This window comes from Triturus cristatus, chromosome 10 (assembly GCF_964204655.1).
Source record: "Triturus cristatus chromosome 10, aTriCri1.1, whole genome shotgun sequence".
Classification (NCBI taxonomy): domain Eukaryota; kingdom Metazoa; phylum Chordata; class Amphibia; order Caudata; family Salamandridae; genus Triturus; species Triturus cristatus.
The window spans coordinates 42,869,551-42,941,423 of record NC_140593.1 but is presented as its reverse complement, the minus strand read 5'-3'; the positions used below and the strand labels follow the sequence as shown (position 1 = coordinate 42,941,423).

At 49.2% G+C, this 71,873-nt stretch overlaps 1 protein-coding gene and 5 non-coding genes across 6 annotated transcripts; all 6 read left to right on the top strand.

Annotated features, from left to right (window-relative positions):
* Positions 1–25,995: 25,995 nt before the first annotated feature.
* Positions 25,996–39,234, top strand: DKC1 (dyskerin pseudouridine synthase 1). Its single transcript, XM_085630368.1, has 15 exons — positions 25,996–26,122; positions 26,861–26,922; positions 27,014–27,100; positions 27,216–27,307; positions 27,921–28,105; positions 28,252–28,316; positions 28,875–29,001; positions 29,624–29,754; positions 30,313–30,456; positions 31,082–31,202; positions 33,244–33,362; positions 33,502–33,605; positions 36,438–36,483; positions 37,275–37,478; positions 38,482–39,234. Exons 1-15 carry the CDS (start codon positions 26,113–26,115, stop codon positions 38,545–38,547), a joined length of 1,563 nt encoding a protein of 520 aa, XP_085486494.1. The 5' UTR covers positions 25,996–26,112; the 3' UTR covers positions 38,548–39,234.
* On the top strand, positions 28,385–28,616 carry LOC146788796 (small nucleolar RNA SNORD17). The gene has a single exon (XR_014970303.1). It is a non-coding gene; the product is annotated as a small nucleolar RNA SNORD17 (small nucleolar RNA).
* Positions 29,056–29,131, top strand: LOC146788795 (small nucleolar RNA SNORD83). Its single transcript, XR_014970207.1, has one exon. It is a non-coding gene; the product is annotated as a small nucleolar RNA SNORD83 (small nucleolar RNA).
* LOC146788794 (small nucleolar RNA SNORA36 family) lies at positions 29,787–29,915 on the top strand. The gene has a single exon (XR_014970286.1). It is a non-coding gene; the product is annotated as a small nucleolar RNA SNORA36 family (small nucleolar RNA).
* On the top strand, positions 30,502–30,576 carry LOC146788793 (small nucleolar RNA SNORD83). Its single transcript, XR_014970209.1, has one exon. It is a non-coding gene; the product is annotated as a small nucleolar RNA SNORD83 (small nucleolar RNA).
* Positions 32,748–32,981, top strand: LOC146788792 (small nucleolar RNA SNORD17). The gene has a single exon (XR_014970301.1). It is a non-coding gene; the product is annotated as a small nucleolar RNA SNORD17 (small nucleolar RNA).
* Positions 39,235–71,873: the final 32,639 nt, after the last annotated feature.

The window sequence follows — 71,873 nt, the reverse complement described above, 5'->3', positions numbered from 1 at the left end:
TGAGTGGGAGGTGGTGGCCTCGTCCCGTGCACGGCCCCCGGCGACCCAGGGACAATTCCAGCAACAGTTGTCTGCTTTGACTGATTCCGCCTTCCTGGACCTTGTGTGCAGTGCAGATCCTGGGGCAGCACTGGGAAAGACGTCCCTCCATGATGCGGACTGTGTTGGAACTCAGAGACTTCCACCCCATCTGTGTGTGTCGCTTCCCGGTCGTTTCTGGACACTTCTATACCTGGGAACATTGGACATGGCGCTGGGTCGAGGGGTAGGCATGTGCAGAATTGCAAAGAGAGGTCAAGGATAAGGCTGATCCTTCGGGGGTGGTCATCCAGTAGACGGGCGGACTCCGGGGTTGCGTACTCTCATGGCATAGCTGTTAGCATATTAGGTGCATATATGCTCCCCATCTCTCTTTGATATGGTCGCTTTGGTGCTGCTTATTGTTTGCTGTGGGGAGACCTCACCGTGCGGGAGGGAGAAGCCGGGGGTATGTTTTGAAGGCCCTCCTCCAGTTTATTATATTCTCTCTACCCCCCCGTCTGGTGGGGTTCTTTTCTTACTCCTTTTTCCCTGTCTCTTCTATATTTCGGGTCTAGTTCCAGGGCGACAGGCACACTGCTGGGGGGGGGGCCGTACTCATTTGCAGAGGTGCAGGGTGGGGGGTTGGGGGAGGGGATTCTTTAGTCTTTCATCTCTTTTTCTATGGCCTCCTTTTTCTTCTCCGCTTCTTCTTGGTTTTTTCTTTTCTGGGATCAGCGTGGTACACCTCCTTGGTTGTGAATCGTTGCCTTCTCATGTGTGCCACAGTTTCCGGGCTGTTCTCTGGGCGGGGGCTTGCAGGCGCAACTGTTTATGATATTCTTCCCCATCCTGAATTTTCTGTGTCTGCGCCATTGATCCCATAGATTGCTGTTTATTGATTACGTCTATTATTCTGCCTGCCTCTTATCGCTGTTGGGAAATTGTCTGGCACCTGATCCTACTGTTTCGTTCCATTATAAAATGAAAAACCCTTTTTCTCCTGGTGTCCTACCTGGGCTGCTCGCTGGCTGGACTATACTAGCATGAAGACTCTGCTCTCCGAGGTGCCGCCTGTGTTCACATTTGATTTTTATTGTTCTGATTGTCTAGCGGCCGGCCCCGGGGGGTTGTAGGCCCATACTTGTTATTGATTGAAATGTCAATAAAGGTTTTTCAAAAAAAAAAAAAAACAATTCCTGTATGGAGAACTTAATGTCTAGAATGGAACAGTTAATGAAGTCGCTCATGCTTCCTGTGAATGAAAGGGTAAAAATAATAGGGGAAAGGTTGGAGAAAATTGAAAAAGCCCAACAGCAAAATAATGAAATCTTGTCGAAATTTGCCAAGTCTTTTCAAACACAGAGCCAAAATAATATTAATGATAAGCCAGGGCACCCACGGAATAAGGAGAACAGTCTGAGAGATGCGTCGGGCACTAGCAAGCGTACCCAATTACCCCAGCGACTCGCATCTTTAAACAATGGGCATAAGGAGTCGCAAATAGCCCCTCAAAAGAGCTTGGATGGGGCTAAAGAGGCGCCATCTCTCCCTAGTGCACAGATCGGAGATCTAGGTATAGAGTGCACCATTGGGAAGGATGGGAGTACGTGGGCAGCCAAGGGATCATGCGGTAACAACAGTAACAACAGCAATGCCACTCAGGAACAACCCGAGAGACTAAGGCGTCTCAGTAAGAGCGCATGTGTCGATCTACCACCAGAATCGCACCCTTTCACCGTGGTCATGATAGGAGTACCAACTTTAAGAGAGGGCAAGTCAGAAAACTACATTGAACTGAAGAATAAGGTCAGCTATTGGCTATCTCAACATAGGCCTATTCCCCCATATTTAAACGGTCAAATACTTCATGTTAGAAGATTAAATTGGGTGGGACAGAGACAAAACGATTATGAAGGTGACTGTATTATTATAAATTTCAAAGACAAACGTTTAGTAAATTATATTAGTGGGTGGAGGGAGGGTGGCTTGGAGAGTAGAATTCAAACAGTGGACCTTACCTATTTTTACCCACCCTCCCCGCTTGCCCAAAGAAACTTGTCTCGAAATTTTATTCAAGGAAACAGGCACTTCGATTATTACGATAATCGACATATGGCTCAAAGTCACCCACGCCCTGAACCCATATACGAAGATAGGCATTTTGACTATTATGACAATCAATACAGGATACCCATTTATAATCGTTTTGATGCCTTTAATTTTCAAGGTTTAGAGGGTGTGGATTGACCTTTTGAAGAGATTATGACACTACCAATTTCTAATCCACTTGAACTAAAAGGTAGTGTAATAATCAAAGAACAGGCCCAGGTAAGCTTGAACCCAGTAGATGAGTGGCTGGCCAGCCCCAATTCATTGTCCGTAAATAATTTCGGAGACCAGGACAAGATTAAGAAACACCCAGAGCAACCGGTGGCCGCTAATGAATCATCGATTAACAAAAAACCACTTAAAGATTTATCCCCATATATGTGTGAACCTATAAGATTCCCAATAATAGACCAGAATAAAGTCTATGATTTAAAAATACTTAGTTGGAACGTCGCCGGCCTTGAACCCAGACTAAAGGATAAAGACTGGGTGGAGTTAATTACAAGGTACGACATAATTATGTTCCAAGAAACTTGGGCACCATATAATCTGCACATCAATGGGTTCCACTGTTATAACATACCAGCGCATAAATTGCAACATGGTCGGGCTGTTGGTGGGTCTCAGTATAATGGCCGGGGGAAATCATAGGGCCATCGAGACCGATAATGTCAACATACAGGCCATTGAGTATAAGCGGAAAAACCCCTTTGTTTTAATAAATTTTTACAACAATGATTTTATAACAGTCCCAAATAAGAATTTTATAGCACTGTCTAATTTCATTTCCAAATTAGTTGATAGATGGGGAAAAATTGCTGGGCCTGAAATTGTTGTGGCTGGGGATTTTAATGCTCAGCTCCCAAGAAATGTATGACAGGCAGAACAGCCAAAGGGCCATCTTGCCAATCAAAGGGGTCAGGAACTGAGAGCTCTCTTAGATGACCACATCCTCAGTAATATAATGGATCATGGACCAAAATTATCGCAGCAGCAGGTACCCACACACAGAGGACTAGCTAGTACCTCCACTATTGATTTCATCTTTGTCTCCCCTGGTATGGCTGATCGCATAATGGAAACTGATACGGTAGCTACTGACTTTGGGGATCACAACCCTGTAACTGTAACATTTAAACTAGCGCCAAAACCGGTTTACAGTTCAATGCAGGGAGCAAAAGATCTAAGTGTAACCACTGATAAATTACGGTTAAAATGGAAAGGCATAGACAAAGCAGGAATCATGGGATCTTTGTTAGGGGAAAATCAGCAGTGCATAGATTTTTGCCTAGACCAAACAACTAGTGGCCAGTTAATTATAACACATTTCAGTAAAATATATGTGCCACAGTTAGGACTATGCTGATGGTCCAAGCCCCTCAGAGCCTTAAAGACCCCAGGTGGTTCGACCACAGCTGTTCCGTGGCAAATAGGAACTTACGCAAGACACTCACAGAAATTCCTAGAGTTGGAGCAAAAGTAAGTGCAGCAAGGAAGGCTTATAAATTAGCCCTAGAAAAAAGGAGATCTACGCTCCTGGGCGAACGCTGGGAAGCGTTGGCTCTGACCGCAGGAAGGAAATCGAGTAATTTATTCTGGCCAGCAGTAAAAGAACTCCGGAACATGGGCCAACAACTCACCCCAATTAGTTGTACCATTTCCGCTAGTTCCTGGGAACTACATTTCTCTAAAATGTATGCTGCCCCGGTAAAAGGCCCAATTACTAACATCCCTGAAACCTCTGCCAATTTAAAGATAACTATGGGAGAAATGGAGGGGGCAATCGCCCAGAGTCTTGGCAATAAGGCCCCTGGCCCAGATGGACTTCCGATAGACCTCATCAAATGGCAACCTGATTTTTGGGCACCCATATTGGTGAATGTTTTTAATAGTCTGCCCGAATCAACAATGCCTGATACATGGAGTACAAGCATAATAGTCCCAATTTACAAGAAAGGAGATAGGTCTGATCCTATAAATTATAGACCAATCTCATTGTTAGACAATACACTGAAAATATAAGGTCGTGTTATCTACAATAGATTAATTACATGGACAGAGGAAACTGGAATATTATCCACCTGCCAATTAGGATTTAGATCAAGGGTCGGAACAGTGGAACAATGCCTTAATCTTAAATTAATTATTGATAAATACAACATTGCCCGCTCTGCACCTATTTATTTAGCTTTTATGGATTTGTCATCCGTCTTTGATGTGGTTAATCGGTCCAAACTTTGGACTATTTTATTAGAGTATGGTTTGGATATCTCCCTGGTCCACTTTTTAGCTTTTTTACACATGGACCTAAAGTCCAGAGTGAGAATAGGCGTAGGCGGGGAACTGTCTGGACCCATTGAAATCGGAAGAGGAGTTAGACAGGGGTGCGTTTTAGCACCCCTGCTTTTTATTATTTATATAAATGGGCTTAGTAATTATCTTGCAAAGTTTAAACCAGACGTACCCTTAATAAATGGCAAAGCCATACCCACTCTTCTGTACGCAGACGACGCGGTGTTAATGGGCCGTACAACAAACTCACTCCGTTCTTTGGTTCTTAATTTCACCACATTTATGGATGACCTGGACTTACGAGTCAATTTTAAAAAATCTTTTATAATGGCATGTGGTCCAGGCAAACGACAACTGAGCCCCATACAGGTCGGGGGAGAAAAACTTATTGCAACCAATATCTTCCCGTACTTGGGTGTGACCTTTGCTGCGAATGGCTCATGGTCTGGGCATTTGGCCCAGGCCACGAGCAAATTCTCAAAGGCCACAAATTCGATTTTAAGCATTCCCAAACCAAAAAGATCGGGAGTCATTAAGGCGATTGCTAAGATTTTTAAACTTCAATGTGTCCCAGTGGCAACTTATGGAGCAGAAGTTTGGGGCATTGGGAACAGCATCTCTATTCAGTGAGTAGAGAATCGGTTTTGTAGGAGACTATTAAATGTGCCAATTTTTACATCCAATTTTATCACACATTATGAATTAAACTTAAATTTTATCTCAGATTTTGTCAGTTCCCGACCAGTGCTATTTTGGCACTCGGTCTGGATGAACAAATCAGCGTCACTTACGCAAGAGATATTAACCGATTGTCTAAGCTGTGATAGGGGGCTGAAGATCCCGTGGATTTCTTATATATATACGAAAAATAGGCATGGACAATATTTTTATTAATCCTACCCATGCCAGCAAAATTAAGAAATCCAAATTAAAAGAGGCATTAAGTGTACTGTACTCCCAAAAGAGACTCAGGAGGGAACAAGAGAAACCAACAGTTACGAGGTACATCGATATAGCAGTACCCAGATATCCCCTTGCACTATATTTAACACTACAACTGACAAATTGGGAAAGAAGTCTTCTATGTCGTCTGAGGGCTAGAACTATTAGGTATCTGTTAAATTTCCCTCTGGGCTATCAGGAAAGTGCGACTATGATGAGCTGTCCCTGCAATGGGCAAAGTAAACAAAGTGATTTGCACTTCTTTTTTCTCTGTAATTTCTACTCAAAGTACACAAAACGGTTTTTAATTTCTTATTTTAAAAAATTCAGACCAATTAGCTTGGTCAAATCTTATCAGGCACTGTTAACACTTGAAAATGAGGAAATAATTTTTCATGTTTGCAGTTTTTTAAAGATTGCTGTCCATGCGCGCAGAACGATGGAAATGTAAATAATGGTGTGTTTTAATCTGCATGCTTTTTACTGGGAAATTAGATTTTTCTCATGTGTTATAAGATGTGCTTTTATGAGTTGTTACAATTCGAATAAAGATTCTTTGAAACTTGAAACTTGACAATGCCTTTTATTTATGTTTTAAAACCCAAAACATAAATAAAAGGCATTTTTATGATGGAGCAGGTAAAACAAAATGTTGTATACCTCCTCTATTTTGCATGGACTAATTACGTAATTATTCTAAAAATTAACTCGTACTAATTAGTTTGGAGTGGAAATATTAACCGACTTTTACACCTTGATAAACACAAGACACACTTGGGACTAAATTGCTAATTGCATGGCAAAACCATTAAAATAATTAACAATGGTACGCAAACTAACGTTAGAACGTGGTGTAATGGTAAATTGCATGAGTTGTGTTGCTTTTGTGGCATTTGTGTGCTTGCAGTGCTGCAGAATGGTGAGTATTATGGCTTTAAATGTCGCTACAAGCTAGGAAATTACTAACATACATTGGATATAGAGTGGGATTAAACATTAGAAAATGTATTTCCATATATTAATTATTGTTATGTCTGTTTTTGCTGAAGTTGGCATTCGGGCCTGCTAGGCCGCAGCATTTAAAATGGAACTCCAGTGAAGCTACCGTCATGTGAGCGCGACGACTGCTGCGCAGAATCGGACGGCACTGGAGATCTCCAAGTGACCTCAACCCCCGGGATCAAAATGTCCCTTGTCAAGGATAGGAGTATGGGAAGGTGCCAAGTGACGAAGTGTGAAATCGCAAGGGGACAAGGGTCCATTATAACTCCGGAACTTTGTCTGTGAACTGTGGAAGACAAAATTACAAATGTATTCAATCACGTCAGGTCTCATGGGAAACAAGTCGAACGTGAGAAAAATTGCAGACTTACAAATTGAATTGGATTAGCCAATCAGAACAGTTCTAACCCTAAAAATTGTTGCATATTGAGTTGAAGCAAGCGGGGGGGAAAGGTATAAAAAGGTCTCTGTAAAAGGGGGGAGTTTGTTCTTCTTTGGGCTGATCGTTCCTGACGTTGGGTCTGCGTTGAACTGATGAAGAATTCCCTGGGGTTTTTTTTCGTTTTTTTTAAAGCTATTCCATCGGATGGTTGATTATTGCTGTGGGTCGAACAATTTATCCAGGAATTGGTAGCTGAGACTCTGAGATTTTATCCATGTGATCGGAAGGCCACCAACTTTAAGATCCGGGTAAATATGAACGAGAGGCGAAAGAAATATGCTCATGTTCTAAAGATTTAATGTTTCCCAGAAAAAAACGAACTGTATTAAATGCTGTATCTTCTGAATGCTAATGAGAGAAAAATTAATATTAGATAAATAAATTTGGATTAATAAGAAATGAGTTTGTGATTCTTTAATGGAGTACTGAAAATTAATTAACGGTTTCCTGGGCTTTAATTGTGTTTTAGTTGGTTCTAAATCACCATCAACCAGTCCAACTAATTGGTCTATCGACCAAGTGGTGGAGTGCCTTGATGTTAAGGTCAGGATTCTAGGGACTAGGTTAGGTGTCTGTCATGATCGCGTGGGCAGGACGGAGCGGAACCGAATCGCGGGAGAATCCCGCCGGCACTACAACTCCCACAAGGCGTAGCAACCGAGCTCCCCCACGTGACCGGGAGCGCGGTTGGTCAAAAGACGGAACTACGCAGGACGGCGGCGCCAATGATTCGCTTTCGTAATCGGCAGCTGACCAACGGCCCGCGACCCGCATCTACGGACCCCGCCGAGTTCCTCGAACTACAGCCTAACCCGGATTCCGCGACTGAAGAGTTCGCCTCCTGAAGCGCCGGACAACCGGTGTCCACCGTCCTGCGCCCTCCGTCTCCGGAACCCCCCGACTCTCCACCGGCACTAACAGTCTCCTGAGGTGAGTGCCCTCGACGCGCTCTGCGCCCGACCCGCTCCCTTGCTCCAACGAAGACGGAGGGGTAACTAGTGCCCTCCGTTCGCCTTCACCCTTCCCCAGTGGGTGTGTCCGTTGCCAAGACACCACGCAGGAAGTACCCCCTCTGAGACCGCTACTCCGGCGCTCCTCGGCCCCAAGGATTCCTGGGCCTTGAGTGGAAGCGCCACCAGCGGTGGGAGAGTGTTCCTGACCCCCGTGTTTTCCTTGCCTGCACCCTTCGCCCCGGCGCTCCTCGACCCCACGGATTCCCGGGTCTCGAGTGGTAGCGCCTTTGAGAGGCTCAAAAGATGTATTTGGGTCCTTTTCAGCCAGAGCGAACTCACAAGAGCTGTGCTGCCCCTGTCCATCTGAACCAGAGCTCTGATCACAGCTTCACCCAACCAGGGGAGAGAGGACGAGGCAGGTAACACAGGGGACACCAGGGGGAATACGATTGCCTCCGGGAGAGAAGGAGAAGCAACTAAATCCTCTCTCTTTGTCTCATCACAGGTGTCTATCCCAGCTGACTCTCCCCGTCCCTCACCCACCTGTCTCCTGAGCCCGAGGGTCATTTACACGAATCCGGGCTGGGGACGGATGGGAGGGGGAACCCTACATAAGCATCAGCATCATCCTGAGGAGAGGATCGAGTGAGCGCCACGACAGAATCATTGGCCCACGAATTATCCTCCTCCCGATAACGCTGAGGTAGGGATGGCCTCATTAGACGACGTGGTTGCCGCTCTGGCCTTAGTCCAGGCTGAGTTAGCCACGTCTCGGGCGGAAACAGCGGCGTTGAATGCCCGCTTTGACCGCCTTCAAAGAAACCCCTTTGATGCAGGACACACGTTCCCTACCACCACGCCCCAAGTGGTAGTAGAGATGCCAGCACACGTGCCTTTGGCTCCCCCTGAACGATATCATGGGGAGATACAGAAGGTGCAGGTGTTCTTGACCCAGATACTGCTACACTTCCAATGCAAACCTAAACTATTTCTAACTAACCAAGCCCGGGTAGCATTCCTCATCTCCTACCTGGCCGGGGATGCTGCACAATGGGCGGTTCCAATCGTTCGGAGAGACGACGCCCTCTTGTACGACTGGGACACCTTTCGGCAGGAATTCGAAAAGAGCTTTGATCGCCGGGCTGACACCTTCAACGCCGATGGCGACCTCCTTGAACTCCGGCAAGGCCACACCGTTCTCCTCTGCTACATCAACAGCTTTCGACGTCTGGTGGCCGAAACAGACTGGCCCGAATCTAAACAAGCAGCGATCTTCTACCGAGGGCATTCGGAAGACCTGAAGGACGTGATCGCCCAAATCGACCCCCAACCCCGCACCTGCGTGGCTATGATCGAATTGGCCTCTCGCCTGGAATATCGTCTGAGGGAAAGAAAAGGAGACCACAAGCGCAAGGAGAAACCTCTTGCATCGTACGAACATCCCCGTACCTCAGAACCCGCAGCGACCCGTCCCGAGCCCATGGACATAGGGACGGTGAGAGCATCCCTGACCCTCAGCGAGCGTGACCATCGACGCAAGCAGGGCCTCTGCTTGTATTGTGGCAAGAAGGGCCACTTCCTTCGTGAATGTCCCGTACGCCCCAAGACCGGCCGATATCGCCCCAGCCAAGCGGCAGCCCTTACCAACGAAGAAACGATGGGAAACTCGAGGGCTTGAAGGTTCAGGAGGGGACGACTTCAAGCCGCTTAATGATCCCTTCTACGGAATCCGACGTCACCAAGGAGCCCAATCACTTTTTTGTTTCCTTATACGTGGTGGTGAACCACACCCCCCGACTCGTTCGCGCCATGGTCGATTCCGGAGCCACCGGGTGCTTCATAGACAGGACCGAAGCTGAAAGGCTGGAAATCCCACTGCTGCTCAAAGACCAGCCAGAACTCGTCTATGCAGTGGACGGTAAAGAGCTGGACTCCGGTCCCATCACATACCAAACCCCCTCTATGTGGGTCACCATAGGGGAAGACCATGGCGAATGGCTCACCTGCAACGTCATACACGCTCCCCGCTGCGACCTCATCTTAGGGTTGCCCTGGTTGAGACTGCATGAACCCCAAATTACGTGGGCAAACAATTCGATACGGTTCGACTCTGCCTTCTGTCACCGCCAGGGTAGGCTGTTGAAGGGGCGCCCGGAAGCGGATGTCACCCCCAAACAACATGTGGCCACAGCCGCCGAAAAAGACGTCGCTCTCCCGCTCTGTTACTCTCCATACTCAGACGTCTTTGATAAACAAAGAGCCGAAGAATTACCTCCTCATCGGCAATACGATTGCCGCATTGACCTGATACCGGGGGCTACCGTCCCATGCAGCCGAATCTACGCCCTCACGGGCCCAGAAACCCAACATCTCCGCGAATACCTGGACGAATTCCTGAAACTGGGCTTCATTCGTCCCTCGAGATCTCCGGCGGCGTCTCCCCTCTTCTTTATCCCGAAAACCAACGGCGAACTCCACTGTTGTATAGACTATCACGCTCTCAATGCGCTGACCATAAAAAATCAGTACCCACTGCCACTGATTCCGGTACTCCTGGAACAAGTACGGGGAGCCAACATTTACACCAAATTGGATCTCCGGGGAGCATACCACCTAGTTCGCATACGAAGAGGGGACGAGTGGAAAACAGCCTTCAAGACCAGGTTCGGCTTGTATGAATACCTGGTCATGCCCTTCGGGCTCTGTAACGCCCCGGCTGCCTTCCAGTTCTTCCTCAACGAAGTGCTGAGGGACTTCTTGGACAAGTACGTCGTGGTGTATATAGACGACATCCTCGTGTTTTCATCCAATCTACACAACCATATACACCACGTAACGTCGGTACTTCAAGCCCTGAGAGACCATCGATTGTTCTGTAAACTCACGAAATGTGAGTTCCACGTAACGTCGGTGGAATTCCTCGGAGTGATGTTGACCCCTGCCGGGCAGGTGATGACCCATCGCAAAGTGCAAGCCGTAGCGGAGTGGCCACAGCCAGGGTCGGTGAAGGAGGTCCAAAGCTTTCTTGGCTTCTCGAATTTCTACAGGAGATTCATACACCACTTCTCCCAGTTGGTGACCCCCCTCACTCGGTTAACGGGAAAAGGGGTTCCATTCGTCTGGTCTCCTGAGGCTCAAACAGCATTCGAGCAGCTCAAAGAGGCGTTTACCTCCGCTCCCGTTTTACGCCATGCCCAACCCGACCTTCCCTTCATCGTGGAAGCAGACGCCTCCAACGTAGCGGTCGGCGCTATCCTATCCCAGCGGCAACCCGACACCGGACAGCTCCATCCGGTCGCTTTCATGTCTCGAAAACTCTGCCCGGCCGAACTGAACTACACCATCTCCGAAAAGGAACTACTCGCCATACGAGAAGCGTTCCTTGAATGGCGGCATTGGTTGCTGGGCGTGCAACATCAGGTGACGGTATTCACCGATCACCGCAATCTTCAGTTCCTCCGTTCTGCACGTCATCTCACGCCCCGCCAGAAAAGATGGATGCTCTTTTTTGCGGAGTACCACTTCCTCGTTACCTTTCGGCCGGGCGCACAAAACAGGAAGGCGGACGCCTTGTCACGTCAGGAATTCCCCAGCCTCATGGCGGAGACCCCGGATCAACCGATTCTGTCACCAGAACAAGTGGTGGGTAGTCTGAAGACCCAGTCGTTCCTGCAGAACGTTAGGAAAGGAATACAGACGTTTGCCTGGTCGGCCTGGTTGAAGCGGCACAAAAAATGGCGACTCCACGATGGCCTTCCCATGTGTGGCTCTCGCGTGTTACTCCCTACTCTTCGACTCCGCAAACTCATCTTCGACTGGTGTCACAACGTGCCCTGTGCCGGTCACACGGGAGGGACCAAAACCCTGGAGTTGGTGTTAAGACAATGCTGGTGGCCGTCTGTTCGCCCAGATGTCCTGACCTGGGTACGTAATTGCTCTGTCTGCACCCAAATGAAGACTGATCATCGTAAAGCGCAAGGCCTCCTGATGCCTCTTCCGACCCCGAAGTATCCTTGGGAGAAGATCTCCATAGACTTCATAGTAGGTCTGCCCAAGGACCAAGGTTGCACGGCAATAGTCGTCGTCGTCGACTACCTCACGAAAATGGGGCATTTTATCGCGTGCAAACAAGTACCCTCGGCAGGAGCTCTGGCCAAACTACTGTTGCTCCACGTGGTCCGGCTACATGGCCTTCCCCTCGGGATAATATCGGACAGGGGATCACAATTCACCGCCCGTTTTTGGAGGGTCTGGTGTGAGGAACTGGGCATACACTCCGCGCTATCCACCAGCTTCCATCCCCAAACGGACGGCCAAACAGAGAAACTGAACCAAACCCTGAAGCAGTACCTGCGCTGTTACATTGATCAGGCCGAGGAGTCATGGGTGGACTGGCTCTGGGTAGCGGAGATTGCCTACAACAACTCTCAACACTCCTCCACGCACCATACACCGTTCTTTCTTACTTCAGGTCATCACCCCCGGTTTCTCCCTTTTCTTCTCCCGAGGGCCCGAAGCACTCTTCCCGAGGTGCATGACAGAATCAAAACCATTCACGCAGCCCTCAAATAAGCCCGAGACAATCTGCACTTAGCCAAGACTCGGTATAAAGCCCAGGCAGACAAACATCGCCGAGACCCTCCGGAATATCACAACGGCGACAGGGTGTGGTTGTCTACCAGACACATCCGGTTCAAGAAACCTAGTGCATTCACACCGAAATACATAGGTCCGTATCCGGTGGTGCGACATGTGAACCCCGTGGCTGTACAGCTGCGGTTGCCCAATCACCTGCGCATACACCCCGTGTTTCACGTCTCCCTGCTGAAACCCTCCTTCTGTCCGGTCCGAAAAGTTCCGGACCCTGTCTGGGTGCACCACGAACAAGAATACGTGGTGCGAAAGGTACTCGACTCTAAGCTAGTCAGGGGCAAGCTGTGGTATCTCCTGGCGTGGAAAGGGTATGGGCCAGAGGAGAACTCCTGGGAACCAGCGTCTGCTGTACATGCGACGCGCCTGGTTGCGTCCTTCCACCGCCGCTGTCCAAACAAGCCCGGTTCCTCTCTCGCCGCTGGAAGCGGTGGGAAGGGGGATGTGCTGTCATGATCGCGTGGGCAGGACGGAGCGGAACCGAATCGCGGGAGAATCCCGCCGGCACTACAACTCCCACAAGGCGTAGCAACCGAGCTCCCCCACGTGACCGGGAGCGCGGTTGGTCAAAAGACGGACCTACGCAGGACGGCGGCGCCAATGATTCGCTTTCGTAATCGGCAGCTGACCAACGGCCCGCGACCCGCATCTACGGACCCTGCCGAGTTCCTCGAACCACAGCCTAACCCGGATTCCGCGACTGAAGAGTTCGCCTCCTGAAGCGCCGGACAACCGGTGTCCACCGTCCTGCGCCCTCCGTCTCCGGAACCCCCCGTCTCTCCACCGGCACTAACAGTCTCCTGAGGTGAGTGCCCTCGACGCGCTCTGCGCCCGACCCGCTCCCTTGCTCCAACGAAGACGGAGGGGTAACTAGTGCCCTCCGTTCGCCTTCACCCTTCCCCAGTGGGTGTGTCCGTTGCCAAGACACCACGCAGGAAGTACCCCCTCTGAGACCGCTACTCCGGCGCTCCTCGGCCCCAAGGATTCCTGGGCCTTGAGTGGAAGCGCCACCAGCGGTGGGAGAGTGTTCCTGACCCCCGTGTTTTCCTTGCCTGCACCCTTCGCCCCGGCGCCTTTGAGAGGCTCAAAAGACGTATTTGGGTCCTTTTCAGCCAGAGCGAACTCACAAGAGCTGTGCTGCCCCTGTCCATCCGAACCAGAGCTCTGATCACAGCTTCACCCAACCAGGGGAGAGAGGACGAGGCAGGTAACGCAGGGGACACCAAGGGGAATACGATTGCCTCCGGGAGAGAAGGAGAAGCAACTAAATCCTCTCTCTTTGTCTCATCACAGATGTCTATCCCAGCTGACTCTCCCCGTCCCTCACCCACCTGTCTCCTGAGCCCGAGGGTCATTTACACGAATCCGGGCTGGGGACGGATGGGAGGGGGAACCCTACATAAGCATCAGCGTCATCCTGAGGAGAGGATCGAGTGAGCGCCACGACAGTGTCAGAACCTAACCTAGTCCCTCCGAGACAAATTCATGCCATCCCTTCTAACCCGTGCAGAGAACCCCGTCACAATCTTAGTTGCAGTAATACTAACAACCTCACCTATGTGAACATCACCCAGTCGTCTCCCCCCCCCCAATCCACCTCGTCTTAAATGTGTACTACTTAACTGCAGGTCAGCCAGTAAACACGCCACCGATATCTTCGACCTCATCCAACACAATGATTTAGACATTATCATCCTCACTGAAACTTGGCTAAATACAGCTTCCACTCCTAGTACCCCCCACTCATGACATAATTAGGCTTGACAGAGCTCTGAAACTGGGTGGGGGAATAGCATGTATTCACAGAAACACACTGTAACGGGGAAGAGAACTCACACAAGGAGGACGTCAGTCCTTGTGTATCCCGCTTACACGGCGAACGCATTCCACCTTCTCTCCCCCTACAGCAACCAACAGTGCCACATACAGCAGATTGGTGGTACCCGTATCCCTCGCAAGACTGGACCACAACGACGGAACGAGGCTCCTTTAATTCGGCCTTCCAGTGGGACGAAGTCCCGCCCCCTGATGACGTCGCAGAGATAGGCGGGATAAAGAACGCGGAAACCCGGAAGAGGGGGGACGGCGTTTCCCAGGAGGTAGACGGAGAGCTGGAGCAGAGGAGTGCGAGGAGTTCGGAGGACGAGCGGAGAGAACAAGAGAGCAGCACAGCAGGTCCTGAGCCAAGGAGAGACGACTGCTACAAGCCAGGAGGCCAACGACTCCACGAGCCGCCCCGCCACGTTCCCACGGGAGGAGCGTGACTCGAACAGGTACGGGGGAAGGTAGCGGGCTGGGTGGGAAGAAAGACACCGCCTACCCCCTGAGCACCCCGACTCACCGACTTCAGCGGTGTATCAAGCACTGAACCAAGTCCCGTACCCTCACCTTGCACCAAACCCCTGTGCACTGCCCAGAGAACTACGAGCACAAGAGCACTCGGTTTCCTTCACCCCCGGTCCTTGACAACAGCCAGCCAGGACGTTTGTCCTAATCCTTGTTTTGTTTGTTGTTTTCCTTTCTCTCCCCTTTCGCCTATCAACCCCTGAGATCCTTCCTGCGGACTGGACCCTTAAGGAGAGAAGTCAGCAGAGACACCGCCTTCCTTCACTCTGGAGTCACCCGGAAAGAGCAAGTCGGGGTCCCCTTCTTCCGCAGCGACAAGACGGGCCGAAAGACACAAGAGAACTTTGTCTAAAATAAAACCTTCTTTACGCCATCCCAGTCTGGTTGTCGACTCTGTCCCTGCTACCCCGCCACACACACTTTCGGTTTCTCAATCAGACTCCTCGACGCCTACCTCCTGTGAATACCTCTGTCTCACTATATCAAGTATGAACCTACCGGTTTGCAGACTTCACACCTTTTGCCACCCCCCGGGTGACAATCTCATTTTCACTGTGCAACTAATGGAAATCAACCTTCATTGGTCTAACCCCAATGACCCCGCTGTATCTAGCTTTAAATCTTTTTTTAATTTATCAAGATCTGATTCAGTACTGTGTCCAACCAACTCATAACAAAGGAGAAGCGTTAGACCTCATTATTTCTAAAGAGCAGTCTATCTCCATAGATCCCATCACCCCTTGTGACTGGCCCGACCACCACTGCATCCTCTTTTATATCAACAGGGAGGTATTGTTGAGAAAGGCTCAACCAGTAAAATCTAAGATCTGAAAAAGGGACACAAGAGCTATAAACTCTGATGAACTGGCTGCCCACTGTAAATCTGCCCTTTCCTTCCAAGCTGATATAGTTGAGGTACAATTCAACCATCTCCAACATCATGGAGAATATTGCTCCACTCCAACTAAAACATGCTTCAACAAAAATATCCAAACCTTGGTATAATGAAAACGTAAACTCAGAACTCCGCAACCTTAGGGTATTTGAACGGTCATGGCGAGTCAATCCCTGCTCGGACCAACTAAACCTCCTTAGAGATGCCAGGAGCCGATACAACAAACAAATCAAGAGTGCTAAGGCGGCCTACTTCAGACACCAACTGGATCAAGCGGCAAACCGCCCCAAGAAACTCTTCGAATTGGTCAAACAACAATCAGTTGTTGGGTCTAACCAATCTGATCCTGGTGGCAACCCACCCTCTTGCGATGATCTTGCCGCCTTCTTCGCAGAGAAATCAAGAATCATCTCCATTGACCTCGCCTCTAAGAAGGCTCTACTACCTTCTCCCATTGCTGCCTCACCCATTGACTCCTCTGTTAGGTGTAAATCGTCCTCCACGAATCCCAAGAACAATGCATCATGGGGCACCTTTACCACTTTTAGTGAATATGATAGGTACAGGTCAGCGTGTCACCTGCCACCCACAGCGTACAGGTCAGCGTGTCACCTGCCACCCACAGCATCCACTCCCAGTCAGATAGCTTTGCGGGTGCCGCTCGCAGGCGGGGACTTTGGACTTTGCCTTTTACTTGTTCTTAAACCTTGGAGGAGCTGCTGGGATACTTTACTTAGCGCTACCTACCCCTGAAGGCTGCCATCGACGCCGGGACTGCGAGGCCCAGGGTGCCCTGCTACGCTCCTGCACATCGCACCTGGTTCCTCCTCCCGGCCCCTCCTCTCATTAACTTTCCCCTTATAACGCCTCGCGGCCCCCGCTTCGCGGGAGCCGCTCGCAGGCGGGGACTTTGGACTTTGCATTTTACTTGTTCTTAAACCTTGGAGGAGCTGCTGGGATACTTTACTTAGCGCTACCTACCCCTGAAGGCTGCCATCGACGCCGGGACTGCGAGGCCCAGGGTGCCCTGCTACGCTCCTGCACATCGCACCTGGTGCCTCTTCCCGGCCCCTCCTCTCATTACCTTTCCCCTTATAATGCCTCGCGGCCCCCGCTTCGCGGGAGCCGCTCGCAGGCGGGGACTTTGCATTCTACTTGTTCTTAAACCTTGGAGGAGCTGCTGGGATACTTTACTTAGCGCTACCTACCCCTGAAGGCTGCCATCGACGCCGGGACTGCGAGGCCCAGGGTGCCCTGCTACGCTCCTGCACATCGCACCTGGTGCCTCTTCCCGGCCCCTCCTCTCATTAACTTTCCCCTTATAACGCCTCGCGGCCCCCGCTTCGCGGAAGCCGCTCGCAGGCGGGGACTTTGGACTTTGCCTTTTACTTGTTCTTAAACCTTGGAGGAGCTGCTGGGATACTTTACTTAGCGCTACCTACCCCTGATGGCTGCCATCGACGCCGGGACTGCGGGGCCCAGGGTGCCCTGCTACGCTCCTGCACATCGCACCTGGTGCCTCTTCCCGGCCCCTCCTCTCATTAACTTTCCCCTTATAACGCCTCGCGGCCCCCGCTTCGCGGGAGCCGCTCGCAGGCGGGGACTTTGGACTTTGCATTTTACTTGTTCTTAAACCTTGGAGGAGCTGCTGGGATACTTTACTTAGCGCTACCTACCCCTGAAGGCTGCCATCGACGCCGGGACTGCGAGGCCCAGGGTGCCCTGCTACGCTCCTGCACATCGCACCTGGTGCCTCTTCCCGGCCCCTCCTCTCATTAACTTTCCCCTTATAACGCCTCGCGGCCCCCGCTTCGCGGGAGCCGCTCGCAGGCGGGGACTTTGCATTTTACTTGTTCTTAAACCTTGGAGGAGCTGCTGGGATATTTTACTTAGCGCTACCTACCCCTGAAGGCTGCCATCGACGCCGGGACTGCGAGGCCCAGGGTGCCCTGCTACGCTCCTGCACATCGCACCTGGTGCCTCTTCCCGGCCCCTCCTCTCATTAACTTTCCCCTTATAACGCCTTGCGGCCCCCGCTTCGCGGGAGCCGCTCGCAGGCGGGGACTTTGGATTTTGCATTTTACTTGTTCTTAAACCTTGGAGGAGCTGCTGGGAACTTTACTTAGCGCTACCTACCCCTGAAGGCTGCCATCGACGCTGGGACTGCGAGGCCCAGGGTGCCCTGCTACGCTCCTGCACATCGCACCTGGTGCCTCTTTCCGGCCCCTCCTCCTCCCGTTATTTAGCTCACGCCTCCTATCGCGTGAGCGGGACGCGAGCGGGGCGCAGACCGGGGCGAAGACCGGGCAAAGAGCGGGCCGTTTGAGGCCGTTCGAGCAAGGGCGAGCTAGGGCCAGGGCCCCCATTAGTTGCCTGAAGTCCTTACCTTATCTGGTGCCGTGTGTGTGACCATGACAACTAGAGAAACGAGGAGCAAGAGCGCTTTGGCGACCGGGAGGTCAACAGGTACTTTGGATACGTACTTTGCCAAAGCTGGGTCCCTTCTTATTGATGAGATCTCTATCCTTGAAAGGCGCATCTCGCAAGAAATTGACTGGGTTAAGAGATCTTCCCTGGGACCCCTTGCTCATGCCATTACTCCCGTAAAGTCGCCTAATTGTACATCAGTAGTCGCAGGGGGGGTAAATGGCATGTCTGTTCTATCAGCCTCACCTGACCCTAACTGCTCTGTTACTCCCTCTACTGATTGTGATAACTCTGGCAATGTAGAGCTTAGCATATTACCCCTTCCAACATGTAAGGTTTCCTTACCTCAGACTAATGCTGAAGGAGGTGTCTCTAACATGAATATAAGTATTAATAGGGAGCCTATGCAGCTACTACAGGGAGAGAAGGAGGGAGCTACCTTGAAAAGGCAAAAAAGGGCCTATACGATAGGGGGTAGAAAACCTAAGGCTTCCAAACCCAACTCTAGGGGTGAGGGAAACCAATCGGATTCAGTCAGTAAAGGGCTAAATTTGTCTCGTAAAACAAGAGCCTCGTCCCACCAGACTTCGGCAAAAATTCTTCCTAGCCAACATATCCCTGCAAGGGTGGAGGATCCCACTTTCCCAGGCCTTCGCACCCTATTGAGGGAAATGCTTACTCCCCTGGAAGATCGTCTGGCTAACATAGAAATATGTTTATTGGATTTGCGAAAGGGACTTTTAGATTTAGTAGCAGGCCAAAGAGCAAGTATGCACGGAGCTCATGGGACTACTGCTGGGACCTCCCATACACTTACTAATCCTGTTACTCTGTCCCCTGCACTCCTAACAGCTACTCCCTTAGAAAACACTATTCCAGTCCCCTTGTCAAAACCTGCCCCTGTAATACCTTGTAGGCAACAACCCCCGATAGTAACCGCTAGTAGGTCGAATTCAGTTGTCCTGGCCTCTATATTCGGCCAGGAGAAATCAGTAAATGATGTAATAAACTGCTCAACCAGGCAAGCTAGCCCCCACAACTGGCGAAAAGTAGTAAATTTGCCCCCGGAGGCGGCAGTTTATACTGTGGTCTTGAAGGGGGTACCTGTGCTTCACGGTAACGTGGTGGAACCCCATGACTCTCTACATAATAAGGTTATTAGCTGGCTAAACATTCACAGGCCCTTACCACCTAATCTTAAAGGAGAAATCCTTATGGTAAGAAGGGTTCCATGGGTTGGATACACCGACAAGAAAAGCATGGGGGACTGCATAATTGTAATTGTTAAGAACCCGAATGTTGTGTCTTACATCTGCAACTGGTCTGGGAATACAGGAGTTACATCTATTGAAGTGGTCCATCTGTCACATTTCTACCCCAACACATGTAATTCGATTATGAATAGGGATGACGGTTGGACCCGGGTGGGATTTGTTGACGATGGGTCTAGATTTAGGCCCACTCGCAATGTTTTTACCAACTATGGCAACTATACACACCCTAATAGATATAGTTGTCTTGACCAGGTAGATTGACTTTATAAGGGACAGGGGTTCGTGAGAGGTGAGATAGATATCACCACCCGAGAATTTGGTGCCCTCCGACGGGAGAATTTAACATCTATTAGCTCCCATGGTCAAGTAACTAATTCACCTCAGAGTTTACTGGGTTATAATAATAACAATTTAACATTGATAGTCCCGCTTGTTCACAAAGTTGCCCCTATTGTCCCACCGATTTTGGAAATACCATTGCATGTGCCCACAGCTCTAACATTGGACGCTGTGCCGGAGAAAACTGGGGGATTAGGATTAGAATCGCCTGTTGAAATCCTAAAGGTTCTTTCCTGGAACGTGGCAGGCATTGCTAATAAATTAGACACGAGTGATTGGGACTCCCTAATAGGCAATAGTGATATCTGCCTTTTTCAAGAGACCTGGACGAGGGAACCGCTGTGCAGAGTAGGATACGCAGTGTTTGAAATTAACGCAATTTGGACTGGCAGAGGGAGGCCATCTGGTGGTTTGGCGATTTGGGTAGCCAGTCACATTGGATGCAACGTGGAGAGTGTACCAACGCTCTCGCAGGACATACAGTGTGTCCTACTCAAGTGGCCTAATGTTCTAAATTTAGCAATTATTAATTGTGTATTCCCGCCCAGTTAGTGTGGCTATGGAATCCCCCACACTAGACAATCTTTCGTGTTTTTTGGGTCGTCTCCCTAATGACTACAAGATAGTGCTGGGTGGTGATTTTAATTGCCACTTTGAACCCCTGGAAGGTCTAAAGGAAGGTGCCCTTACGGCTGAAGATGACTTCTGGGGTGTCCCGCCATGTCAATCTCCCCATGTCAAATCTTGGTCCCCTCTAGCTGTACAAATCATGTCCCTAACATTAAACTTTTCTTTAGGGCCTGTAACGGCCGTACCACCTCTGATATCCCTTCATCATGCACCTTTAATAGGAAGAATCATGAATCTAGGTTGGACTATATTCTTGTAGATACCGGCCTCTGGTCTAAGATCCTGGACTTCAGAATAATAGCAAGAACGGACAGTGACCACAATGCACTTCTATTGGATATGGTGCATCCCATATGTGCTGTTGGATCACTCTCCGCTGAGTCTAGTGATGATCTTGGGAACTTGGTTCTCAGCTCTAATAGACGTAGGGTTAAATGGGGGAAATTGGCAAGCTCAGAAGAGACTATAAGTAAAATTTATCAGCTAGCACTCCCCAAGCTAAAAGAACTGGACATATTAATTACACAGCCAAGACACTTGGAATTCAATGAGAAGTTAGCCTCAATTCATGAAGACCTAGTGGGAGCTTTAGGTGAAGTCTTCTACCCAGTGGTACCTCTGCGGAAAAAAAAAGACTCGAACCCCAACCTGGTACAATTCTTCTTGCAAAAAGATCAAGTCAGAACTAATAAATACAATAAAAACAGGTTCTGATAAGGGTAAGGTTACTGAGCTCAGACGGAACTATAGGAAAGCTATGGCACTGGCGAGAGCGGATTGGGACTGGAATAGATGGCAGGACCTCACATTTGCACTTGAAGCGAAGGACCCGAGAAAATTCTGGTCCTTGGTAAATACCGGTGCAGGAGAACCAAAAGCTGCGGTGGAGCCAAACATTGCAGCATCTGTTTGGGAGGCCCACTTTGGCCAACTGTATCAAGAACCATTTGGACATGCCAATGTTGTAGCCTCCACTGTTTTATCTATCCCTGTAGCTGGACTGGAATTTACCCTTGGTGAGGTGGTCAGTGCAATAGAGGGTCTGGCGAGGGGGAAGGCCCCAGGTCTCAATAGATTGCCTGGTGATCTTTTTCGCTTCCATCCAGAGATATGGGGCCCTTACTTCCTCATCCTCTTTAATTCTATTGCGGGAGGAATGGAGATCCCCTGTACTTGGCTGTATTTTTAAAAAGGGCTCTCCTCTTCTCCCGGCCAACTACAGGCCGATTAGTCTCATAGATGTTCCCCAAAAAATCTATTCTCGCCTCCTCCTGAACCACCTTACAGAGTGGATGGAGTAAAATAAAATCCTTAGACCCCTTCAGGCTGGCTTCAGGAAAAACACGTCCACCATGGATCAGATCTTCCGTCTCGTTCTCCTCTACTGGAAAACCGTGAGTATCGAGAGGGGGAGGCTGTACATGGTGTTCGTTGACCTGAGGTCAGCCATCGACCTGGTTCCCAGGAAGAAACTATGGGAGGTTCTAAAGGAGCTGGGCGTTCCGATCCATCTACTAAATGCCATAACCAGGCTCCACGAGAACAACTTTGCACAGGTCAGGTGTGGGAGGGAGGGAGCATTGTCATCAAAATTCCCAGTCCTCAGAGGGGTAAGACAGGGCTGCGTCTTGGCGCCAACCCTGTTTTGCCTCTATGTCAATAATGTCATATCACATCTTGACACTATTGGGGACAACGATGCTCCATCCTTGGCAGGCAGGAGGGTACCAGCCATTATGTTTGCGGACGATACCCTCCTGCTTTCAAAATCCCCGATGGGGATTCAACGGATCTTAGATAGATTTGGTCTTTTCTGTAGGCAATATGGTCTAGAGATCAACACAGAGAAGACCAAGTTCATGATATTCAATCCATCATCCAAAACTAGACCTAATCCATCTTTGAGTTTAGTAAGATTGGAGAGGGTAAAAACCTTCCAGTACTTGTGGGTAACCCTCCACGAGAATCTATCATGGGAACCCCAAATTGCAAGAAGTCGGTTAAAGCTGTCCCAATTGTCTGGGGGAATTCTGAAGGTGGTAAACTCCTCTACTTATAAATCCATTAGTCCGGCAGTGGAAATGTATAAAACCCAAGCTAAAGCGGCCGCATCTTATGGTGGAGAACTATGGGGGTATAAAGCGGGGGTAGGAATTGTTAATGTAGAAAATAATTTTCTCAGGCGTCTTCTTGCCCTTCCCCGTGGTACACCCCTTTTCCCCTTAAGATTAGATATGGGTTTACCCTCCATAAGAGATTATTTGGAATTAATGCCATTAAGATTTTGGCATAGGCTTTGGTCTACTGTTGAGCTTGTACATTACAGGCAAGAGCTCACTCGTGTAATGAATTTGAACCTGTGTGATAAAATCCCGTGGTTGGCCTCCATAAAGAAAGAACTTTATCGGTTGGGACTCTCTGAACTATGGGAGTTCCCTGAACAAGGCTGCCATAGGGTTTCACGAAAATGTCTTGTGGGGATATATAAGGAGAAAAGACTTGCTTCCCTGGTTTCCGCATCCAATAAAGGTATTCTGACTGATCGATTTTTGGTTTTTAAGGACTCATATCAGTTTGAAGGGTTTATGGACATTATCTTCCCCATTATATCAAGAAAATTGTTCATTCAATGGAGGTTAGGGACCCTGCCCATTAAAACCTTTACCTACAAATGGACAAAGAGGGATGATAAAATTTGTCCAGGATGCCGTACCCATGATGAGGAAGAAATTCATCTTTTGTTCTTCTGCCCAGCCTATAATAGACCAAGAAAATACTGGTTAGTTCCACTCTGCAGAAATTTGGGTATAAGGAGTCACCTGCATTCGTATAGAATATTGAAAACGAGTACCGCTCCCCACATAGTCTTTGCAATTGCCAAATTTTTAACGGCCATGTGGCGGATAAGGTCCAAATCACTTAAAGATTGATTTTTGTTGTAATGATTTGCAACTGTCCCTTGTGATCTGAAATGCTATGTATACTGATTTTATGGATTTTCGTAATGATTTTTACATGTAGTGGATGTTTTATGTTGATATTGTACCATTGCATCTTTTATGGCCTAATCGGCCGAAATAAAGAAATAAAACTTGAACTTGAATATGATATCTTCAAGATTCTGTAGAATATCAACACTTCCAACCACTTCAGCGAACCGCTGCCCCCTTCTATCTTCAAAGAAATCAAGAATGCACTGATCCCCACTTGGACTAGGATTGTTACTGCTTCCCTAGCACAAGGCATGATCCCTGAATGCCTAAAAGCAGCTCAGGTAACACCCATACTAAAAAAACCTAACGCTGACAAATCTGATCTCAACAGCTTCCGCTCCATGTCCAACATCCCCACTTTAGCGAAACTACTAGAAAAATGTGTGCAATCCCACCTCTGTGCCCACATAGATAACTACAAACTCCTAGACCAGATCCAATCTGGCTTTAGGAATTGGCACAGCACCGAATCGGCTCTCACTCACATTGTTGATGACATTTTAATTATGCTCGACCGAAATGAATCCTGCCTCCTGATCCTCCTCGACCTTTCCTCGCCATTTGACACGGTTAATCATGAGAACCTCCTATCTATCCTGCAAAATAGAATGGGTTTTTCTGATCAGGTGTTACTATGGTTCTCATCCTTCCTTCATCACAGAACTCAAAGAGTCAAGGCAAACCACTCTCTCTCATAGCCCTCTCCTGTACACATGGGGGTCCCCCAAGGATCCGCTCTATCTCCTATCCTCTGCAATCTTTTCTTGGAACCGCTTGCACAGTCTCTAAATTCCATGAACATTCTGTTCCACATGTATGCGGACGACACGCAATTATATCTGAAAATCTCATCCTCGGAAAACATAATCTCACTCAATACTACCCCAATGTTTACTCCAAATTGGCTAACGGAGAATCATCTACTGCTCAATACCTCTAAAACTGAATTCCTGCTCATCTCCCCTCCGAATCTTATCCCCAAGCTAGACCTCTGGCTGAGTCACCTCACTGCTTTCAACTGTACGCCTCTCATCGTAGACACAGCCAAGTCTCTCGGTATCACCATGGACAAGCACCTGAACATGAAAGTTCATATCAGCAATGTATGCAAAGGAGTTAACCACTTGATGAGATCTCTCAGAAATATCAAACCTTTCAATCCTCCAAATGATTTCAAGCAAGTGGTTCAAGCACTTGTCTTGCCGAGGTTAGACTACGGCAGTGCTACCCTCTGTGGCCTTCCCAAATACGCTCTGGCTCCACTAAGGGCTGCACTTAACTCGGCTGCTAGACTGGTTACTGATACCAAGCGAAAAGATCATATATCCCCAGTCCTAAAACCCCTCAATTGGTTGCTCTTCGAAGCACGAATTCAATTAAAGATTGCTGTTCTTGCACACAAAGCCCTTCACCTTAATACTCCTGCGTACCTTGCAAAAAAACTTAAACTATCCTGTAGCGTAAGAGCTTCAAGAAGTGCCTCTACCCTCCTCCTGAAATCACTCATCCTTAAGAGAAAGAGAAGTTGTCACCGAGCTTTCTCCGGAGCTGCCCCTAAGATTTGGAACTCTCTCCCACCGGATATTCGCAGAATCTCCTCATTGACGGCTTTCAAAGTGGAAGCCAGAAGATTCCTAATGAACAAATTCATACCCTAATAGGGTTAGACTCACGGGCCCGTTGTCATTGCACCTGCTGACTTTTTTCTTACATTTGATACAGCTGCCCCTTGTACACTGTGTTTCACCCTTGCTACCCGCCTACACTTGTTTTATTGTATTACCATCCTAGTTGTATTTTGCACTATATTTTCTTTCTCTCCCTTACTCTTATGGATAGTGTTATAGATATTGCTTTTTTCCTTCCTCCCATCATATTGTAAAGCGCTCTGTTATCCCTCGGGATCTTGTTCACGCTATAAAAAACTTTATAAATAAATGTATATTTTGTATATAATGTAAAGAAAGTTAATACTGATAGGTCATAAGGTACCCCCACATGTCCAGCGCTTTTTCTCCTGTGAACAGATTCGAGTGAGACGAGGGTGTGTTGGTGTTATGGGCCCCCACCAATGAATGAGTGTATGAATGAATGTGATGACGATTCTGTGACATGGAGAATATGTAAATGTGCCCTTTTCCGCTGGATCAGTTATTTACCCCAATGTCTCAAACTCGTGTGATTGCAAGATTGTTTATTCCAGCGCGGAATGCGAAGGGATAAGTTTGTATACCTTTCAAGCTGTTGCCTGCGCAGTGTTCTCCACAAAGTACAAGAAGCTCTCTGTACTCCACTGAGGAGAGTGGAGCTCCTGTGGTTACAGCTGTAACCTTGAATAAAGCTACACAAACTCTGCAAGGCCTCTCCCATTATTTACTGCATGGTATTCAAACTTTACAGGACAGGAGCCTCATCGCCTTCCTATTGCAGTCTTGGGGCGGAGCCCCACGGGGCAGTGGGCCTCATTGGCTCCTCGAAGTCTCGGGGCGGGGCCTTACTGTCTCCTATTGCAGTCTAGGGGCCGAGCCTCACTAGCTCCTATTGAAGTTGTGGGGCGGGGCCTGGCTGTGGCGCGGTGCAGTTTGAGCCGTGTGGGCGGGGCCTTGCTCTGGCGCGGTGCAGTCTGGGAGCCGTGTGGGCGCGGCCTGGCTCTGGCGCGGTGCAGTCTGGGAGCCGTGTGGGCGCGGCCTGGCTCTGGCGCGGTGCAGTCTGGGAGCCGATCGGGCGGGGCCTGGCTTTTCTCTCACTTTTTCCACGAACGCCGTGAGAAGCGGCTGCAGAAACCGAGGCCTCCACGATGGCGGACGGTGTGTGGCCGCGCGGGAGGGGCGCGTGCTCTGGTGGGGTGGCGGGCGGTGGTGCTGGGATATCCTAGGCAGAGGCCACGTGTACCACCCGGTCTCCAGCAGGGGGTGGGTGCACAGCCCCGGGGGGGGTAGGGAGGCCTTATTGTATCAGGCACGAGGGTGAGTTCGGATCCGAGGGCCCCCTGAACCCGCGTCCACTGCTAAACGCAGCCGAAGCACGTGCGGAGCCCCGCCCTCACGGCCACGTGGTGGACAAAATGGAGGCACCGGGGCCGCTGCGGCCCTGGCGCCCTCGAGAGCGTTGCAGCGGAACACGTGTCCGGCGCCTGGAAGGACGACACGAGAGGTGTATGAGTGACTGCACCCGGTCATTGGGGGGCGTGAGAGGGCCCTGTAGGGCCCCTGCACAGGGAGGCACGTGCTGCTGAGTGAGAGGGGCCTGCACAGGTGGCCACGAGGTGCTGGGAGGGAGGGGGGGGGGCCTGCACGGTCCTAGTACAGGGGGCCACGTGCTGCTGAGGGGCCTGCAGGATCCAAGCATAGAGCCACGTGCTACCGAGTGAGGGGCTCGGCACAGGGGGCCATGTGCAGCTGGGTGGGACCGTGGTAGGTGGACCTGGACGGTCCCAGTACGGGGCCACGTGCTGCTGGTGGGAGGGGGGCCTGCGGGGGTCTGGCACGCGCTCTACCGCCGGGCGGACACCTCGCCTCGTGCTCATCAGCTCTGTCTTATTTCAGAGTCCATGTCCAAGAAGCACAAGAAGAAGCACCGGCAGACCCTGGGCGATGAGGACGTGGCGGTAAGTGACCATTCTGTGCTATTCCAGTGCCCCACGCCCCCATTAATTGCCCCTCAAACTGGCCACTAATAAGTATTTGTACCCATTCCAGGAAATCCAGCACATGGGGGACTTCCTCATCAAGCCAGCAGACAGAGTGGCCCAGCTCGACACTTCTCAGTGGCCCCTGCTACTCAAGGTGAGACCATGACAGTGCACGTGCGCACAGTGGGCGACTTCTTGCCCGCCTCGTGCTCTCAATGTAGATTCGCACCGTTCAGTGACTGATCTTAAACACCGTTTCCACCTTTCAGAACTTTGACAAGCTGAACGTGAGGACTTCGCATTACACCCCTCTGCCCTTCGGCGCAAACCCCCTCAAGAGGGAGATCGCGGAGTATGTGAGGTGAGCATGGACCAGAGATGCAAGAGTTAATGTGGGCGGGTGCTCGAGCGTCGACGCCCCGCCCCTGGGTCAGAAGGGTCGACGGCCACGAAAGCTCTTTAACTGAGATCTCGAGCAGCGATGGTTCGAGTTTCACTCTGCTACAGCAAGCACGTTAGTTAATCGAGTACATTGGAATATACATATCAGCAGTGTTAGTGTGGCTAACAATATATAGTGTCTGGTCAGCACATTATCAGCAAACACTGGAAAGGTCAATGGACACTGCCCCTTACAGTTGATGGTGATAGAGTACGTGTCTACCGAGGATGGGAGCTCGGCTAAACCAGAAAACGTGCAGTGACAAGGGTTATTGTGGCCTAGTTAGGCTAAGTAAACCGAGCCTATATACGCGCCTTGTTCTAGCAGTTAATGTCTCCCCGAGCGTGTATAGTGCGGTGTGGCCGCTGGTTGGAAGCGGAAGTATAAAGGCCCGTCTATAAACACGAAGAATTAGATTTTTCAACTCCTGCTGCGGTGTTTGCTTTTTCCCACTGGTTGCCGAGTCGCCGTTTAGTTCTGCTGTTCACCCGGGTGGTGCACTCCTGACCTGTTTTTGGTTTCTCTCCCGCAGAACAGGGTTCATAAACCTGGACAAACCAGCCAACCCCTCGTCTCATGAGGTGGTTGCCTGGGTGCGCCGAATCCTCCGCGTGGAGAAGACGGGCCACAGTGGCACCCTGGACCCCAAGGTGACGGGCTGCCTCATCGTGTGCATCGAGAGGGCCACCAGGCTGGTGAAGTCCCAGCAGAGTGCCGGTGAGTCTGTAGTACCAGCGCGGGCGGCTGCTCATGGGGTGCAGTGATGGGTGCGGCTCGTGTTGTGGGGCCTGCGGGTATGCACGCGGCTGTGCACAGTAAAGTTGAGTAGCCTCTCCTTACTACTCTTATGTCGTCACTTCCAGGCAAAGAGTATGTGGGAATCGTTCGGCTGCACAGTGCTATCGAGAGTGAAATGCAGCTGTCTAAGGTACGTGCTTCGCAGGGGAGCCTCGTCGCCAGCATGCTTTGCAGTGGGCGCTGTGCCGGGTCCCAGATGTGCTGTGATGAATCAGTTTATCCATTCTCTGAGTGGCCATGCCCTCCCTCCCGCTGGCACTGCCTGTTCTAGGCTTTGGCTGGCAGCCTGCCAGCGCTCTCGGGTGGTGCGGTGTTCTACTGCATGCCGTTGGCGCTGGCAGTGCTGTCTGGGGGTGGGGCCCCTGGTCCGTGGTGGGCTCCTGTCATCGGGAGGCCATCTTAACAAAGATGAGTAAACTTTTCTGATCACATGCTGGGACGTGTGCACGCGCCTTTCTACAGTCTTGAATGGTCTATGTATTGATGTAATACCATAGGGTGGGGGTGTCTCTTATACCTTACTTTTACCAAGTGGGTGAATCTTAGTTTCATAGCTCGCTCCAACCTTCGGGGAACGCTGAAGTGATGGGGGGGGGGGGGTGTCTAGGGGTCTGTCCGCTCCAAATCCACTGTACGGCAGGAGCTCTGTGCTTGGCCGCTGAGATGACTTGATTTTTTCTTTCTTCAGACAATCGAAACCCTGACGGGGGCTTTGTTCCAGCGCCCCCCGGTGGTAGCTGCAGTGAAGAGACAGTTGAGAGTGAGGACGATCTATGAGAGCAGACTGCTCGAATACGACCCTGAGAGGAGACTGGGTGAGTGCGCGGGGGGGGGGGGCACTTTGTGTGATCGGCCTCGGAACCTGCAGAGCCACATGATGTGAGCTAGATTTCATCAGCACGCTGTGCGAGGATGACTTGTATCTATCACCCATGGCTGATGGCACTGCAGCGTGGCGGGACTGTGTGGCGTCTGCGAACCAATGCATCCTTTAGCACTGCGCATGTTCTGCGTGCAAGTCGATTTGGAACTCCGCTCCCCTCTACCCTCCCTAATTAATTATAACAAAAAAAGGCACGTAACTGCCAATGGTGTCTCTGGGCTGCCCTCCTCTGCTTGTAAACCCCTGCATTGTACATCTTGATCATGCGAGGAGGGCAGCCTGGGACGATGCAGCAGAGCAGGCAAGTGCCTTTTTTAAATAATTAAATTAGGGAGTGTTTGCCTAAAGATCGTGTTCTCAACAGAACAATGGCGGCGGCAGGGTTTTTGTACTTGGTTCAGGATGCTTTGTGATTGAGCAGAGCTGTGTATTTTGCCATGCATGCACATCTTGAAAGTAATCGAGTGGCTTATGGGGGGTCCGCGTGTTCATCTTCAGTGGCACCTCCCCTTCCTGGGTTTCCTGTTTCTGACTTGGCACACGCTTCTGTTTAGGTGTCTTCTGGGTGAGCTGCGAGGCCGGCACCTACATCCGGACCCTGTGTGTGCACATGGGCCTGCTGCTGGGTGTCGGGGGACAGATGCAGGAGCTGCGGAGGGTCCGCTCTGGTGTCCTGGGAGAGACGGTATGTATGCTGCCTCGGGGGTGCACAGACCCCACCAAGGCGTTGAGTTCAGCTCAGGGCTGCCCCCCTCTGCTGGTAATTAAGCCTTGGGAGAGAGAGCTGGGCTGCAGGGCAGCGGGCAGGGCGCAGTGCTCCGTCCCGCTGCTCCGCGGCCTACACGTCGTGGCTGGTGACTTGGGGTGTTTGGGCGGCTGGGGTCTCGTTTCAACAATCCCACTTCAACTATGACACCAAGGTGCTCGGTTTATTGGGCAATTAAACTATCGCCCATTCTGACCTGTGACATAGCATGCTGATTCTTTGATTGCGTCACCAAATCAGCGGGTCCGGATAAATGCACAGCTCACTCCCTTATAATTGCACATCTTAAAATGTAACACGGGTGTGGATTTTATCATCTAGTTACTTGATGTTTAAAGCCTCTCGGCCCTCATTTCTGTTCCGTTGCAAGCTTGACTGGTAATTCTGGGGCGGGGGGCGTCGCTGTCTGGCAGATGGGGTGTAGCTTTGCAGCGGGGCCCTTGTCTCGAGAACTAACAGTCGTTATTCCTTACGCAGGACAACATGGTGACCATGCATGACGTGCTGGACGCGCAGTGGCAGTATGACAACACCAAGGACGAGGCCTACCTCCGGCGCGTCATCTACCCCCTGGAGAAGCTCATGGTCTCCTACAAGCGGCTGGTCATGAAGGACAGTGCGGTAAGTGCTCCGAAGACTGGGGTGGGCGCTTGCGGCGCGCGACGAGCCACATGATGAGAAGCAGATTCCATGAACACTCGTGTGAAGATGACGTGAATCTATCACCCATGGCTGATGGCTCTGTCTGCGTGTGCCGGCTGTCCTCTGCCCCCCCCCCCCCCCGCGTACATCGAGTCCACTAGCTTTGTAGTTTAAAAGCAAGTGCCTAGTATAACCAAACATTTCGCTTTAAAAGAGAACCTCAAATTAGGAGACCCTAAATGTGCTCAAAAGAGGCGTCCTTCACTCAACTTTTAAAGTCCAAACTGCTAGAGTACGATGCTCTGTCGTGTGAGCTGCGTCAGTGGCCAAGATGTGTTAATTGCACCCTCTTGAGGTGGCCTTTTTGTATTTTAGACCTGCAATTTGCCCGCTCTGTCAAACACACCTAATCACTATCTCTGTCCCTTCCACCATCGGCTTGCTTCAACCAGCCTCTTCCAGTAAATGCCGGACATGGCCCCCGTAAACATCGGCCGCTTTGGCGTGCTGCTGCTGGTAATCGCGGTGTGTAATGGCGGCTCGCATGCGGGGCCCTGGCGTGCACTGGCGCAGCTGGCTGTCTGATTCCACCTCTGTTCTCCAGGTGAATGCCATCTGCTACGGTGCCAAGATCATGCTGCCAGGGGTCCTGCGTTACGAGGATGGCATCGAGATGAACCAGGACATCGTGGTGATCACCACCAAAGGAGAGGCCATCTGCATGGGTAAGAGCTGCGGGCTCTGTGCCAGGCACGAGTACGGGCGAGGTATGGAGCCCTTGTGTTCTGTGTACTGCAAGAGGCACGGGGCCTCTATCCTGTGCGCTGTGGGTGACCCTGCTGCTGGGAGTCTCTGTATCCTGTGGGTGACCCTGCTGCTGGGAGTCTCTGTATCCTGTGGGTGACCATGCTGCTGGGAGTCTCTGTATCCTGTGGGTGACCATGCTGCTGGGAGTCTCTGTATCCTGTGGGTGACCATGCTGCTGGGAGTCTCTGTATCCTGTGGGTGACCCTGCTGCTGGGAGTCTCTGTATCCTGTGGGTGACCCTGCTGCTGGGAGTCTCTGTATCCTGTGGGTGACCCTGCTGCTGGGAGTCTCTGTATCCTGTGGGTGACCATGCTGCTGGGAGTCTCTGTATCCTGTGGGTGACCATGCTGCTGGGAGTCTCTGTATCCTGTGGGTGACCATGCTGCTGGGAGTCTCTGTATCCTGTGGGTGACCCTGCTGCTGGGAGTCTCTGTATCCTGTGGGTGACCCTGCTGCTGGGAGTCTCTGTACCTGTGGGTGACCCTGCTGCTGGGAGTCTCTGTATCCTGTGGGTGACCCTGCTGCTGGTAGGCTCTGTATCCTGTGCATTGGGAGTGACCCTGCTGCTGGGAGTCTCTGTACCTGTGGGTGACCCTGCTGCTGGGAGTCTCTGTACCTGTGGGTGACCCTGCTGCTGGGAGTCTCTGTATCCTGTGGGTGACCCTGCTGCTGGTAGGCTCTGTATCCTGTGCATTGGGAGTGAACCTGCTGCTGGGAGTCTCTGTATCCTGTGGGTGACCCTACTGCTGGTAGGCTCTGTATCCTGTGCATTGGGAGTGACCCTGCTGCTGGGAGTCTCTGTATCCTGTGGGTGACCCTGCTGCTGGGAGTCTCTGTATCCTGTGGGTGACCCTGCTGCTGGGAGTCTCTGTACTCTGTATCCTGTGCATTGGGGGTGACCCTGCTGCTGGGAGTCTCTGTATCCTGTGGGTGACCCTGCTGCTGGGAGTCTCTGTATCCTGTGGGTGACCCTGCTGCTGGTAGGCTCTGTATCCTGTGGGTGACCCTGCTGCTGGTAGGCTCTGTATCCTGTGGGTGACCCTGCTGCTGGGAGTCTCTGTACTCTGTACCCTGTGCATTGGGGGTGACCCTGCTGCTGGGAGTCTCTGTATCCTGTGGGTGACCCTGCTGCTGGTAGGCTCTGTATCCTGTGGGTGACCCTGCTGCTGGTAGGCTCTGTATCCTGTGCATTGGGGGTGACCCTGCTGCTGGGAGAGTCTGTACTCTGTATCCTGTGCATTGGGAGTGACCCTGCTGCTGGGAGTCTCTGTATCCTGTGGGTGACCCTGCTGCTGGGAGTCTCTGTACTCTGTATCCTGTGCATTGGGGGTGACCCTGCTGCTGGGAGTCTCTGTATCCTGTGCACGGTGTGTGGTGTTGCGAGCCTCTATCCTGTGTGCTGGGTGAGGGTGCAGCTGGGAGTCTCGGTGCACAGTCAGGGGGCGGTGGAGTGCTGCTGCACTGTGATATGATGATTCAGTTTATCCATTCTCTGAGCGCTTGTCCTAGCCTCCTGCAGCACAGGCTCCTGTTCTAGGTGTCCTTGTGTCCTCGGCCTGCCAGTGTGTCTGCCTCAGTGTTCTACTGAAGGCAGATGCTTGTGGTGGTGCTGTTTGTGGGAGCGCATGGGCCTGGCGTGGGGTGGTCTCCAGTGATGGAGACCACCTTTCCAAAGACGAATAAACTATTCTGATCATGTGCATTTCAGATGGAACTCTTACATTTGTGAAGTCCTGGGCATTGGGTGGTGCGGGGTTGCAAACTAGTAAACTTTTCCATGCTATCGTGAAGAATATCCTTGTTGGCTTGTATGTTGTGGTACGCACACACCTTGGCCATTGAGGAAACTGAACTGTAGGCACATCCGGGGTAAGCAAGATGGTGGGAGCTGGCTAGGGTACACGTTTGATGTCTCAGCCTAGTCTGTGTACTCTACTCACATGCCTCCACTGTCCACAGCCATTGCGCTCATGACCACTGCAGTGCTGTCCACCTGCGACCATGGTATTGTGGCCAAGATCAAACGAGTCATCATGGAGCGCGATACCTACCCTCGGAAGTGGGGACTTGGCCCAAAGGTAAGGCTTCTGAAGGAGCTGTGTTCTGACTATCCTGTTTTGCAATGTTAAAGATTTTCTGGCTGGCAGGCGTTCTTTACCATCATTGATTTGAACCCCAAGGATGCATCCGTTCTAAAGTGCTTTTTGTGTACTCCAGGCGAGTCAGAAGAAAATGATGATCACTAAGGGTCTTCTAGATACCCGCGGCAAACCGAACGAGAGCACGCCGAAGAAGTGGTTGGACGAATACGTGGACTATGGGTATGTAAACAGCTCAACTGGGCACCTTATATTTGGTTCCACTGTCATCCTAACCTTGTACAAGCAATGTCTTCAGCACCGTTTTAAGGCTCGGAGCTGGTGCTCTGTTAAACGCTTTCACAAATGGTGTCCTTGAACATGGAGAGATTCCTGTAAACTTTTTATTGGAGAATGGGTTAAAAGTATTTACATGCTCGACTGGCTGAACATTGATGGCCACAGTAGCAAATCTTTGATCCCCGAGCTGAAAGTTGACACGCAATAGCAGGTTTGTGACGTGTAGTACTTGAGGCCAGAGTGTAACATTTGTGTATACACTTATTGCATTTTTTGTGATCCCAGATGTACCTATAAGTTAGAGGGTCACAAGTGATCGCAACACTGCTTGTCACTGGGCCTGACAAAGGTTAAACATGGCCCCCAGTCTGTCACTGGGCAGTTTTAGTCTGCTAACTAAGTTAATACTCTAAGGTATCGAACAACTTGTTACATTAAGCCTGACTTGAAACACACGTTAAAATTAATGTAGCTTGTTGCAGTGTTAAACGTTTAGTGTTGGTACTTCGTTGCCCAAAGTCTCTTGCTGTTTACGGTTGCACAACAGGGTCTGTCCTCAAGACCGCTTTCTGCCCTCCTGAAAGAGAATCCTGCAAGAGGTAGATGCCACCCATCCTTAGCAGGAAGCCACACAGGTGTTGGGCAAAGAGGTGAGATTCAAATGAGCTGCCACTTCTGACGGGCAAATAAGAAACGCTTGGGACAGGCACTGCTCTTGCTTGGGTAGCCAGGCCAGCATTGGGGACGTAGAAAAAAGCTGTCAAACTGGTAGCCACGTCTCTGGTTTGGGCTAGGGATCAACGCACAAAGATTGATTCAGCCAAGTGGGCATCGAAGAACATTCTTGGATAGCCATGTACCACATTTCGCAGTAAGTGGCCCTCCGAAGGGATGGGACCTAATAGCCAGCCCATAGGCCGTCATACCCTGAGACCATTCTCTGGGGATAAAAAGGGGTCCCAGAACTTCTCATACTAGTAATGTCAAAAGACTGCTGTGCTGCACCAAGGACCCTGACTAGAGGCAGCACTTGACAGCATGCACCTGCTGGCGAGCAAAGATGGGGATGTCTGCTGTGACCACCTCGGAGAAGTCTACTCCTGAGCCCAGCAAAGCAATAGGCTCCAGGTGTCAGTTCGATGACCTCATGTTGGCAGCACACGGCCATTCCAGCCTGCTGGGGCGAGTTGGTAGCCCAGACTGCCTGGTTGCTGCTCCTCGCTGCTGTGCAGCACCAGGGACCAGGACCCGATGTTCAAAAGTACCCAGGTCTTCTGGACCCCGATGAGTTGCTGGAGTGTCGCTAGGTTGCGCATAAAGCAATTTACTGCCAAAATAAAACCACTGCACTGAGCAGGGTCAAGTGGGGAGAGGACTTTGAAGGACATCCACCCCTGTGGCCAGGGTAGCCTCACTAACCCTGTTGACAGCCAGAGGAAGACCCACTGCGATAGTACAGGACCTGAAAACAAACCTTGCACTCTACTCAGCCGCATGCGATTTCACAGGCTCAGCTTGAAAATGTTCCTCACGATTCCCGATCTGTAAGGATGTTGGCTGGCAGTCTTGACTGGCAGCGAGTTGATCAAAAAGACCAACTTTATATAATTTTTCTTGTATAGAAAGCGGAACAGATTGTCTCTTGTTACTTTGGCAAGCACAGTAGGACCCAATGACTCTCCCCTGAGCTGTATGGCTTCAGAATGAGATGCAGCTGCGTCATTCTACCGACGCATGAACCAGCAGCATATGTGCACCATGTCTTTAATTACTGATCCACGACTGCGGCTGCACTCAGCCTACGAACATGTATTTTCAAATTAAACGTGAGTGATGAGAGAAGCAGCACACTGACGGGCTAGCTAATGAGCTCATAATAGTTCTCATGTGGCTTAGACGGCACATGCTAACATGCATGCACTGAGTGCTCATTCAAAAAGTAGCTCTCAAAGTGAGCATTTATGCTTTTGGAAGGAGGTGACACGATAGGCGGGACTCCATCAAATAAGAAGCCAGCTGATCAGTGACCCCAACCAGTGGTAAGTAACGGCAGGGCTTCAAGCAACTGTACGGTCTGGTAGACTGACGCTGTCTGGTTAAGGTTGGCATAAATTGTAGCTGGGTACCTAACCACTGAATCTAGACGGGCTTAATGGCAACAGTTCACATATGGTTACTTGTTTTCAGTGGTTCAGAATCCGGACCTAAATGTGTTGCACAAAAGTGACTTTGTGGCCGCATTGTTGTAGCAGACAGTTATCCCTTTCCTGCTTTATGTGGCTTTAGAGGGAGTCAGTCTGCAAGATCAATAGATGGTCTGATTCTACTGCACAGTTCCGTTCTGATGTTGGTTTCAGACAGTCTCACAAACTTGAGGCTCCTGGCTAGACAGGCCATCCAAGGTAGGCTGCTAAGCTTGTTTTGGGCGCATGGATGTCTCTCCCGGAAGCCATCAGAGTAGTGTCAGCTCTTTAGAGCTGGCAGGGCTGCATCTGGTTTTGGAGGTGTGTGGTTGCATGTAGTGGAAATATGCAAGATGTTGGGCTCTCCATAGGGTCATAGAGCACTTTCAGCCGTTCAGTATTAACATTTGAGTAGTGCGCATTTTAACTTGTATTGCTGTGGGATGGTATCTGCTTAGTTTGGTAACTGGATCATTGCTTCGGTATTGCCATTTTGGAAATTGCCCTATAAATATTCTCAAATGTGAACAAGTCTGTATACATATGGCATGGGTTTGATTTTGGTTGAACGAAACTTTGGTTTCTCTTGCAGCGGCAGCAAAAAAACAGTTCCTGAAGAAACTCCTAAACAGTCTAAGGTATGTTTGGCTTTATAGGTGACACCCCAGGTAATTTGGCTGTTGATGGGGAAAACCTGCGCTTAAAGAACAGTGTCTGCTGGAGGGCATCTTGCTACGCAGACAGTTATCCCTTTCCTGCCTGCTTTGTGGCTTCAGAGGGAGTCAGTCTGCAAGAAGAATAGGAAGTCTGACAATCTGGCACAGTGTCGTTCTGTTGCTGACTTCAGGCTCTCTTACAGTCTTTTATGATGAGCTTCTTGCCTTCAAACCTTAGTCTGGGCGTAAGACTGCTGCATTCAGAACTTAGTAAAGAGGGTGCAGGCACAAGGGAGCAATGAGCGTCCTGCATTTAAAATTAAATGTTAATGGTAAAAGGCTGGTGGGACAACACTCTTGGTTTTACCATTAAAGGAAGCTCTTCCTGCATAAACCCATGTTGAATATTGTAATTTGACATTGCTCCTGTTGGGCTCTTGGAGCCTTAACCTGCCCTGTAGCAGAGGGCTTTGAGGCTAGAGCAATCTTGTGCGAAGCAGTAAGTAGAATGCAATGTTCTTTACTGTTTATACAAACTTCATGGGAGAAGAATGGTGTCCGCAGTTTGTGGTTTACATATTGCCTTTCCAATCCTACTTATGTTTTTTTTTTTAATGCCGTTTGTTGCTGCTTTCGTTGCAGAACTGTATCATGCCCCAGCTATGCTTTATTTCCTGGCGTGTGCAGAATGTGCGGGGGGAGAGGGTCTGTCTTCTACTGTATTGGGCTCCCAGTTGTGGGCTAGGGTTTGACGTCTTGTGCTCCCCTAACAGAGGAAGAGGGAGAGCGAGAGTGAAAGCGATGAGGCCGCTGCTGAAACACCTGCAGTCAAAGTGAAATCTGAACATGACATCAAGAAGGAGAAGAAAAAGAAAAAAAAGAAAAAGGAGCGAAAGGCTGAAGAAGAGAGTACGCCAGAGAAGACATTCAGAGAAGAGAGCCCTGCTGAGGAGAGTGCAGTGGAGCATGCTGAAGAGGTAAGAGTATCCATGCATGCAGAGCAGTGTCTGGTCTAGGAACCAGGCATTAAACTCCAGCCGTGTCCTTCCCACTGGGCTTGAAGCCTACTATTTCTTCGCTTTCACACTTGTTTGCGTAACTGCCCTGCCTTGCTCCTTGTTTGTTGCTCACCTGCACTGCAGCCCCAACTCCCCTTTAGATTGGCTGACTTGTTGCCTCACTATGGGGAGCAGCTGATGTTGGTTGGCACTGCCCAAAGAGCATGTTCTGCTTCCCTCTCAGACTATTGTGCACTGTGTTGCTGTCCCTCGAGGGCTGCTTCTCCTACCCCTGTGCTGGTTTTACTCCCCCAGGCTTATTTATAGCACCCCTGACCCACACCTATGCCTCACCCCAGGTCCTTATTGTGAAGGGGAGTGTAGGCAGCACACTTTACCAATCCCCATAGACTTTGGAAAAAAGCTCCATCACTGCTCTGAATTTTTTTTCACGATCCAACTTGGATCAATAAATGTGAGTTGTCATACATGCTTAAGAAGTGGCCAGGCTGCGTCCTACTGATTTTTATCCTTTTAGCTGATGCTGCACACAACCACCAAAAGACTTCAAAGGCAGGCCTATTGGCTTTCCCAATGCTTGTTTCTGTTGGGGAGTGCCACAGCTTTTCTTTAGATGTAATTTCTGGAATAGCTTGATTAGTCAGTACAAGTGAACACGTGTTTCACCCCTTCCCAGTGGTCATTGACTCCGAGCTACAATCATCTGTCCAGATTCCTAGAGTAGTGAACACTTAAGCCACCACCACACAGGTTGACCCCCCCCCCCCCCCCCCAAACCCCCCACATGGTCTTCTGCTCTTTCCAGGTTTGTCACCTATTTTTTACTACTGTGATTAAAATCACAAAGCTTCACAACATTAAATATATGTGCAAACTTAAAGGTGTTTGTTAACTGGTCCTGCTTTACTGCTGTACAGCCTGGTCCCGTGGTGAGCGGAGTTGACACCTCTGTCTTCCACAGGTTACTGAAAGCAAGAAGAAGAAGAAGAAAAAGAAGCAAAGAGAAATGGAGACTGCCTCAGATTAGCCAAGGCAGCAGAGTGTGATTCCAGCCATCAGAAGAGATCCTCTTACCATCTGAAACTGTACTGACGATTTGAGGAGTAACTCCATGAGCAGAAGGACCAAAGACAGTTTGGTTTCGTGTCAACTGGTTTTCTAAAAGCCTTTGGGGCTAGTGTGTAATCGGAGTTGTATCACTTGTAAGAAACTGTGGCATGTGTACAAGTCTTGGTGCTCGTCCAAGGCTGAGGGCTGGCTTCGCAGCAGTGGCATGCTTGTCAACGGACATGGCGTAAGGAAACCAGTTGCATTGTATATTCTGGTTTGTGGTAATTTTTGTTCATATTGAATATGTAGAAAATATAAGCTCAATCAAGGGTTTGTTCCAAAACGCTGACGATTGAGCTGCTCCCTACAAAATATATATTTTGTTTATGAATTAAGTCCCTGGAATTGCAGTTCAGCTTTTGAAATGTTTCTATCGGAACTGCAGTGGGACAGTGTTGCTTTTGTATCCCTTTAACAAGCTACTGCCAAAAAGGATTGAAGTGCCTGCACTTCAGGGCAGCATTTGGTGGGATTGATCAATACATCGTGCCCGAGCCTGATGTATCTTTTAGAAGCATTATCCGTCCTGGATCGATTGGGGGCTGACTTACTCATTTGTCACTGGAGTAAAAAGTGCTTTCAAATAAAGTTTGATTTGAAGTTATTTTTGGCTGATAATCCCATCATTAAAGCGCATGAATAAAGAGATGGCTTGCTTCAATTTACACAAACCAGTCACTGGCTAGAAGTGTTTGGGGTTGCGCTATATAGGTCAGCCCATACAAGCTCTAGAATATACCCCTGAAGAGGCCAGGACCAGAAATCCCTGGTCAGGAGAAAAGTTTATATATAAACAAAATATACAAACTTTACTTTTTTTCTCCTGGCCAGTGATTGCTGGTCCTGGCTTCTTCACTGGTATATTCTAGGGCTTGTATGGGCTGATAATGAGTTTTTAATTTGACAAATACATTAGAAAGGAATTGGTGTGTAACCATCCCAATCTTGGGTAATCTTACCCTCTAAAGGAGGCAGGCTTTGTCAAAATTAGTTACCAGAAAAAGATATGACTGAAATCCACACCTGCCTGGGAGATGGGTGTTTGCAACAGTCTGTCCTATAAGACTATATGGCAATAACTAAAATGAGACCTGGCAGCCGGTTTGTGGTATTTGACACAAGTGATGTTAAATCCCTCCCCAGGTTCAAGGCTGAGCCACAACTGGACTTACTTGGTCTATTTTAAAGGTGGCTTGCACATGCCTTGTAAAAATGTTATTTGGAGTGGTTGTGTGACCTGTAGGAGGTTAGGTCACCATTCAATATCCGACCCATTTACGTTGCTTTAATGGAAACCATAGCTTGGTCCTGTGTAGCTGTGGTACATGGCAGTCTGGCTCAACTTGAAACTAGACCAATGTAAGCATTTCAGAACTAATTTTGCCAAACTCCCAATCAAATTTCGAATAGCATATATTTAGGCTATCCTATTTTAACTGTAAACCTATAATTAGGCTTTCCTGTTTTCAGTTTTCAATTTTTGGTAAATTCTGGTAGGGTTTTTTCAATACCTTAAAGTGGTAATCGGTGGTTACACATTTTCACGCCACTAAAAACCAAGTGTTTTTCCGGTGTTTATGGAATTTTAATTATTGCTTGCTTTCTGTGCATGTGTATAGGTAGTGTGTGCACAGGGTATATGAGGACCAAATACATTTTACTGCGCCAGAATGGACTACTAAGTCAATAGCGTACTTCATTAACTCTGAAGATTGTAAAGATGCTTTCAGCATACCGTCTAGCAAGTGACAATGATCTCTTACAGGGAAGCACTTCAGGTCGGGTATGGATTTTGACAGGCCATCATACAACTTGTTCATATACGTAGCTGAATTACTGCAAATGCAAACAATATCACTCCAATCTTAACCCTTTCGTGCTCATGACGGAACCACTCTGTCATGAGCCACGGGTGCGCTGTGCTCATGACGGAGTTGTTCCGTCATGCTGCGGCCGTTGGCGGCCGCTCCGCCCACGCGGCGCTAATTCCCCGCCTGTGTGGCCGATTAGCGCAGTGGGCGGAGACGTGACAACCACTCCGTCATGAGCACAGCTCACCGGTGGCTCCGTCATGCTGCAGCCGTTGGCGGCCACTCCGCCCACGCGGCGCTAATTCCCCACCTGTGTGGGCGATTAGCGCAGTGGGCGGAGACGTGACTGAACCACTCCATCATGAGCACAGCTCACCCGTGACTCGTGACGGAGTGGTTCCGTCACGAGCACAGCGGATCCGCAACTGCCCCCAAACCCCCCCAGCGCCGCGGCGGAATTCCTGCCGCGGCGAAGGGGTTAATTGAACTTGGTTGGAACTTTTTTCAGCAGCATTCCAAGTGACACTGTTCCATGTTTACCAAACGCCTGGTGTCATGTTTTCACCACTATATCAGATGCATGGTGACAACATTCTTTTCACACATACCTGTCACTACATCTTGCATTGAATGTTTGAAAACTGGGGTATTTGGCAATTCACTTACAATCAATACTGACTCACTGGAAAGGGGGGCAGATGTATCCAAGGATTTCACCCATTCTCTGTCTGTGGGTAAATGTGATGCTACATATTGGGAAATATTCTAATTAAACCAGCCATTTTACCTATCCGTCAAGTCAAATGTAGCCAAAATTTCAAATATGATTTTGATATTTCCCGATTCTCTACAGTTTATAAAATAACTCAATATCTAAAAACTGCATCTTTAGACCAAAGACCACAAACCTAAAAAAAAGCAAAGTTACATTGTATTGGCCCCTTAAGGACGGAATTACTCTCACTCATCTTTTCCTTTTTTTGAATGGCACTTAGTTTGTGGTTTCAAAGGTGTTTTTTCAGTGTTTATATGATTACACCAGTGATGGCTATTTTCCTTTCGGTGGGGTCTATCAGTTATTATAGGTTTAAACCAAATAGCTTGCATATAATTGATAACAGAGGGAAATAGCCCTCACCAGTGAATACATATAAATTTTGAAAACACCTGCACAAACTAAATGCCATTCATGTAAAAGAGTGAATCATTTTTATTTCTTCCGGGGTTATCTGTGTAACCATGTTAAACAAGGTAGCGGCACAAGACAGCTAACATTCTGCTTGAGTTTTGTTTAGGGATGTCAAATATTTTGTTCCTTTTGCGTCTTTTTTGTGGTTTTTGGGCTACAGATGCAGGGTTTAGAAGCATGTTTAGGTCTTATTTTTTACAAACTAGAGAATCTGGAAATATATATTTTTTAAATTGCCCTGGGCTTGTCGCAGTCTAGGGAAACCCACCAAACCTACACATTTCTGAAAACTAGACACCCTGGGGAGTCCAATGAGGTATGGCTTGTGTGGATCCCCTAACGTTTCCCTACCCAGAATCCCCTGCAAACCTCATTTAGCTGAAAAAAAACACATTTTCCACATTTTTATGGGGAATCACCGTGCTGGCACAAATGTTCTACCCCACATCGTTTTCCTTAGTGTCCTGAGTAAAATGATACCTGTTAGACCTGGCATTTCTTGGCATGGTTACCCCAGACTTCTTGCCTCAACCTCCTCTAGTTTTGACTAACCTAGATGCTTTGGACACTTTGCCACTGCTAAACAGTGTGAAAGTGCTCGATGTACAATGGTAATTGTCTGATATGTTTGCTTTACCAGTGAAGTCCCTAGTAAAGTGCCCTGTGTGCCAGGGCTGGTAATGCAAATGCTACTAATGGGCCTGCAGCACCATTTGTGCCACCCACACAAGTAGCCTTGAAAAGGGAACTCTGGCCTCCCATTGCAGTTCCTGCGCACAGTTTGTTAAACTGCTATGATGTTCTGGCAAGTGCACTCACTTGCCAGACCTTACCCAAACCTTTCTATGCACCTCAGACACCCCTATGGTGGTCTAGGGTACCCCCTGGACAGGGTGCAATGCATGTGAAAGGTAGGACGTGTACTATGTTCTGACAGTGGAATAATCTGTTTCGTGTTTCACTGTTAAAAGGCCATCTTGCCCATAGGACCGAATGGGGAGGCTGTGTAATCTTCACAAAGGCGTAAGATGGAATGGTGAAGTTTAGTATGCTTGAACTCTGAATGTAATAACACATCTTTTTTTTATTAAGGTGTGTTGGAAAGCGAGGCAGCATCTGTGAGGCCTGCACAAATAACATGACTACATTTGTCCTTCACTGGGAACCAAACACCCAATTGTAGCGCCTGACTCTCGGAGGGTAGCGTTGCAGAGCAGTCTGAGGCTTACTCAAGGGAGGTGGTGTGGGCTAGTAATCGCCATTTGCAGGTGCACAAAAATAACTCTGATTGTCCAGTCTGTACTTTGCTTTATAAAAGTACATTTATTAAACACACACACTACTCAATACCATGCACCAATTTACAAATATACATAAGCTGTTGGAAGTACTTTGTGACATTGCATAACATCTCCACCCCTCCCGCAGGGGGGTGGGGTCTAGTACCACCACTCCCATGTATGCACATCAACTTGCCCCCAATGCAGTTAGTTGAACATAACCTGGAGCGAGGGCCCTGCGCACTGGCACCATCCCAATGGCTACCCACCCCATTACCTCAACATGCATTAAAAAGGGGTAAACCTGCCTTGGTGACACATGACCCTGACTAAGCATCTCCTACTGACCATAAAGTAGGCACCTCTATATCTTAAGGGCTAGTAGTCTGGGGTCTTCACCTAAGCGCAGCAGCAAGAATCCATGTCTACGCACACTTTAGCATGACAGTACTCATCACCTTGGTTGATCATTTGAATGCATTGCAATTACAGCCCCTTAGGGCATCACAGATGAAATCCCAGGATTGCTCATATACAGCCAGACACCCTAGCAGGACTGTCTGGCCACATAGCCCCACTTGGCCTATGACATCTCCTTACACATGTGACTTACAGTCCCTTCAAAAGAAGCACTCCTGTCAACTACACTTCTCCTGCAGTGTGCCTCTTCACTTTAAAAGGAATCGCAAAAGCATGGGATTACGTAAATACACTAAAACTACAACAGTTCAAGGGGGGGGGTTCAAGGGACAGATTTTAAAGACTACTACAAATTACGTCCCCTAACAAACGTACTACATACCAAGAAATTCTAGGGTCTAGTCACATATCTATAGTATACATGAAACGATCATACTCCTTAATTAAGGATGCGTCAGTAAACCACAATGGGAATGGAAAAAGTGCTCATGGGGTCACCTAAGGGCAGATCCCTTTAAAGACGTAATCCCTCACTCACCAAAAGGTGACATGCTTCATCATAGGGACTCTCCTCCCAAAGGAAACACCTAGTTCCTTTGAGGGCTACAACTCTCTCACTGTGAGAGAGGAGCTCAGGGATGTTTTAATTGAGTGTATGGGTATTATAAAACCCCCTATGAGTCAAACGTGTGAGTGAGAAAAAGCAGCGCAAAGGAAAAATCTACCAAGTGAGAGGAAGTGAATAAATGTTAAAACTGGCTATTAGGCTATAGAGGTCAGTTTAATCAGGATATGCCTAATGTCAGGATTAAACGAGCAATGTACACACGGTATGGATTTAAACCGTTGTGGTGTGTTGACGAATGGTCGACATGTTTCAGCCGTATTGATCATTGATTAGATCAGGCTTTCATCAGGACCTAAACATATGCTGCTGCTGTGAAAAACTAATACAGTGTAAAAGGATATCCACAAAAACCAAGCTCTGGTGTTCCAGTGGAAAAGTTTCATCAAACCTAAGGGATGACAAAGAAGAGGGGGGAGAAACATAATAAACATCAGTCAAGTCTGAGTGTCCAAAAATGTATGAAATGACTAAGACATTGGACCTGCTAAGGTCAAACCCATAAGTAGCAAAGAAACTCTTACCCGCAACAAGCTGGGTGTGAGACCTCCCCTATTACCTGTCAACCGCTCAGGAAGGGAGCACCGCTCTATAATAGACAGAAGAAGAGCGAACTAAGTTAAGAGTCCATAGGTGTGGCCACTATTAGATTGCAAGGATCCTTGTGTGAACAAGGACATCTGCAAATAAACGAACACCATCTGGAGATCAACAAGGACAGGGACCCATTAGAAATAACTGGAGAGTTCATGGCTCTGGTAACTATTGTCAAATACTCAATTAAAAAGCAAACGGCTGTGGAACCACAAATGACATCGCCTCTCTCAATGATTGAACAGGGGAAAAGTATAAATAAGGAAGAATTTAACCCCAGCAAGGAGAAAGGAGAAGCCGTGTGTCAGTTTGCAAAACCTCGTATTACGAGGTACACACCAAATCAAAAGCAAAAATCTCAGCTGAAAATATCCGTGTGGCAGACGGGGCAAAGAGAAGAAACCAGACAAGAACGGTGGAAGACTATCGCAGCGGTCTTACCTGTCCGTCGGTACTTCAAGGCAGCGTGAGCCTGCTGCCGGAGGTGACCGAACAATGGTAGGGACGGTGTTTATATCCCAAATCTCCTACGAAGTTAATAGGTCCCAGGTGATACTAATTAGACTGAAGCCAAGCCCCATAGATAGACGCGCTATGAGAAATGATTTATTCTGATTGATTTACTTTGACTAATTTTAGATAAAGCAATATAATTTTAAACATGGTGTTGAATTTTCTTTCTTGTCAATTATTGGGTTTATATTTTTGATTATTATTGTATATGTTGTGTAGATTATGTTATTGATTAGGACAGTCACAAAACCAGATCTGATCGACCTGATATTGATGCAGGGTGTTTAGGTGTTTTCTTTCCACAGGTTTATTGCTGGTAGAGTATTTGAGCGTGTGTTAGTGAAATGGGCCCTAGCGTATGATGAATGTATGTGCGTGTAACTGTGTGATTACTCTATCTGTCACATTTTTCTTTTAGAGTTAAGGGAAGGTTGTGTTTATTTTATATTATTTTCTTCCGGCTGCAGATAGCAGGACCTGATCATGAGCTGTGCTGGGGTCCGAATTATGACCCGGGGCACAGAGGTGAAAAACTGAAGCACTGAGGTATTTATCTCCTAAATAAGACCTTGTCAACTCCATATTGGAGTGGGAGAATAAATTGAGGATTCTGAATGCTTGATTGTTGAAAATTAAAATTAAAAGATACCTTAATGACTAAGTTAACTCTTCTTTTTAATTTTCTCCCATTTCAAAGTGTCACATTTACAAACAGCAGGCCTCTTGCTCCCAGTAGAGACAATGGCTGGCATATTTATAACTGAAAAATAAAGTCATTTTTTTTAAGTGCGAGAAATTTAAAGTGAAGAAAAATATTTCTATGAAACATTAAGTCTCAATGTTTTTCTCCTCTTTCAACTAAGCCAATTACGTCTTAATGTTTTATGAAACATGTTTCTTCACTTTAAATGTCTCCAATTGCAACAAATGGTTATATTTTTCTGATATAAATATGGCACCTTGTCAATCAAGATTCCTGGTGTTTGTAAATGTGACACTTGGAAATGGGATTACATTTAAATGATGAGTTTTATGGAATCCATATCAACATAAAGTTAACTCTTCAGTTTAATGTTCTTCTATTTCAAAGTGTCGCCTTTACACACTGAAGACATCTTGCTCCCAGTAGCTAGTAGACACTGTGCCATTTATATATTTTTTAAACATATCTTTATTGGCATTTAAAACATTGCGACATGTTCATGCTACATTGATAGTCTCAACATCCAAGCCCACACAGCTCTGCAAGTCTCAACAGTGTGTAAGAATCGTTTGCGCTCCATGTCTAATGTGATCTCATATCATTCAGTGAACCCACATACCTATGGTGGTGTTAGCCGTGCCGCTATACGAGGCTGATGTCCGTCTGAAAGTTGGCTCTCGTCAGTCCAGATCAATGTAGGCTTACGTGCCATACTGTGACTTCTCAGCCAGGGACATGCATCCCAAGTATAACAGACTCTTAGTTAACGCCAAGGATATGGGGGATTAGGGAAAAGATATTTGTTCTCTAGCAAATATGCATAAACTGGCATAATAAAAAGACGTCCCAGGTAGGTGTCCCAGTGAAGTTCGCTGAGAGGGAAAGCAACCTACAGACACCGGCAATCGAAAGCGACGGGCCAGTCTAGGTGTCTTTACGTCCCACAGTTCTGTTATAGGACGGTGCCGTATGCCCCGGGCATCGTCTCGGCAGAGTAAGCTTTGCTCAGCCTTTAGCTAAGTGGTAACATCTCTTGCCCATGCTTCTATCATGTGGCAAATCCTCGACTTACCCATCAGCGCAATCCTGCGGCTGGCTCGTGCAAGGGCAACGTCTAAACATTGAGTGCCATTTTTGTGTGCCTTGGGTCGAGGAAAGCTCCCCAAGAGATAGGTTTCTATTATGCACGGCAAGGCACACCCCATGGCTGCACGGACACGCAGCAGGACAGACTTCCAAAAGATCTGGAGTGATTGACATCCCCAGGTAAGGTGGTGAAAATCCGGGTCCAGTGATTGGCACCCCAGACATTGACGGGGATCCCCACCGTTGATAACTCACAGCCTGTGCGGAGTAAAGTAAGCCATGTGTGGATATTGAATTGTATGTATTTCAATCTGGGGTTTGCAAGAAGTGTTCTTGGGGTGGCTAACATTGCGCCCCATTCCTCATCAGGAATTTCATGGCCCAGGACGCCTCAGCATCGACCACGAAGCGCAAACAGTGGCCTCTGTCCCATGTCGTTCAGAGCTCTGTAGAAGCGTGTCACCGGACGCTTCCCCGAGCCACGGGGTGAGCAGTAGTGGAAGTACAGAGTGCTGTGGGGTCTCTCTGGTCCGGAATCCCACGAGCCTGCCTACGACCGCACCAATGGCGCAAACCTGAAGAATGGCCATCGGGCAGTGGATATTGTATAAAGAGCTCCCATCTTGAAGCAATCCCCCACGGCTGTCACCCCGGCGGAGGTCCAGGGTCGCGGTAAACCAGCGGTATGGCCGGGGCCTACAGCGGCGTCCTGCGGTGCCTCACAGTGCCACGGCAGCAGCTCCTGCAACAAACTGCTAGGCTCGGGTATCAGCACATCTGGGTGCAATAACGTCGCTAATAAAAGTCCCTGATACAGCGCCAATCCTAGACCATTTAATGCGATCGGGCACCCATTGAAGCTGTGCTCCCATATAGTACAGTTCGAAATCCGGAACCCCATGGCGAACCTTTCAAGGCGGGCGCCTCAAGACTTCAAGTGACACCCTGTACGGCCCCCTCCCACACTAGTTCTCGGAGCAGAATGTCCAGCTGTCAGAAACATGGCCTCGGGAGGTTAACTGGGAGATTGGCAAATAAAAGCATCCCCATCATGGAGACTGATGCACAAGCCATGAGTGGAGGCGCAGAGCTCTCCAGGAGGCGACGCGTGTCTGTAGGGACCGCAGGGCTCTGCCCAGGTTCCCTCCACTCACATCATCCAGCGGATGACACACCTGGACACCCAGTTATGAATGTCACCGGAGACCAAGTACACCCACTGAGAGATCCGTTGGTACAGGAGTACCTCGATTACAGGGGAACGGGCATGTTTTGGATCTATTGACTCTTAGACCCGATATTGCCACAAGTCGTCCCGGGACCTAATTGCCCCCCTGGCCCCTACAGCGCTGCTGGACTGGTAAAGGAGGAGGTTGTCCGCATATAGAGAGCTGGCATGTTCATGGGCGTCCACCTTGATACCACTACCTCCCCAGTGGCGTAACGAAACTTGAGGGGGCCCCCCTGCAAAGTACATGGAGGGGGCCCCCCATTCTCCTCGCCAGTCAAGAGCCCTCAGGCCAGCGACCCGCCATACTGCAGGGGCTCACCCCAGCCATAAAAAAAGGATTCTGGTTCCTCTATTGGTCACATCTGCCCTCTCATCGAGCGATTTACATACATCAGTAAATGCTGCTGCGCCCTCCAGCAAAGTTACATAACACTGCCTCCAGCCGGCCCACCAAACACATCCTCCTACTTGATGAGCCACCTTCAAGCGAAGCCCTCTCAGTTAACCACCTCCAAACTCAGATCACTTCCGTCGTGCCTGCTACTAACTCATCCATTTCACTCTACCCTCACCACTATGAAACCCGCAATTATGCTTTTCTGCCCGCCTTTAAAACCACCCCTCGGATGTCACTGCAAACCTGTGACCGCCGCCTACTGCTCCCCTGTCCATCACCCACAGAAAGACTGATGACCGGTCACCATCTAACCACTGCCTACCAGTAAAGACAGAGCCTTTCAGCTGCTGGCCTCCCCAATGCCACTATGGAAGTTTTAAAAATGTTGAACAATCTCTGCAACTGACCACCTCAAAACATTTCTTCCTGCTAGCCTATACGGCATCAAAGCCGTTCCTGCTACTTTTCATCCTCTGCATGATGCACACAATAATATCAAATGTACAAAGGGTCAGATTTTTGTTTGCTCACGCCAACATTAATTTACACTATGTACCCCACTAAACCATACCTGCTGTCAAAGGCAAACCAGATCCCATATGTAGCACCAGTCAACAAGTACCCCAAGGACAAACACCAGAGAGAATGAGCGATTCATGAATTAAACCTACAATGACAACGTAGCATTTCCCCACTAACTGTCAGCCCAGCGAAGTCTGCAGCCGCACAGTAGCCATCAATACCAGCAACGTCTAAAGCGCATTTCCACTTCCTTTCTTTGGCAGCTCCTGATACATATACGTATGCCTTCTGGGCGCCATCTACCACAGACCACAGCATTCTTTGTGTCCCTAAGACTAACCGAATGCTGTCGGTGAACGCTTCTCTTCCCCCTTCCTTACTAATAACTAATGGAGGATAACGAAAAAAAAATATAGTATTTTCCTATGCAAATAGCGTATCAAGCACTTGCTGCCCGCAGTCCTCGCCAGATCCACCCAAATCAATATTCTGCTATCGCACCATCCTGTCACCCCTATTATTATCTGAAGATATTTTTTTATCTCTTCCTTGAACTGGGAAAAGCAATACTTTGCACAAAAACAAGTCCCTTTAAAACCTTTGCTACTTACAGACTCGCAAAGCACTTCCTTGTTTTACTAACTGTTGTAAAGCAAATGGATAACTCATTCTAGGATTGGGATTATTGTTTAGAGGTGTGGAAGTTAATACTGAGACATAGGATGATTTTTTGCATACACTCGTTCTTCCCTGCATGCGCACACAAAGCAACATTACAATTTAGCTAAACAAATTGTTCAGAAATGTACCGGAAGGTAAAGAAACAGCCCAAATAATTTTTACAAAGAAAAATAGACAATCGTCAACTTTATACCCCATGACATAAAAGCCTTAGCGTGCACAGCTTGCTCAAATCCACGCTACCTAATTCTACCAAACTCAGCACATTTGAACATCTCATAATTCCATGCCACACAATTCAACTATAAATAATTTAACCCTACATTCCATACCACATAATTACAATCCTAAAAATGAAAAAACATATATTTCTACTTCACTCCATACCACATAAGTCCACATCACATAATAACATTCCACACAACTTAATAGCACTCCAAACCACATAATTACACTCCACACAACAAAATTTAAGTATACATAATTCCACTTCAACCTATATAATTATACGTCACACAACATATTTACACTCCACTTTAAAACACAGAATTACCCTCCACAAAATACAACTCTGCAACATGCTACATAATTCCACTCCGCACAATTATACACCACACCATGCCACATAATTCCACACGTCTCACAATTCCACAATTCATCCCCACACAATTCATCACACATAATTACTCCACATAATACCACTCAGCACCACATAATTAACCTCCACATAATTATGCTCTCATCCATATTGTATAAATACACTCCACATAAATCTAGTCTATGCCACGTAGCAACATTCCACATACACTTGTTCTTTCCTGCATACGCACAAAAAGAAACATCACAATTTAGCTTAACAAATTGTTCAGAAATGTACCGGAAGGTAAAGAAACAGCCCAAATTATTTTTACAAAGAAAAATAGACAATCGTCAACTTTATACCCCATGACATAAAAGCCTTAGCGTGCACAGCTTGCTCAAATCCACGCTACCTAATTCTACCAAACTCAGCACATTTGAACCTCTCATAATTCCATGCCACACTATTGAACTATAAATAATTTAACCCTACATTCCATACCACATAATTACAATCCTAAATATGAAAAAACATATATTTCTACTTCACTCCATACCTCATAATTCCACATCACATAATAACATTCCACACAACTTAATAGCACTCCAAACCACATAATTACACTCCACACTACACAATTCAAGTACACATAATTCCACTTCAACCTATATAATTATACTTCACACAACATATTTACACGCAACTCCAAAACACAGAATTACCCTCCACAAAATACAACTCTGCAAAATGCTACATAATTCCACTCCGCACAATTATACACCACGCCACATAATTCCACACGTCACAATTCCACAATTCATCCCCACACAATTCATCACACATAATTACTCCACATAATACCACTCAGCACCACATAATTAACCTCCACATAATTATGCTCTCATCCATATTGCATAAATACACTCCACATAAATCCAGTCTGTCACGTAGCAACATTCCACATAACTACACTTCACACCATGCCTCATAATACCACTCAACATAATTTTCACCCAGCAGCGAACACTTCCACGTCACACATTTCAACTCTACACATTTCCATTCCACACCACATAATTCAACAACAAACTACATAATTCAAACCAGCAACAGAATTACATAACACACCACATACATCCAATCTACACCACAAAATTCCACATCATGCTATAATATTTAACAGCACACCACATAAGTAAACTCCACTACATACTACTCCACAACGCAAAATACCATTCCAGATAATCTCATTCCAAGACACACAATCCCACTCCATGACACACAATCCCACTTCACATAATTCCAGTACACTCAATACCACACAATTACTATCCACATAATTACATTATTTCGCTACACAGATCCAATCCACACAATACAATTCCACAACTAACAATTCCAATCCAAACCACATATGTCCACTTGACACCACACACATTCACTCCACTCCAAGCAGAAAACACATAGGTAAAATACACTGTCCTTTACAATGTCAATAGCTCTAACTCTCACAAATGCGAGACCAATTGCATTGCAAATGCTTGTTTACCTTCCAATGCGACCGAGCAGATCCTGTTCATTTTTTTTATTTTTATTTATTTTATGGAGTTTTATATAGCTCGAACTTGACCCGTATCGGGTATCATAGCGCTTTGCATGAGCACCAGTTGCGTTACATGAGGACACATTCATATTTGTTAGGCACAGGTAGATTAAGTGATTTGCCCAGAATCACAGGATGTTCAGCGTCATTGTTGAAACTCGAACCCAGTTCCCCAGATTCGAGGTCGACCGCCCTAGCCGTTAGGCCAACTCCTCTCCCAAGTATGAGTAAGAATAGGCATAAGAAGGGCTAAGCAGAAGAGCTGAAGTATTTAGATGTAAAAGTAGTGGACGGTAGGTTCAAGTAGGAGTATGCAGGAGTAGGAGTAGGCAGGACTAAGTTAATGGTAATAAGGGCATTGGTAAATACGGTAGCAAAAGTAAGAATAGCAGTTAGAAGACGTAATAGGAGTAAGAGGAGAAATGAGTAAGAGCAGGAGGAAATAGGCGTAATAAATTGTAAGTGGAAGCAAGAGTATGTTGGAATAATAAAACGTAAGAGTGGGAACAAATATGAGGTCTAAGAGAAAGGTAAAATTAAGAGGTTACGTAGCACAGTAAGAGGAAGTATGCAACATATGAGTAGAAACAAAAATCAGCAGTAGGCATAAGTAGGAAAAGTTGGTAAATTAAGTGCAAGATTAATGAAAGTAAGATTGAAAGAGACCAAGATGAGAAAAGAAAGACGAAGACAGCAAATCCTTCCATATTCTTCTACGACTCCAGTGCTAACAAAGCATGACATGCTTTTCATTTTATGTACACATCAGATGAAGAGCAAGGACCTTCCATTAAGCGCTATTGTAACACGCTTCAGTTGGTAACTTGCGTGCAGCTGAAATAGGTACAATTTATGTGTTTTATAGCGCTCACAAACAGCATAAGCGTGTTTCTTGGCACTATTTCAACAAAAGTTAACACTATGCCACTGGCAGAGGTGCAATTTGTTTTATTAATGGGTTGCACACAGACCGGTTGTTGGACAGGCCACATGAAGGGCTTGCTCCCTCCCCACATGACAGGGCCCAAGCCCCGGCCCTCCAGGTGTTACCCACAAGAACAACCCGCACCCCGTCTCCCGACGGAACTCCTGCCCCCGGACATCCATGTATCATGGGGCCAAACCACTACCGGCTCCCCCGGCCGGACCAGCCGCCATCTTGGACACTGCACCACGAGGCCGCGTGGCCTCAGCTCGACCCTAACCCCGGGCCTGGCCAGGCCCCGACATCCCGGCACCACCATCCACCCAGGAGGTGAACGGACCACTTGGCAGGTCAATGGGAGAAAGAAGTGTCGATGGCTCTCCCCCGCCAGGTGCCGATCGCCCTCCAGCTCCCCCGGGCGCTGGCTCCACCCCCCTGCTGGGTGTCTGGACTCCCTCATCCCGGACCTTCCGACCTCCAAGTGCGAGGGTCCGGACATCAAAGGGCGCCAGACCTATAACTAGGGCAGCTCCAGAGCAGGAAGGCAGTTGTATCCTGGAGTCGAGAGACACCGAGAAGAACTCAGCCTTGACGGACTACCGGCGCTGCCGTAGCCCTGCCTTGTGAACTATCGTCCTGCCTGCTGGCGCTGCCGCGGCCTTCTGCATCCTCCATCCTCGTCGGGACCTGCTGGCGCTGCCGCGGACCGTTGTAACGACCACCTTCATCGGGACCTGCTGGCGCTGCCGCGGACCGTGTAACGACCACCATCATCGGGACCTGCTGGCGCTGCCGCGGACTGTGTAACGACCACCTTCACCGGGACCTGCTGGCGCTGCCGCGGCCCGTCCAAAGCTAGAACATCGAGCTCGAGGATTGTGAGCTATCCATCATACCATCTCAGCTACCAGATTGGTAACCAGACTGTCCCGCTACCCCCTTTCCCAAACCAAGAGACTAGAATCGAGGGGACCCCTGAGTCCAGACCTCCTTGTACCATTCCATCGTACCTTAAGAAATCGCTTATAAAGAACGTTAAATCCTATCCTTGTGTGGTGTATATCTGTGGGGGGGAAGTTACTCATCTGTACGATCGCTGGAGACGGCTCTCCCCGGAGACCTCTCCCCTTGTCCTCGGCCGACCCTCCCGGTCCGTCTAACATTGGTGGCCAGCGGCGCGATCCGAATCAACGCGTAATCATACAGAGAGTAGCTCACCCCACGACAAAACCACAATGTCAACCAAAGAGAGCGGATCCACCGAGAAATTCCAGATGGATAAATTGGAAGAGTACAGCCATCGTGTGAATTGAAACAATTCTGCATGGAACTAGGCATTGCTACCACCGGCCTGAGTACCAAAGACGATTTTAAGCGCGCCATTGAGTCATGGGCAGAAACCGGGATCGCCAGATCCCCAGACCGAAACGGTGCAGCATCAGAGAGGAACGCCACGGCTCCCGAGGAGCGAGGAACGGGCCTCTCGCAGGAAGAGATCCAAGAAAGAGAAAAAAACAGACTACATGAGTTAGAAATGGCACGACTCAAAATGGACGGTGAACTAAAATTAGCCGAGCAAAAACTGAACCTAGAACATCTGCGGCTCCGAGAAGAACGGGAAGAAAAACAGAGGCAGAGAGAGCTCGAAGAAAAAAGATTAGCATACGAACACGAGCGCAAACTGGCAGAAATAGAACTACGGAAGCAGAACAAAGAACCGGAGGTGCCCGAGCGACCGCGCACCCCGGGAGCGACAGAAAAGAAAGTCCACATCCCCAAGGATGTAGTCCGAGAGTATGTCCGAGAGGACGACATACAACAGTGGTTCAAGGCCTACGAGATCGCCATGACCTCCCACCGGATCGATCGAAGTGACTGGGGAGCCGGCCTATGGGGGAGGTTCGTCAACGAAGGCCGCGATGCCCTGCTACAGCTCCCAGACCATCAGATGTCATCCTATGACCACATGAAGGCTGCCCTCCTCACCCGATATGGGCTCACACCCGAAATGTACCGCCAGAGGTTTCGGGACTGCACCCGGATCCCGGGTACAACTTGGGTGGAATATGTCAACTATTTCAGCCGAGCTTTCGAGGGTTGGATCAAGGGAAGCCACGTAACGACCTACGAGCAACTTTTTAATCTCATGGTGTGGGAGCACCTATCTAACAACTGCTTCGTCGAGCTCAGGCAGCACCTCCTCGACAGTAAATTGACTGACCCACGGCAACTCGCCGCCGAAGCTGACCGGTGGGAAAGCACCCGAGTGGGCCGGAGAAGGCCACACGAGCAGAACCGGAACAACCAAGGTCAGCACCGTCCCCGAGGAGGAGGAGGAGGCCAGGGGCGAGGGAGAGACACCGTCCCGGCCGCTCCCACTGCCAGCACCCCGCCCCCGGCCAGCCGGGGGAACCCCCCGATGCGCCCGGGGTTCCGAGCCAACGTCACGTGTCACCGATGCCAGCGAGTCGGCCACTACGCCAATGACCCGAACTGTCCACAGAACCAAACTCCAAAACCCCGCCAGGTAGCTGCCGCCGCCCTGGGGGGAGAACAAATCTCCGAAGAACAAGAAGAATACGAGCAGGCACAACAAGAGTGGGAACCGGCCGCCATGGTTCTAGCGTGCCTAGGGGGAAAAGACATGGTCCCGCGGGCCCCCCTACCCGCCAACACCAGAAAATATAGCCAGTGGGTGAACATTAATGGGCGCCGGGCCGAAGCCCTACGTGACACAGGGGCCAGTGTGACGGCCGTCCGCTGTCACCTGGTAAAACCAGAGCAGATCCTGCCGAACATTCTCTGCCCCGTCCGCTCAGCCGACAATTCAGAGAATCTATGTCGGATGGCCTGTGTCCCCTTCGAATGGGGAGGGGTCTCCGGCATGTTGAAGGTGACGGTCCGGGATGATGCCCCCGTGGACTGTCTCCTGGGGAATGATCTTGAGAGTTCCCCGTGGGCCGCCGTCGAAAGAAGAGAGCACCTGGGGATGCTGGGCCTCCCGGACTGGGCGTGCGTAACCACCGGGTCCATGGCCGCCCGTGCCATCCCCCGACCAGAAGAACCAGAATGGCCTGCACCTCCTCCCCCGATCGCTCCAGTAGAGGACACCGACTATACCGACCCCCCAGAGCAAACCCCCGAAGGGGTCGCCCAGCCCCAGGACCTTCCCGACCTGGCTCAGTGGCGTCAAGAAGGGGGGCCCACCCAGGAACAGTTCCGCCAAGAGCAGAAGACCTGTCCCTCCCTCGAGGGACTCCGCCAGCAAGCCATCGCCCAGAGCGCAGGAGACACCACCGGAGCCCATTGGGTCTATTGGGATAACGACCTGTTATACAGTGAACAGAGAATCGCGGAGTTAGGGGCCAGTCGAGTGCTGGTGGTGCCCCTCCGTTTCAGAGACTTCCTGTTGAATTTGGCTCACGATGTCCCTCTGGCTGGACACCTGGGCCAGGACAAAACCTACAGTCGCCTGGTGACCCACTTTTTCTGGCCGAGGATGCGAAACGACGTCCTCAACCACTGCCGGTCCTGCCCCACGTGCCAGGCCAGCGGGAAGAGCGGCCGCAAACTCAAAGCACCTCTGCAACCCTTCCCAGTTGTCACCACCCCGTTCGAGAGGGTGGGAATAGACATTGTGGGGCCCCTGGACACCCGCACAGCACAAGGACATCGGTTCATCCTGGTACTGGTGGACCACGCCACCCGCTACCCCGAGGCTGTGCCCCTGCGAACTGTAACAGCTCCGGTGGTCGGCCGGGCCTTAATGGGGATCTTCTCCCGGGTGGGCTTCCCCCGAGAAGTCGTCAGCGACCGAGGCACAAACTTTATTTCGAAATATATGAAGTCCCTCTGGCAACAGTGCGGGGTCACCTACCGATTCACGACCCCCTATCATCCTCAAGGAAACGGACTAGTTGAGAGATTCAACCGCACGCTCAAGGGAATGATTGGGGGATTGGAAGAGCCCCTCCGTCGCCAGTGGGATGTTCTACTTCCGTGCCTCCTCTTCGCCTATCGAGAAGTTCCCCAGAAGTCCCTCGGTTTTAGCCCTTTCGAACTCTTGTACGGGCACCCGGTGCGAGGGCCCCTCAGCCTAGTCAAAGAAGGTTGGGAGATGGCCCCCCTAAAGACCCCTCCAGACGTCTTCAAGTACCTCCTGACACTACGCAATCAGACCCGGCGATTCAGGGAAATGGCAAAAGCGAATCTTGAGGCCAGTCAGGAGGACATGAAAAAATGGTACGATCAAAATGCCTCCTCCGTCGAATTCGAACCTGGTCAACAAGTGTGGGTGATGTCCCCCACCGAACCATGTGCCTTGCAGGACAAGTGGACGGGGCCCTTCAAAGTGGTCGAACGCAAGAGCCCAGTCACCTATCTCATCGATATGAAGTCTCCCCGGAACCCCCTCCGGGTCCTCCACACCAACAGACTCAAACCCCACTTTGTGCGCTCGGAACTCAGCCTCCTGATGGCTACAGACAGTGGGGCGGAAGAAGACTCCGAGCCTCTCCCTGATCTCCTGAAGACTCAGGAGAAAGATGGTTCCGTGGACGGGGTCCGGCTCTCCGAGGCCCTCACCCCAGAGCAGCGCCAAGGCTGCCGGGACCTCCTGCTGCAGTTTGCTACTTTGTTTTCCCTCACCCCAGGGGTCACCCCCTGGTGCTTGCACGACGTGGACACTGGGGACAGTCCCCCTATCAGACACCGGGCATACCGCGTACCAGATCGGGTGCGGGCCTGCATCCAAGAGGAAGTATCCAAAATGCTCACGCTCGGGGTCATCGAGCCCTCGGACAGCCCCTGGGCCAGCCCGGTCGTGCTGGTCCCCAAAGCTGCTGCCCCCGGCACCACTCCTGAACTCCGATTCTGCGTCGACTATCGGGGCTTGAATGCTGTCACCAGGACCGACGCTCATCCCATCCCCCGAGCGGATGAATTGATCGACCGCATGGGGGCTGCCCGCTACCTCAGCATCTTCGACCTGACAGCGGGCTACTGGCAGATCGGTCTCACACCCCGGGCCCAAGAACGGTCCGCCTTTTCCACCCCCGATGGCCACTACCACTTCAAGGTCATGCCCTTCGGCATGAAGAATGCCCCAGCTACTTTTCAGCGACTAGTGAACCAGGTCTTGGCGGGGCTCGAGGAGTTCAGCGCCGCCTACCTGGACGATATCGCTGTGTACAGCCGCCACTGGTCCGACCACCTCCACCACCTCCGAGAGGTCCTGCAGGCCCTCCAGCGGGCCGGCCTCACAATCAAGGCCGGCAAGTGCCAAATTGGTCAGGGATCCGTGACCTACCTCGGACACCAGGTGGGAAGCGGTCTGGTGGCCCCTCTGCAACTCAAAATCGCTGCCATCCAGTCCTGGCAGCCCCCAGTCACGCAGACCGAGGTCCGAGCCTTCTTGGGGCTCACCGGCTACTACCGGCGGTTCGTGAGGGACTATGGCAGCATTGTGGGGCCCCTCACGGGTCTCACGTCCAAAAACCACCCGAAGAAGATTAACTGGTCCCCCGACTGTCAAGCGGCCTTCGAGAAGCTGAAAGCCGCCCTGTGCACTGCCCCTGTGCTCCAGGCCCCCGATTACAGTCGGGAATTCATTGTGCAAACGGACGCCTCCGACCACGGCATCGGGGCGGTTCTCTCCCAGCTGAACCCCGAGGGTCTTGACCAGCCGGTGGCCTTCATCAGCAGACGCCTCCTGGCCCGAGAACAGCGCTGGAGCACAATCGAGAGGGAGGCCTTCGCAGTGGTGTGGGCCCTCAAAAAGCTCCGGCCCTATCTCTTCGATACCCACTTCCGGGTGCAAACCGATCATCGACCCCTGCAGTGGCTAATGCAGATGCGGGGGGAAAACCCCAAACTATTGCGCTGGTCCATCTCCCTGCAGGGGATGGACTTCACTGTGGAACATCGACCGGGCCAAGACCACGCCAACGCAGATGGCCTGTCACGCTTTTTCCGCCTCGACGAGGAGAGTCCCCAAGAGGATGGGTGACTCTCCCCGCCTTCAGCTGGGGGGGACGCATGTTGGACAGGCCACATGAAGGGCTTGCTCCCTCCCCACATGACAGGGCCCAAGCCCCGGCCCTCCAGGTGTTACCCACAAGAACAACCCGCACCCCGTCTCCCGACGGAACTCCTGCCCCCGGACATCCATGTATCATGGGGCAAAACCACTACCGGCTCCCCCGGCCGGACCAGCCGCCATCTTGAACACTGCACCACGAGGCCGCGTGGCCTCAGCTCGACCCTAACCCCGGGCCTGGCCAGGCCCCGACATCCCGGCACCACCATCCACCCAGGAGGTGAACGGACCACTTGGCAGGTCAATGGGAGAAAGAAGTGTCGATGGCTCTCCCCCGCCAGGTGCCGATCGCCCTCCAGCTCCCCCGGGCGCTGGCTCCACCCCCCTGCTGGGTGTCTGGACTCCCTCATCCCGGACCTTCCGACCTCCAAGTGCGAGGGTCCGGACATCAAAGGGCGCCAGACCTATAACTAGGGCAGCTCCAGAGCAGGAAGGCAGTTGTATCCTGGAGTCGAGAGACACCGAGAAGAACTCAGCCTTGACGGACTACCGGCGCTGCCGTAGCCCTGCCTTGTGAACTATCGTCCTGCCTGCTGGCGCTGCCGCGGCCTTCTGCATCCTCCATCCTCGTCGGGACCTGCTGGCGCTGCCGCGGACCGTTGTAACGACCACCTTCATCGGGACCTGCTGGCGCTGCCGCGGACCGTGTAACGACCACCATCATCGGGACCTGCTGGCGCTGCCGCGGACCGTGTAACGACCACCTTCACCGGGACCTGCTGGCGCTGCCGCGGCCCGTCCAAAGCTAGAACATCGAGCTCGAGGATTGTGAGCTATCCATCATACCATCTCAGCTACCAGATTGGTAACCAGACTGTCCCGCTACCCCCTTTCCCAAACCAAGAGACTAGAATCGAGGGGACCCCTGAGTCCAGACCTCCTTGTACCATTCCATCGTACCTTAAGAAATCGCTTATAAAGAACGTTAAATCCTATCCTTGTGTGGTGTATATCTGTGGGGGGGAAGTTACTCATCTGTACGATCGCTGGAGACGGCTCTCCCCGGAGACCTCTCCCCTTGTCCTCGGCCGACCCTCCCGGTCCGTCTAACACCGGTCTCTGTTCGACGAAAAAGTGCAAGAAAAGACTTCTTAATACCACGTGAGCAGCACTTCAGAACTGTTTGGATAAAGCTTAGCCGATGCCCGGGAGCCGAATAGTGATTTTTGTGTGTCTCTGGCGCCCAGTAGCAGTGCGTTTACCCCGAGGGCCACATTTGGCATGTTCTGATTTGAACTCACCATTATAGAGAGAATGTAATACTAGGTCATTTATTGTCACATGCAACAAGGGTTGTCAATCCCGGCCCCCTTTCTCTGTAGTCCCCGGCACCTGTTTAGAGGTGGACAGGAAGGAGCCCTCTCTCCTTCCAGCACAGCAAGCAATACCACAGAACAGCGCCAAGACCAACACAAACGGCTCCCGGTAGCTCAGCTCATGTGCCCCGGTAGATGTGAGGCTGTGAGCTGATGAGTAAGAGGTTTAGGAGCAGGGTGAGGAGCTGGCAGCCTACACCAGGGTGGAGCAATAGCACCGAGGCGTCTACAGCAACAGGGGACGGGTCTCCTCAACTCCGAAGTGTGAGGCCAGCACGTGGGAGCCATGCAGCGGCAGCCAATGCTTGTGAAGCAAGTAATCAAGCATTGGCAAAGGTAAAATAAAACCAAGCTAGTGCCAACTAACACGAAGGGTGGGACGGGGAATGGTAAAATTGGGGGCAGGAGGCAGGCCCGGCTCCAGGAATTTTTATTTGGGTGGGCCAAGGGTACATTCGGGTGGGCCACTGCTGGCCCAATTTATCGCTTATATATCTAGCCAGGCCTGCTTCTGGGCCCTCCTTTATCTCTCCTTACTCTTACAAGGCACAGTAAAACACACTCTTTTCAAAGTCTCTTTCTAAATGTTATCACTCTTAAAAAGTGCTTTTCTTCCATGCAATGTCCCTTTGATGGGAAGAGGAAGTTTCTAAGGTGGGAGTATCAAGCAAGTGACACTACCCGGGCTTCCTCTGTGCGAGCCTTCAGGGAGAAACCCTCTTCATTACTACCTCCACCTGACCCCAGACTCTGCAGCGCACTCTCTTACAGGCTTGATTATCCACTTTTCTACCACCCTTCTCCATATCACCTTATCTAACACCTGACCTTGGGCCCTAGCCCCATATCAGCCACCATTCAGTTCCACTTTCACTATTCCCAGTAAAAAACAATAGTAAAATCACCTTCAAACTCGAAACATTGAATATAGCAGTAAAAATAATTAGCATGCATGATAAAGTATGCTCCACAGTTGTCCTAATCACCTGACTATTAATTAAATAAATGAAAACAGAAAGGCCATGACAGGGCCGGCTTTATTGCTGGTGCAAACGTCTTTTTGACCTCTTTCTCTGTAGATAGCTTAACTACCACCCTCCAACAGTACCCTTCATCTCGCCATAGCCACTCCCCCTCATGGCCTCCTCCTCAGACTCCCTAACTACCACCCTCCACCAGTGTCCCCCATCTTTCTGTAGCTCCCCCACACCCCATGACCTCCTCCTCAGATTCCCTCACTGCCACCCTCCACCAGCGCCCCTCATAGCTTCGTATTTCCCCCCACTCCATGACCTCCTCCTCGGATTCCCTGCCACCCTCCACCAGTGCCCCTCATCTCTCTGTAGTTCCCCCCCCCCCATGACCCCCTCATCAGATTCCTTCACTGCCACCCTCCACTAGTGCCCCTCATCTCTCTATAGTTCCCCCACCCCATGACCTCCTTGGCTTCCCTCACTGCCATCCTTCACTAGTGCCTCTCATTTCTCTGTAGCCCCCCCACCCCATGACCTCCTCCTCAGATTCCCTCACTGCTCCCTCAACCAGCACCCCTCATCTCTCTGTAATTCCCCCCGAGCCCCATGACCTCCTCCTCGGATTACCTCACTGCCACCCTCCACCAGTGCCCCTCATCTCTCTGTAGTTCCCCCCACCCCTGACCTCCTTCTCAGATTCCCTCACTGCCACCCTCCACCAGTGCCCCTCATTTCTCCATAATTCCCCCCACCCCCATAACCTCCTCCTCAGATTCCTTCACTGCCACCCTCCACCAGCACCCCTCATCTCTCCGTAGATCCCCCCACCCGTGACCTCTTTGGATTCCCTCACTGCCACCCCCCACTAGTGCCCCTCAGCTCTCTGTAGTTCCTCCACCTCATGACCTCCTCCTCCGCTTCCCTCACTGCCAACCTCCACTAGTGCCCCTCATTTCTACATAGCCCCCCCACCCCATGACCTCCTCCTCAGATTCCCTCACTGCTCCCTCCACCAGCGCCCCTCATCTCTCTGTAGTTCCCCCCCACCCCATGACCTCCTCCTCAGATTTCTTCACTGCTGCCCTCCACCAGTACCCCTCATCTCTCTGTAGTTCCCCTCCACCCTGTGACCTCCTCCTCGGATTCCCTCACTGCCACCCTCCACTAGTGCCCCTCATCTCTCTGCTGTTCCCCCCACCCCGTGACCACCTCCTCTGACTCCCTCACTGCCACCCTCCACCAGTGCTCCTCATCTCACTGTAGCTCCCCACCCCATTACCTCTTCCTCGTTTTCCCTCAATGCCACCCTCCACTAGTGCCCCTCATCTTTCCGCAGCTCCACCCCCACTCCAGGACCTCCTCCTCGGCTTCCCTCACTGCCACTCTCCACTAGTGCCCCTCATCTCTCTGTAGTTCCACCCACCCCGTTGACCTCCTCCTCTGACTCCCTCACTGCCACCCTCCACCAGCGCCCCTCATCTCTCCGTAGCTCCCCACCCCATGACCTCTTCCTCGGATTCCCTCACTGCCACCCTCCACTTGTGCCCCTCATCTCTCCATTGCCCCTCTCTCATATCCATTCCATTTGTTGGACAGCGCTACTCATATGAGTGTAGGGTGTCACAGTACTTTACATAACAGCACGCATTATACAGAGACAATAAATCAGTCTATGGGGAATGTCACATAAGCCAATGAGGATTACAAGGTGTAGAAATCACGTCATCCATACTGGTGGGCAATATATTTTACGGGGGTTTGGACTGGAGAAGCACAAACTCAGGATTTAAAGAGTACTCCAGTGGTTGGGGGTCAGCTTTACTGATTAAAATGTATAACTGCCCAAACAAACTCTTTTTGGCAACATTAGAATGAAGGAATCGAGAAGTTCTAACTATATCACAATACAAAAAAGCGAAGTTTGTATGCAGCTCTTTAAAGACAGTTCATAGGTCACTGTCCTATGTTAGGATAGTAACTTCTGAACTGCAAGTAACACAAGGATATCTGTGACAGAGGTAGTAACCCACTGAGCTATTCCCATAAAATTCAGTTTATCAGCACTTAAAAACTACCAACAGACAAATGGTTACTCTGCAGCAGGATCGTAAATCACCAGTTATCTGCACAGTTTTAATTGTAGTTGTACATTGGTGGCAGATTCACTGGGAGGGCCATGGCTCATGTTTGGGTGGGCCAGGCTCATGTTTGGGTGGGCCTGGCCCACCCGGCCCACCCCACCCTCTAGAACCGGGCCTGGCAGGAGGTAACATATCCTGCACTTGTTAGTGGTGTGAGACAAAGAAAAGGGTCAGCGACAGGAGGATATTTACAGCTGGGACTAATTAAAGTCCCAGATAACCTATCTGTAGAAATGTAAATGCTGCATTTTAAAACATATCAGGCATTTGTTATCAACCCACAACATAGCATGTTTTTTGAAGGAGCTCACAATGAAAACTCACAATTAAAACTGCTAGACTTACCGACAACGCTGCAGAATGTTATCTGTCCTGCTCTTTACAAGTCTCACCTCTCTCCCTGAAAGCCCCGGTGTTTCTGAAGAGTGCGGGGCCCCATCCTTTTTCCGGCCGGGCTCTGACTGAAGAGAAACAATGTAACTTGTTACTTTGTTTCTCTTCAGTCCTGCCCTGGGTCTACGGGAGGAGCGCCGAGCAGGCTGCAGGCTGCACCTGCTTTCTAGAGCAAGCATTTCACACACAGCTCTTTACCGAAGAGCTGAGGGGGCCCCCTTCACCTAACCGAAGACTGGGGCCCCCCCCCGCACCGCGGGGGCTGCGGGGGCGTTTGTTACGCCCCTGTACCTCCCCTCTTTCTGGAAGAGTTCTGCCAGTGGCTCAATGGTTGGAGCCAAGAGCGGGTGCGGCAGCAGACAACCCTGCCTTGTTCCCCGGGAGACAGCATAGGGATTGGAGATTGTAGTGCCAGTCTCAAGCTGTGCTGTTGGTTCCATATATAACAGGGAGACCCATCGGATCCAGGCCTCTCCTATACCCAACTTGCCCATCACCTCCCTGAAGTAATCCCATCTCACTGAGTCAAAGGCCTTTTCGAGGTCTAATGACATGAGCATTACCTCTGGTAGGGTTTGGAGCTCAGGGTTGTAAAGGATGTAGTAGTCTCCTGAGATTAAGGAAAGTGCCAGGGAGCAGGCTGAAGCTGCTCAGGTCTCCATGGACCAGGGCCCACATATGGTGGAGCAGTCTAGTAGCTAGGCTCTTACAGGGTTTTGAAGTCCATGCACAGCTGGCGAAAAGCTGAGTTCGGTCCCCCAGAGACGCTATTTTTGGGGAGGGAATGACTGTTACGCTCTGTGTAGTATCTGGTAGGCAGCCCTCCCTCAAGGACTCCGCATATTGCGCCGCCATCCCAGGGGCCAGGAGGCTCCAGTAAGTCGCATTGAACTCTGCTGACAATCCGGCCGGGCCAGAGGTCTTGCCCGGGCGGGGCAGTCACTGGGCCCCCTATGCATTCCCGCGTCTCAAGCTCCAATGTTGGAAAAGGGAGTTGGTCCAAGAATGCAGCTAACCACCTCTGGTGCAAGAGTGCCTGCGTTGGCTCTAGGCAGCACACTGTGCGCCGCACTGTGAAAAGGCGGGGGGTCTGATAAATACTGCGCATCCCTGCCCTTTCCCGGTACCAGCTCAGGCAGGTGACTTGCTGCCCTGCCTTACAATTTGATAAAAATATGGCCCTGAATCTCTCTCTGCCCACTGGGTATCCCTGGTGCACTTGTCAGTGTTACTCTGCACTCACAGAACGTCCTCACTCTGTTCTCTGAGGGTATCCTGCCATCTAGTGGTGGATTTAAAAATAGCCTCAAAAGCTCTTAAATCAGAGCTTTGTGTCACGGTGACTAGAACAAACCAGGACAGCCTCTTTCGGTACACAGATTGAAAACTCGTCAAATTCAGTGAAGGAGCTTTTTTAAAATCGTGAATTTGTTCATGACGCTACCGGCTCCACAGGCAGTCCCAGTGGCTTCTGAAGCTGCATGCAACATGTGTGCAACATTGCCTAATTCTCCACCTTCCCTGGTTTGTTGGTCGGCATCGTCATCATATTGCACCAGAATCGCCCCTAGCCCCACAGGGCTGGCATCCACTGTGATTTCTGTCTTCCGCTTGGGGTTGAAATACGCTAGGTTAATGACTGAACTCACCGCTGCCTTAATTTTGTTGAAGGCTCGGTCACATGTAGCTGACCACTGAAAGCTTTGCACTTGTCGAGTTAGTTCTCTTAGGGGGTAACTGATGGTCGTGTAATCTTTGATGTAATGGGCGCAGTAGCTGGCCATGCCTAGGAACGAAAGTTAAACACACAGGGGTAACCCTATAACCCAAGGAACCTGGGCTTCATCAACACAATATGAACAATGGTTCCAAAGGGAAGCAATTATTTACAATTGGAAGAAATCAAACTTCACAAAACACAGCATTAGTAGATCAAAAAGATTAATCAATATTAGACAATGAATAATATTTTCAAAAAACACAATAGTTTATTTTTTAAGATTCATTTGAATATCAACTCATTTATCAATTCATTGGAATATGAACAAAAAAATGAAAAAATGAAAAAAGGCTGTATATACAATAATATTTGTAAAGAAGCGACGCAGTGACAAAGTGAATAAGGTGACTAAGTGTAGTAGTGAAGGTGAAAATATTTACAATATATATACGTGATTATCAATAAAATACACAAACAGTTTTTTGCAGAGATTCGCAAAAAAACGTCCTCAGCTTAATTATGGATAAAGAATAGACCTTGTAAGGCACATGTCCTAATTTTTTATGGTATATACAAGGAATTCCAATTGATACGGGACTGTAGAACCGTCAACGTTTCGACCCTATAGCAACCAGTCGTCGTACATAGTCATATCGGGTCTTCTTCAGGACACAGGAAGTGTATAACAGCCTACACAAGATAAATATATATAGATCAGTATCTAAGCTGTGTTAAAGGTTTTATGACAAGGAGAACAAAAGTTTCCCCATCAACTCACCTAAAATTCAGGTGATGAGACAGATGTTCACCAAAATGCAGTTATTGCCACTCGATTTCAATCTGAAGGGACTACCTGGTGACATGTGTACACATTAGTACGCATATATTAAATGCAAAAGGTATTTAATTTACGGCATTGAGAACATAGAAAATTAATTACCAGAATCGTAGAGGATCTTGATTCGTCTTGGTCTAATTTTTAAGTCTTTTCGGTCTCTTTATACTCTGATTACCGGGACCTGTTGTGGATATAAACCCAAATGGGGATAATCCGAATAATATTCATATGACTAAGATTGGGTACCATTATAAGTTAATGAACCCCGTAATTGCTCACCTGACTTCAGGGTAGAGAATTTGCGTATAGTGCTGTGGACATCAGGACACAAGTTCAACTGTAAAAAGCATAAAGCAACCCAAATTTAGTGCCACAGGAGTTGCTTGGTCTGTTCAGACGTTAAAACTAGGTCATGTGTTCCAAAATGTAAGCGTGCCATGGTTACTTAAAATAACGATTTTAGATACAGTATCACCAATGTTTATCACAGTGGAGATTAACTCCCCAAGTGGCCAAGACTAGTCACGAGTCGATCTGTACGATACATACGTATACTCCCCAGATCGTAACGAGCAACTAAACATTCAGGCACCGGGTAGGCTAACGTCTAAACACTATAAACAAACTACACGATCCGACGTCATTTTTCAAGGAGATTATTCTACTAGCGATCAAAAAGTGTCCGGCAAGCCAAATTGGACGCTTCCTACCTGATGTCTTCCGAATTCATCTCTTAGTCAAAGGGAGTCCGTCTGTTGCATGCAGCCGGCCGAGAGCCGAGCGTGCAGCAGCTATATTGGAGCTGTCAACGGACATAGAAACAGGACTGATGTGGGCCAATTCGATTGGTCTCTCAAGGACAACCCAAATATTCGTGCGTATAGGGCAAATGTTTAAGCGCTTGATATCTTGCAAACAAACTAACATGCTTATAAAGTATTAAAAATTCTCAGCATCGCATAACTTTTCAGAGTATAATTTCGATGTCTTTCCTTATTCGTGAAAGTTTCCATATATATTAATAGCGAAAGCCAGAGTGCCAGATTATTTTCAATGGTCTAAGCGCATGATATCTTAGTCGGGCAAAAAACATATAGATTACTTGTAAAATATATAGGCAGAGGATACGACTTCCCAACCTCGCACGACTTTTAGGAGTATGACTTCCTCCTTATTCATGACATTTTTCATACACGTTAAACAATTAACCCACAGTTGCATCATGTAACAAAGTCATGCCTCCAGGGACATAGGTGGTTCTATTAAATAGTGTGACAGAAGTGGACAGAATAGTCAGCTCCGGCAATTCACATAAACCAGTTCAAGCATTGTTCTATACAGTGCATATACACAAACAATAATGTTTTGAAAAGGGGATGTTTGTTTTGTATTAGAATTGAGTTTCATCTAGATAGTTTCATTAGATATGCTTTTTGGAAAAACCATATGTACAACGCGCATTTGAACAGACACAATGAACATGGCACGGAGCTATAAATAAGTAAGTGTTTCAGCTCAGGCGGTTCACATGGGCCAGTTGGTACATTGCTTTACACAGTGTGTATACACAAACCATAGGTTTACATTTTATATATACCATGTGTTCGTCGCACATTAGACAGACACAGTGAACATGACAGGTATCAGGAGGTATCGTAAATCAAGGGGGAATGGATCACTTGTAACCAGAAGTAGAGGTTCGTAAATTTAGATTTGAAACTTTTAACACCTAGATAGGTGTTAATGAGAACCCTCAATAACGTATTTTTCGAGTGGTATGGGCGGTTTTGGGCGGTTTATCTTGATTCTCCGCCTTTGGAATACGCGTCAGCATTATCATTGGGTCTCTTTTTTGTCATGCTGCCTCCACCTGGAGGGAACCACTGCTTCTTGGTAGTGATCAGTAATAGTAGTGCAAAAGTGATGATAGTGAGGTTAAAAGTGTCGCACCCACACTACCTTGAAGAAATGACAATTTATTCTGGTGGGCGTGTGGGGAGACTATTAAAAAGAAGAGGTGGTGCTAAGGGTTAGGTTATGTAACCAGAGCTCTGTAGGTGTCCATATCAAAAGGTCGACATGTTTCTGCCCATTCGGTGCCCCAGGAGGGGGTCGTGGGGCATTCTTCAGGACCTATTAGTAGTGTGAGCTGTTATTGTACAGTTCAAGGAATTGAAAAAATGCTGTCTTCAAACAATGTGATAGATAGCTACGTCTCAGAAATATTGTTACCTTGAGACGCATCCGAGTTGCGGTTTTGCCTTGGCAGCGTCAATGTCTTGCCTCAGTTGCGGGCAGAGCACGACTTGTGCTGACGCTGGCGGGCAGGGCTCCACGAGCCCTGCCCGCCAGCGAGGCCAACTGAGGCCAACTGAGGCCAACTGAGGCAAGACATTGACGCTGCCAAGGCAAAACCGCAACTCGGATGCGTCTCAAGGTAACAATATTTCTGAGACGTAGCTATCGATCACATTGTTTGAAGACAGCATTTTTTCAATTCCTTGAACTGTACAATAACAGCTCACACTACTAATAGGTCCTGAAGAATGCCCCACGACCCCCTCCTGGGGCACCGAATGGGCAGAAACATGTCGACCTTTTGATATGGACACCTACAGAGCTCTGGTTACATAACCTAACCCTTAGCACCACCTCTTCTTTTTAATAGTCTCCCCACACGCCCACCAGAATAAATTGTCATTTCTTCAAGGTAGTGTGGGTGCGACACTTTTAACCTCACTATCATCACTTTTGCACTACTATTATTGATCACTACCAAGAAGCAGTGGTTCCCTCCAGGTGGAGGCAGCATGACAAAAAAGAGACCCAATGATAATGCTGACGCGTATTCCAAAGGCGGAGAATCAAGATAAACCGCCCAAAACCGCCCATACCACTCGAAAAATACGCTATTGAGGGTTCTCATTAACACCTATCTAGGTGTTAAAAGTTTCAAATCTAAATTACGAACCTCTACTTCTGGTTACAAGTGATCCATTCCCCCTTGATTTACGACATATGCTTTGGAAGATGAATGGATAACTATCTCTTCTAGCTCCCCCTCTCTTGATTGAAAGGTATCAGGAGGTAGACACACTTATCTCAGACAGGCGAAGCATAGGATAAGTCTGTACTTATCTAAAACATAACATTCCCAGTTGTTTATTGGTCTCCTCATTTTCATTGAGTCCTGTCTTTACAGAGTCCAAAGAGTGGATCCATCTACACTCCTTATTGTTGAGAATGGAATGAATGTTACCACCTCTCGGATGCAGCCGCACCCTCTCGATTACTGTCCATCTCATGCTTTCCGGTAAATGGTTGAGACTTACAAAGTGATCCACCAAAGGTGCCCCTTGTGTTCTACACTTGATCCTGCTCATGTGTTGTAGAATTCTACACTTGATTTTTTGTGTAGTTTGCCCTACATACACTTTATTGCATGGGCAATAGATTGCATAAATAACGTTGTTGCTATTGCAGTTGGTAAATGCAGGTCGTGTGTAGCTTTTTGTATCATAAACAAATGTGGGGCCCTCTATCGTGGACATGCAAGCTTTACAACTGCCGCATTTTTTATGGCCCAAGATCGGTGGTAATGATAGTTGTGAGCGTAAGTCTGGTTTGGGGGGACTCTGAAGATAGGCATTAACCACAGCATCTTTTATACTCTTGCCACGTTTGAAAGCAAAAAGTGGTAATTCAGCAGTTCCAATTTCTGTGGCCACCAAGTTCCAATATTTGGCTATTGTTTTCTTGATGGCTTGGCTGTCTGGGTTAAAAGTTGTAACACAAACCAATCTATCATTCACCTTTTCACTTTTTTTGGTCTCTAATAGAGTCTCTCGTGGGCAATACCAAGCTCTCTTTTTGGCCCGTTTCAGGAGTGTATTAGGATAGCCTCTGTCCCTCAGCCTTTGTGTTAAAACTGTTGCTTCATCAAAGTAATCTGTTCTCTGGGTACAGTTACGACGCAGTCTTAGGAACTGCCCTTAGGGCAGGTTATCTCGAAGACTGCGGGGATGATTAGAATTATAACTGAGGAGAGCATTTCTCTCAATAGGTTTTCTATAGAGTCCAGTATAGAGTACCCCTTCCGTCGTTTTCACATTGAGGTCTAGGAAACTAATAGTTTCGCTGTTCTCACTCATTGTGAATTTTATGTCGTTTGATCTTTCATTTAGCCATTCAAAAAATGCCCTCAAAGTTGTAGTTGAGCCGGTCCAGATCATAAAGACATCATCGATATATCTTTTCCACATATCGATGCTGTCTCTGTATGGGTTACTCTCATCATACAGAAAGGTCCACTCAAAATTGTCCATGTAGAGATTTGCCAGGGACGGCGCATAGCTCGCACCCATAGCAACGCCCTTGCATTGGAAAAAATATTGGTTCTGAAAAACAAAATAATTTTTGGTCATTGTGATGTCTAACATTGCTATTAGAAAATCCGTAGGGATTCTGTTGGGAGTAGGTCTTGCATTGAGCACCTCTTGCACTACCGCAAGTGCCTCGTGCTGAGGAATGCTCGTGTACAAGGATGACACGTCTTAAATAAACTATTGTGTTTTTTGAAAATATTATTCATTGTCTAATATTGATTAATCTTTTTGATCTACTAATGCTGTGTTTTGTGAAGTTTGATTCATGCCTAGGAACGAGCAGATGTCGCTGACATTATGCGGCTGTGGAGTGTCCGATAGTGCTGATACTTTTTTGGGGTCAGGTCTCATGCCCTCTTTTGAGAAGATGTGGCCGTAGAATTTGAAGGTCAACTTGTGAAACTCACATTTGTCCTGATTAAGTGTGATATTGGCGTTGAGTAGGGTGTTGCACACCCGGTCCATCACTTTGTCGTGGTCTTTCTGGGTCTCTCCGAACTCCAAGATGTCGTTGCTGTAATTGAAGGCGTTTGGAATGTCTTGTATTACTCGCCGAACATCTCAGCAGCTGATGAGATCCCGAAATTGAGGCGCTTATACCTGAAGAGTCCTTGGTGTGTGGTGAATGTAGTGATATATCATGACGGTTCGTGCAACTCAAATTGGTGATACCCCTTGTTGAGATCTAGCTTCGAAAAGACTGTCGCTCCATTCAGCCGTGTGATCATGTCACTAATGTGAGGTCCTGGGTGTCGCTCCTGTTCAATGGCTGTGTTCGGAGCGCTCATGTCTACGCACACAGGCGCACTTTGTTGTCCTGGCCTCTCTTGGGCACGACCACTACAGGTGACACCCATGGAGTGGGTCCAGTTGATATTTCTATGATGTCTGCCTTTAATAGGTCTTGGAGTTCATCATATACCGCTTGTTGGAGGTAAAAGGGCACTTTCCTGTGATGCTGTGCCACTGGCGTCACTTGCCCATTTATGTGCACCTTGACCTTGAAATGGGCTAGTTTCCCTAGACCACTGAACAGTTTCGGGAACTTGTTGACAATGTCTGGCGAGTCGTCCACCTTGTACAAGATCTCGACTAGCTTCAGGCGTTCCGCCGTTGGTAAACTGAGAAGGCAATCTGCTGCTTCAGGGCCTTCGATCACGTGAATTTGAGCTTGAATTTTCCTGTCTTTGTAAGAAAGCATGGTACGAAATTGTCCTAG

Excerpts from the sequence above, each read along its gene's own strand:
- DKC1 (XM_085630368.1), top strand. Across the intron at positions 27,101-27,215 it reads AGTGGCCCCTGCTACTCAAG|AACTTTGACAAGCTGAACGT; the intron begins GTGAGACCATGA and ends TCCACCTTTCAG. Across the intron at positions 29,002-29,623 it reads CGACCCTGAGAGGAGACTGG|GTGTCTTCTGGGTGAGCTGC; the intron begins GTGAGTGCGCGG and ends GCTTCTGTTTAG.